The 71475-nt window shown below is 35.9% G+C and overlaps 8 protein-coding genes and 1 long non-coding RNA gene across 12 annotated transcripts in view; 4 read left to right on the plus strand and 5 right to left on the minus strand.

The window, feature by feature from the left end:
* Nucleotides 1–506: 506 nt before the first annotated feature.
* Nucleotides 507–1680, minus strand: LOC130732760 (protein CURLY FLAG LEAF 1-like). Its single transcript, XM_057584752.1, is given in 2 exon segments — nucleotides 507–845; nucleotides 1438–1680. Coding segments are annotated over 2 exon segments (576 nt in total). The 3' UTR covers nucleotides 507–512.
* Nucleotides 1681–5365: 3685 nt separating this feature from the next.
* On the minus strand, nucleotides 5366–22117 carry LOC130731379 (uncharacterized). Of its 4 annotated transcripts, none has more exons than XR_009016660.1 (8): nucleotides 21745–22117; nucleotides 21539–21660; nucleotides 21370–21442; nucleotides 20944–21109; nucleotides 20751–20833; nucleotides 8071–20591; nucleotides 7783–7979; nucleotides 5366–5954 (listed from the first exon to the last, which is right to left on the minus strand). It is a non-coding gene; the product is annotated as an uncharacterized LOC130731379 (long non-coding RNA). The 4 variants fall into 4 exon arrangements; XR_009016661.1 differs by having other exon boundaries at nucleotides 8071–8111; nucleotides 20499–20591; nucleotides 21539–22116; XR_009016658.1 differs by having other exon boundaries at nucleotides 21539–22117.
* An 11066-nt stretch (nucleotides 22118–33183) lies between these two features.
* LOC130731381 (uncharacterized) lies at nucleotides 33184–38470 on the plus strand. The gene is made up of 5 exons (XM_057583663.1): nucleotides 33184–33991; nucleotides 34326–36594; nucleotides 36875–36935; nucleotides 37031–37254; nucleotides 38082–38470. Exons 1-5 carry the CDS (start codon nucleotides 33877–33879, stop codon nucleotides 38134–38136), a joined length of 2724 nt encoding a protein of 907 aa, XP_057439646.1. The 5' UTR covers nucleotides 33184–33876; the 3' UTR covers nucleotides 38137–38470.
* A 568-nt stretch (nucleotides 38471–39038) lies between these two features.
* Nucleotides 39039–41585, plus strand: LOC130731382 (protein trichome birefringence-like 26). The gene is made up of 3 exons (XM_057583664.1): nucleotides 39039–39876; nucleotides 40044–40327; nucleotides 40597–41585. Exons 1-3 carry the CDS (start codon nucleotides 39624–39626, stop codon nucleotides 41344–41346), a joined length of 1287 nt encoding a protein of 428 aa, XP_057439647.1. The 5' UTR covers nucleotides 39039–39623; the 3' UTR covers nucleotides 41347–41585.
* Nucleotides 41586–44979: 3394 nt separating this feature from the next.
* On the plus strand, nucleotides 44980–46709 carry LOC130731383 (hydroquinone glucosyltransferase-like). The gene has a single exon (XM_057583665.1). The coding sequence runs from the start codon at nucleotides 45044–45046 to the stop codon at nucleotides 46487–46489; it is 1446 nt and encodes a 481-aa protein (XP_057439648.1). The 5' UTR covers nucleotides 44980–45043; the 3' UTR covers nucleotides 46490–46709.
* Nucleotides 46710–53677: 6968 nt separating this feature from the next.
* Nucleotides 53678–56991, plus strand: LOC130732761 (putative anthocyanidin reductase). Its single transcript, XM_057584753.1, has 5 exons — nucleotides 53678–53808; nucleotides 54053–54219; nucleotides 55337–55540; nucleotides 55976–56361; nucleotides 56502–56991. The coding sequence occupies exons 1-5, from the start codon at nucleotides 53685–53687 to the stop codon at nucleotides 56635–56637; spliced, it is 1017 nt and encodes a 338-aa protein (XP_057440736.1). The 5' UTR covers nucleotides 53678–53684; the 3' UTR covers nucleotides 56638–56991.
* Nucleotides 56992–58684: 1693 nt separating this feature from the next.
* On the minus strand, nucleotides 58685–60025 carry LOC130727336 (uncharacterized). Its single transcript, XM_057578443.1, has one exon. The coding sequence runs from the start codon at nucleotides 60023–60025 to the stop codon at nucleotides 58685–58687; it is 1341 nt and encodes a 446-aa protein (XP_057434426.1).
* Nucleotides 60026–67179: 7154 nt separating this feature from the next.
* On the minus strand, nucleotides 67180–67947 carry LOC130727337 (uncharacterized). Its single transcript, XM_057578444.1, has one exon. It carries the CDS (start codon nucleotides 67945–67947, stop codon nucleotides 67180–67182), a length of 768 nt encoding a protein of 255 aa, XP_057434427.1.
* Nucleotides 67948–70195: 2248 nt separating this feature from the next.
* Nucleotides 70196–71475, minus strand: part of LOC130727339 (uncharacterized) — a 2500-nt gene continuing 1220 nt past the window's right edge. Inside the window, exons 7-11 of the mRNA XM_057578446.1 lie at nucleotides 71397–71475; nucleotides 70938–71030; nucleotides 70657–70842; nucleotides 70485–70554; nucleotides 70196–70377 (exon numbers count right to left, since the gene is read on the minus strand). The exon at nucleotides 71397–71475 is cut by the window's right edge and continues 54 nt beyond it. Coding sequence (XP_057434429.1) covers nucleotides 70196–70377; nucleotides 70485–70554; nucleotides 70657–70842; nucleotides 70938–71030; nucleotides 71397–71475 — 610 coding nt within the window. The remainder of the gene's footprint in view (nucleotides 70378–70484; nucleotides 70555–70656; nucleotides 70843–70937; nucleotides 71031–71396) is intronic.

Consider the following 71475-nt stretch of genomic DNA (forward strand, 5'->3'; position numbering starts at 1 on the left):
CAAGAAGGAAAAAAAGACAAGGAAATAGAGTAAATGAAAATTATATGATGAAGCGTAAATGAATTATAATTCATCAAAATAATTATATTATATTAAAAGGCACGAACGCTACACGTCACAATCATTACAAATATTATTCTTTCGTTCTTCTAAAACTGATCTTACTGCCAGCACTGTAGTCTGTAGAGCTTGACCGAATATGTGTCACTAATTATTGAGGATGACTGAAAAGACCAAAGTTATTTAATTATATTAATAATTAATAAAAATTTATAAATGAAATGAAAACTTATTCTTAAAATCCAAACACAAGGATAGCAACTCCCTTAGTTAAGGAGATGAAAATTTTCATCCAAATCCAAATAATAAACAAAAGGAGAGAACTATAAGTTCACCACAGTGGTAGGCATGAAAAAGTAAAAGTAAAAGAAACGAAAAAGATAGAACGAAAAGTTGGAAAAAAATAATAAAGGAAAAAACAAGGTGGAACTTGAGAGAAAGGAAGAGGCAATTTAACATGGAGAGCCATTTTCAGATCGATTGAAGTGGAGGAGTTGACCATTACATTTTGGACAGTCTTCAACCTGTTTGGGCAACATGAAATACATGAGACAGCTCTTGCATCCAGCCCCCACCAGAACATTTTGTTTCTCTACACAAGGAAGAGAGGCATAGTGCTCTTTGGATAAATAAGGACATGATTCCGATGAAGACTCTTCGCTGTCATACCAGCTCTCCTCTTCAAACTTATAATACCTATTATTCACATTATATTCTGCTGTCCTTCTTGGATCCTCCTTTGCTTTCATCCCGTTCTTTCAGTTTATCTAACAAATTTCCCTCGTCTGTAAGACCACTAAGTAGTCAACTATTCATTCATTCACACTCACTTCAAAATTAATATGATCTTTTCAGTTCAGTAAATAACAAATTCAGACTAAATACACAAACCCGCCAAGAACGCACCGATTTCAACCCCGTCCAGCAGAATTTCAAAATACGATATATTAAAAGGAAAGAAAAAAAACATACTCGATCGGTCTAATATTTACCAAGTAATATAAATTTCACATTGATTCCTCCATCTTCCCTAACAATAGAACATAAGCTATATATTCTATGTATGATTCTACGGATGCATGGTCAAACCAACCTAGCTAGAAAAGTTTTTCCTTCCTGATATAGGAAAAGGAGAATGATAAATAAAAAGAAATGAGAAAAGGACAAATATTTATTAGCATTTTGATGGTCTATGCAGGCATGCAGTGAGTAGTGCTCCCTCAGTGCTCTCGTTAACCCTTGTGAGATTCAGTTTCATGCACAACGAGAGAGAGAGAGAGAGAGAGAGAGAGAGAGAGAGAGAGAGAGAGGAACAAGAGAAAATTGCAAAATCAAGGGGAATGGAGGGGGAAAATTGAGAAAAGAGAAGAATTGAACCTTTAAATCTAGGCATTGTTCCCAATGGTGCGGGAGTGAGATGTGGGAGTTGAGCTCTAAAGTGGCGTCAGAGATGGAGATATGATTATCTGGCGACACCGACACATCATCCGAGCTGGATGAGATTCCTATGCCTACATCTGCATCTACATCTGCATTAGTACTGGCTGGGTCGTCTTCCATGCAGCTTGTCTGGTGGTTTAAGGAACAATTTTTAAGAGACCTCTCTAAGGAAGCAGTCATCGCTCCATATCTGGACCTGCCAACAACAATTAATGAATGAAAACCACAAGCTAGCTAGTTTAAGTTCATTATCTGATATCATGATATCTGTGTATTGGGATGCAGTTCTATTACCTGCAACCAAAATCAAATCAACGGCAACCCTAAATTATGCCCACCAGAGGTAGAGGGAGGAAAGAAAGAGATGGCGGAAGCATTAATTATCAATAGAAATGCGAAGAAGAGATGGACGAGATTAGAGAAGGAAGATATTGACATTGTCGTTGATTTGCGGGTAGAAAAAGATAGATGTTACACACCCTCCAAATGCGCGTGTGGAATGCTCCATGTTAACATAATGGGCTAGCAGCTGTCAGCTCCAGGGAACCATTATGGGTTGCATTTTGTCTCGCTTCGTTGCTTTGGCTGCAAACTTCACACGCTTTTCCAGGACCCTTGTGTTCCGAACACTTAGCTCGCTAATAAATTTTAGGCTTAGTTACAATTTTTTGTCACTCACCTAGAGCATCTCTAATGCTAGTTCTTAGAGGTGAGAACTAAGGTTTGGAGATGACTGATGTAGAGTTCTTAGTTCTTAAAAATAAGAACCTGTTCTTAGAGCATCTCTAATGGTGAGATCTTATTTTGGGACTTAACTCACTTTTTGTGGGCCCAGACTACCACATAGGATTTAAGACATTCAAAGAGTCCCTATGCACATTTCGCTCCAGTGGTTGAGATCTAATTTTACTTTTGATTGACACACGGTAACCAATATATTTACACTCCCTCCGTTCCTTTTTAAGTGTCGTTTTAGCATAAAGTTCTCCAACCAAGATAGTGGATTATTAGAGTTTTTTTCCATTGTATCCTTTCACATTTCAATAATAAAGTCATAAAGCTCTCCAACCAAGATAGTGGATTGTTTGTTTTTTTCCACTCTCTCATACCTCTAATTCTAGAGGTAATTGGAATGAGAGTTATTGAGAAAGAAGAATTTTATGAAAAATGTGAAATTGAGTTGTTGAAAATGTAAGGGTATAATTGAGAAATTGTAACCTTAAAACATCAAAACGACAGCTAAATAAGAACAAAAAAATTCTTCTAAAACGACACTTAAAAGGAACGAAGGGAGTATTATTTATTTTCACAAGTACTGAAGGAGAGAGAAAAAAACACGATTTCATTTGGTTCTGATACTGAATGAGAGAGAAAAAAAAATTATTTTATATAAGATCCCAGATTAAAAGTACATGAGCTAAGGCACGGATCTTAGCAAAAGCTAAGATCTCATGCCATGTAAGATAACTTCAATAGTGGGATCTAACAAGATCCAGATCTCATTTTAAGATCCCAAAAAAGAGATTACATTGGAGATGCTCTTATAAGCAACTTTCCTTTATGAGTTCTTAGCATAAATTTTTTTTTTCTCATCCAAATTGCTTTATTACTTTATGAGTTATTATTTTATTGCTTTATGAAACTAAAAAGTATAAATAATGTGGTTGATGAAACCGGATGAATAGTGCTAAGAACAAAGAACTCATGGTTGGAGCAAAATCTACAAAAGTTATTTGAGAGTTGCTTAAGTACATGTTCCAGTACGAGCCCACATGAATAGTGCTAAGAACTTAGAATCTAGCAATGGAGATGCTCTTAATATAAATGTAGGGGTGAACATGGGCCGGGTAGATCCAATGAACCCATCCAACCCAATCCGATCCAATAGAAAAAATGCGGGTTGGATCGGGTAATCGGGTTAATCGGATGGATTTTACTACAACCCAACCAAGTTCGGATCGGATTTCGGATTCAGTTCAAATCCATCCAACCCAACCCAAAATCCATACATATAATAATAATTTTTTTTTTATAATTTTACTCATACTTGGAGTGCTAGTGTCGGAATGATGACTTTTTGAAACTTTGAGACTTAAGTATTTGTAGTTATTTGTCATATTTGAACTTAGAGTATTTGTTCGTAGTTATTTGTTACATGTCTATATATATTATTTGGCATATTGGAGACATCTAAGTTCTAGGTGAAATGGCATGACATTTAGTGTTGCTTTTCACTTTTTAGATATTATTTATGTTAGATTGTTTCATGTCATTTGGTAATGAAGTTTTATGTTTTCATGATATTTAGCTATATGTCATTTATGTGGTATTATTTCATGCTATTTGGTATAACTTTTTGTGTCATTTTCATGCTATTGAGTATTATAACATATTTAGTATTTTTTATAACTTTTTCTGAATTTATAATAATATTTGCAAGATTTTTTAATATTTCAGATATATTATTATTTTAATATAGTGACCCAATCAATCCATCCAACCCAATCCGAACTTCGTCGGGTTGGTTCGGATCGGGTCCGAAGAAGAACTTCGTAAAATCCAACCCAACCCAACTCATACAATTTTGATCGGTTCGGATTTTATTTTGAACAAAATCCATCCAACCCAACCCATGTGCACCCCTATATAAATGTGTGATTTGAGTCACTAAACTTTGAAAATAGTGTTTTTCGTCCTTAGTGTTACATTCAGTCAACGGTTTTGACCTTTTCAATTTTCTGTCCATAAGTGTAATTAAGTCAAAATATTAGTAAAAAAATAAAAAAACTTGAATTTTTATCTCCAAATTAAAAAACATGATCTTCATCCTCATCTTCAAACCCATTACCTACAAAATTTCAAAAAAGAACTCAAATTACTAGTGTACATTAGAACCCAATCTTTCCCTTAGTGGATAATAATAACCTTAGCTTAATTTCCAAGTGTAAACCGGCAACCATCCCACTCATAAAATGATAACTGAATATGCGTTTGTTAAATACTCCCTTTGTTCCTTTTTATAAGAGCCAAATTGAAATGCATCTTGGTCCTTTTTCATAAGAACCAACTTAAAGTTTGTAGTGCATTAACTATTTTTTGACAAACTTACCCTGATTGAATTGGATTTTCTTTCTCTTTCCACTATGCAACACGTTAATGATTAATAGAAATTTTAAAAAGTGAATTGGGGCAATTTTGGAAAGTTTATATAAATTGAATATAAATTTAATGCTAAAAACTCCTTTAACTACATTTCTTTAGGGGTGTTGGTGGTTTAATTCTTATAAAAAGGAACGGATGAAGTATAAAAAATATAACTTTCTTCTGTATAGATAAAAGAAAAATAACTTACTTTTATGAAAATGACGAGAGAAACAAAAGGTTATTGAATGAGCAGTCTACCAAATATTTTCATGTAATGTTACATCGACATTATAAATGGCCCATATATTGGCCTATATAGAGGTATATATATTTTTAACAAAACTATACAATTATTTTGACAAATAAAAACGGAACTATACAATTATGAGAGAGAAATAAAATAATTATTTCAAAGAAAAATAAAATATGTAGATATACCGCATTTTTTTTTCAAAACTAAAGATTCTTTCCATTGAATCATGTTGCTTCAAGATAGCAAAAGGAAAAATTAACATATAAGCATCCGCTGGCAAAAGTGTCTTAGAGTGAAAAATGAAAATCATCATGTCAATCCAAAGCATTGACTATCATGCATAAGATATACTAGTCGGAAAAAGAGGCATGTAGAAAAGGCTATCAAAGAAAGCAACCTAGAGGAGTACCAAAGAATTCTAACCTAGGATCCTTCTAATAATGTCCAAAGTCCTTACTCACACAGACAAACAAACAAAACAAATAAGTAAAGATCAACCAAAAGGATCCCCAAAGAGAGTGTCCAAGTCCTTTACATAGCTAAAAAGAAAATTACAAGGATTTGGTCCTTAAACAAGAGTTCTAAAAATTACAATGCATCGGTTCTATATTACAAACTACAAAAGAGAAAAATTACAATGAGAAAATCCTAGTACAAGTTATGCTATAACAATCAATACAAAAGTAAAATAGAAAAGAAGAAAGAAAATGGCTAACTAAAAAAGATGAAACAACACACAAATGAGTATACATCAAAGGACCTCAATTCATTTTTTTTTAAAATTGTTTTTCTCTCTCTCACATGTTGTTTACTCTAAATTTTGTTAAACAATTAGGAATCCACAAGTAATCTAAGGAATGTATTCAAATTCTCTTGGGCTCTTTTAATTGAAAACTTTAAGTGCAAACTTATGCAAAAAAATAATATCAATTTAGGCAAACTAATTCAAAAAAGTATTTTATGGAAACAAATGTGAAAAAAATAAATGAGGATAATAATAAGGCTACTCTTACCAACATTGGGCAGGCCAATCAAACCCAGGGATCAACTTCTTGATCTGCCAAGACAAGTACGAAAAATAAATGAAGCTTGACAATGAATGATAAATGAAGTAAACAATCATATAGAAACAACAAAACAATTAACACATTAGAGGTACACCGTAGAATAATAGTCAGTCACATGCATATTGCATAATCACCAATGGATAGCAATAGTAACACTAGAAGGAGGTTCACCGTAGCAACCCTTCCAACTTAAAAAGATTTTAATGTAGTTTCAAACCAAATAAAGTGGAAAATGAGAATATAACGAGATACCTGAACCTTGGTATGGCATGCAAAATCACCAATGGATAGCAATAATAACACATGAAGGAGGTACACTAAAGAAATTAGAAACCCTTCCAACTTAAAAGATTTTAGAGTAGCTTAGAACCCAATAGAGTAGAAAATAAGAACATAACAAGATACCTGAACATTAAAGGTATGTCATGCATGAATAATGAAGAAATAAACAAATAGAAGACATAGAGAAAAACAAAGATATAACTTTTGCATCAACACTAGAATTGAAGATAGTTTTAAAGAAAATTTGTCAGAGATTGATACTTGTCTTACATAGCAAAGCGAGAAATTACATAACACTGAATGCTAATGATAGGAGCAAATCAGGTTTCTAATAGCAGATCCCGGTCCCAACTAGTGTTGAAATAATCCTACCCAAGCTGCAACATATATCTAATTTTTCCAGCCAGAAGAGCACAATACACATCTATTGAGATTTCTTAAAACTGAACTGAGCACATAACTTTATTTTTTAAATCCAGTTCACATAGGTCCTCCACCCCTCTCTAAGTATATATACTTATATACTACATTTAAAGCACAAACTACTCAAAAGTTGTTGTAGTAGCTCTTGCACTGATAGATGAATAATAATTGGATAAACTCACAATATCCATTTTCAACAGCTTATAGATTTTACATTTGGTTTGATGCATTAGAATATCATGCTCATGAGTCATGACCCCATTTTTAAGTTAACTTTTAATTGGAGAATCAAATAAACGAGCATGACAGAAGAATGAAACGAGAAATCCTAAGAATAGCAAAGCCATATATTTAAAAACATCTAGTGCAGGAACACATGGGAATGCTTATTTGGCTCCCATATCCAATGGATATGGGTCCATTGCATAAATGTGCAAGAAACTTCTATGAAGTAAATCAAGTTGCACCAACAGCAAATATAGCACTCTCCGAACTTTCTATTACAACAATAGATCCAGATCTCCTCCCCTGACAAACAGAAACTAAATGCAGGAGCCTAAGATAACCTCTATATATTTAAGAAAATAACTAAACGGAAGCAGCCATAAGCAGTTCACCATTAAGATACCACAATCGTAACTCAATCCTACATCATGTAACATCTTTTCTTAACAAGAACCTCAAAAGTTTAGTGTAAAACTAACAGTTATTATTGCTGAACCACAAAACGAGAAAAGTGAACTATATTTCAATCACATCCTAGTAGAGTATAGTGTTGGTATACTCTGGGTTCAGCATAGTCATGCTTGTACTGGATTATTTCCCTTAAGTAGTTAGCATTCTGTTATATGTGAGCTGGCACTAGTTAGTTTGTTCAGGGTATAGAAAATCTATCAACGTCAGTTCTGTAACTGCTTACAATGATAATCATAATCAATTTACTCTTCTCACAATTCTCTGATTACTCTTTCATGAGTGAAATACAAATTTAGATGAAATACATGAAATCCACTTAATATGATTGGTGTCTTAGCAGCATGTTTGTCAAGAAATAAGAGAAAGAAAGAAAGAGAAATAGAGCAACAAAAAAAAATACAAAGAAGGCTGGCTTACCTCGATGGGAGCGTACGTTCTTCTTGGCAATATGTAGGTATTATTCTTGAAAGCTCTTGGGATGAAGAACTCAATTCAGCAGAATGAAATACATTAACCGCAAGCTGAAGAATGAAACACGTGTTGACTGGCAGGAAGAACTGGCTGACCAAAATACTCCTTCTAGCGGAGCTCGATGGCTTCCAGACCTTTACCCACTGATTTACCAGCAGATAGATGTAAGCAAATAACAATATTTTAAATATCCAAAATATTTTAAAACATCTGAAGAATGAGTTCAAGGAGTACCTATACTGTCAGCATCTGGTGCAGAATCTACATGGAATGTTCTGCAACAAGTTTGTGAGGTTCAGGTTGGTCAAGAACACCACTAGAAAGCTTGTTGGCTAAACATGTTACCGACACTAACTTCTTTTTTTCCTTCCTACCCGTTTATTACATCTCAAATTCCACTTTCTAAATCTCCGGAGATTTTAAATTTCATGAATCCAAATTGCATTCTTTCATCACTTGGCCTCCTTAAAAAGTCACTTCTTATCCAACAATTACTCGCTTTGTAGTGATTCCTATTGCTCATCCTTATACTGCTCCTTCAATTCCTAGTTGTGTACTTGTATCTTCCCCCTTTCGTCCTTCTTCCCATGTCTCACTTCCTTCACCTCATTCACCTACACCATCTTCTCATTTTTCTTCTTCCAGCCCCTCTTATCTAATTCATCTCCTATTTCATGTCCTAATTCTCTAGATATGTTAAATTTCATGAGTCCAAATTTCTTCTTTCACCGCTTACCCTCCTTAAAATATTGCTTCTTCTCCAAATATCACTCACCTTGGAGAGATTCCAGCTCTCCACTCACTGCTCATCCTTATACTGCTCCTACAATTCTTAATGTATCTCTTGAATCTTCGCCGTCTCCTCTTATTTGGCATGTTTAACATCTTTTTGCCCGTCACCTTCACAACTTCAATTTCTTCTTCTTCCTCCTCGTCTGATTTTGTCCTATTTCACCGGTTGAGATCATAAAATTCTTGAGTCCAAATTTCCTTCTTTGATCACTTCACCTCCTTCAAAAGTCACTTCTTCTACTATAATTCAAAGTGACTACTCTTCTCCTACTACTGTTCATCCTTACACTGCGCATTCAACTCTTAGTAGTTCACTTAAATATTCACTCCTTCCTCCTCATTCTCATGTTTCACTTCCTTCTCCTAATTCACCTACACCAAATTTTCCATCCTCGTATTCCACCTCATCTAATCTAATCCATCTCCTCTTCCACATTCAAATTCTCTAGAGATGTCAACTTTCATGAGTCCAGCTTTCATTCTTTCACCACTACACCTCCTTCAAAAATCATTTTTATCTTCTCCAAATATGTCTCATTTTGGAGTGATTCCTCCTCTCCTCCTACTGTTCATCCTTATACTGCTCCTACAAATCTTAATGGGTCACTTGAATCTTCACCGTCTCCTCTTTTCCATGTTTCACTTCATTCTCTTCATTCACCTTCATCAACTTCTCCGTCTACTTTCTCCATGTCTCTAATTCATATCTTCTTTCACTTTATGAAATTTTAGAAACGTTAAAATTCTTGAGTCCAAATTTCCTTCATTCACCACTTCACGTCCTTCAAAAATCACTTCTTCTACCACTAATGTCCATGAAGTGATTCCTCCTCTCCTCCTACTCTCACCCTTAAATTGCTCCTTCGATTCTTAATGGTTCACTTGAATCTTCACCATCCCCTCCTCCTTTTTCCCATGTTTCACTTCATTCTCCTCTTTCCCTTTTCACCAACTTCTTTTTCTTCTCATTCCTCCCAAATCTATTCCATCTATTCCACTTTCTAGTTCTCTAGGCATGTTAAATTTCATGAGTCCAAATTTCATTACTTAACCACTTCATATCTTTCAAACATCACTTCTTGTTCTCCAACTATTACACACCTTGGAGTGATTCATCAAATCTTAACGGTTCACATGAATCTTCACCCTTTCCTACTCCATCCCATGTTTCACTTCCTTCTACTCATTCACCTACATCAACTTCTCCATCGTCTTCCTCCATGTCTCTAATTCATCTTATTTCACTTTATGAATTTATTAGAAATGTTAACATTCTTGAGTCCAAATTTCCTTCTTTCACCACTTCACGTCCTTTGAAAATTATTTCTTCTACCACTAATGACCATGTTTCACTTCATTCTCTTCATTCACCTTCATCAACTTCTCTGCCTACTTCCTCCTTCTCTAATACCACTTTCTCAATCTATAGAGAAGTTAAATTTCAGGAGTCCAAATTTCTTTCTTTCACCACTTCACCTCATTCATACATCCCTTTTTCTTATCCAACTATTACTCACCTTGTAGTTATTTCTCTTTTCCAGCTACTACATATCCATGTTCTGCTCCTTCAATACATAATTATTCATTTGAATCATCACCATCTCCTACTCTTCACCATGTTTCAATTCCTTCTCCTCATTCACCTCACCAAATGCTCTTTCATGTTCTTCCTCTGTATGTAATCCATCTTATTACACTTTCCGAGGTTTCAAAGATGCTCAATTTCATAAGTCCAAAATTTCATTTATCTCCACTTCACCTACTTCAAAAATAATATCTTCTATCCAACTAATATTCACCTTGAAGTTATTCCTTTTCTTCTTCCTACAACACATCCTTATACTGCTCCTTCAATTCTTAATGTTTCACTTCAATCCTCACCATCTCCTACTATTTCCAATGTTTCACTTTCATCTCCTCATTCACCTTCACCAACTTCTACTTCTTCATATTCCTCCCTATATAATCCATCTTATTCCACTTTCAAATTCCCTAGATATAATCAATTTCAGTATCCAAATTAACTACTTTCTCCACTTGAAGTTCGTAAAAATTAAATTCTTAACCAATTATTATTAACCTTGAAGACATTCCTCTACACGTCCCACTGCTCATCCATTTACTGCTCCCTCAATTCATAATGGTTCACTTGAATCCACAACATCTCTAACTTTATCCCAAGTTTCACTTCCTTCTCTACATTCACCTTCACCAGCTTCTCTTTCTTCTTCTCCATCCCCATCTATTCCATCTCTTATACCACTTTCTAAATCTATAGAGAAGTTAAATTCCATGAGTTCAAATTTCCTTCTTTCACCACTTCACCTCATTTAAATAACCCTTTTTCTTATCCAACTATCACTCACCTTGGAGTTATTTCTCTTTTCCTGCTACTACATATCCAAGTACTACTACTGCTCCTTCTATAAGTGTATATAGTATAGTATGAAAATATCGGGTTAGTCATGTGTGAGCTGTCTTAGCTGGAATGTGTATAAAGTATAGTTTAGATAAGAAAATATCCAGTTAGTAATGTGTAAGCTATGCCAGCCGGAATGCAAGCTGGACACTAGCGGTTAGGGGCTGTTAGCATTAGTTAGGTTCTGTTAGTTTCTATCAGAATAGTTAACTTGCTCTGTATGCCACCATTCTTCTAAAAGTAGGATCTAACTCTCTTGAAACTACCAAAAATTATGATAACAATTTCAGTTAAAAACTTTCTCTCTCTTTTCCCTTTTTCTATTTCTTCTATCACCTTCAATACACAATGGTCCAGTTCAATCTTCACCATCTCCAACTCCTTCCTTTGTTTGAATTCCTTCTACTCATTCACCTCACTAACTTCTCTTTCTTCTTCTTCCTCTCCATGTAATCTGTCTTATTCCACTTTCTAAAATTGTAAAGATGCTCAATTTCATTAGTCCAAAATATCTCCTATCTCCACTTCACCTCCTTCAAAATTAATATCTTCTATCCAATTAATTTTCACCTTGAAGTTATTCCTTTTCTCCTCCCACAGCTCATCCTTATCCTTTCACTTGAATCCTCACCATCTCCTACTATTTCCTATGTTTCATTTCATCACTCCATTCACCTTCACCAACTTATCTTTCTTCTTATTCCTCCCTAAGTAATCCATCTTATTCCACTTTCAAATTCTCTACAGATATTCTTTTTCAGCAATACAAATTAACTACTTTCTCCACTTCATGTCCTTAAAAAATAACTTCTTAACCAATTATTGTTCACCTTCAAGATATTCCTCTAACACTCCCACTACTCATCTTTTTACTAAAATTCTCTACAGATATACTTTTTCAGCAATACAAATTAACTACTTTCTCCACTTTATGTCCTTAAAACATAACTTCTTAACCAATTATTGTTCACCTTCTAGATATTCCTCTAACAGTACCACTGCTCATCTTTTCACTACTCCCTCAATTCATAATGGTTCACTTGAATCCACACCATCTCTAACTATTTCCCATGTTCACTTCCTTCTCTTCATTCACCTTCACCAGCTTCTCTTTCTCATTCTCCAACCTCATCTAATCCATCTCTTATACCACTTTCTAAATCTATAGATAAGGTAAATTCCAAGAGTAAGAATTTCCTTCTTTCACCACTTTACCTCCTCCAAACATCCCTTTTTCTTATCCAACTATTACTCACCTTGGAGTTATATCTCTTCTCCTGCTAGTACTTATTTGTGTATTGCTCCTTAATACATTATGGTTCATTTGAATCATCACCATCTCCTACTCTTCCCATATTTCACCTCCTTCTCCTCATTCTCCTCACCAACATCTCTTTCATCTTCTTACTCTACATTTAATCCATCTAATTCAACTTTCCCAAAATTTTAAAGATGCTGAAATTCATTTGTCCAAAATTTCTTCTATCTCCACTTCACCTCCTTCAAAATTAATATCTTCTATCCAACTAACTCACCTTGAAGTTATTCCTTTTCTCCTCCTACAGCTCATCCTTATACTGCTCCTTTAATTCCTAACGTTTCACTTGAATCCTCACCATCTTCTAATATTTCCTATGTTTCACTTTCATCTCCTCATTCACCTTCACCGACTTCTCTTTCTTCTTCTTCCTCCCTAACTAATCCATCTTATTCCACTTTCAAATTCTCTACATATTTTCTTTCTCAGCAATCCATATTAACTACTTTCTCCACTTCACGTCCTTAAAAATTAACTTATTTACCAATTATGAATCACCTTCAAGATATTCCTCTAATCCTCCCACTGCTCATCTTTTAACTACTCCCTCAATTCATAATGGTTCACTTAAATCCACACCATCTCTAACTTTTTCCCAAGTTTCACTTCCTTCTCTTCATTCACCTTCACCAGCTTCTATTTCTTCTTCTCCATCTCCATCTAATCCATCTCGACTACCACTTTCTAATTCTGAAGAGAAGTTAAATTCCATGAGTCCAAATTTCCTTCTTTCACCACTTCACCTCATTCAAACATCCCTTTTTCTAATCCAACTATTACTCACCTTGGAGTTATATCTCTTCTCCTGCTACTAATTATCCATGTACTGCTCCTTCAATACATTATGGTTGATACTCTTTCCCATGTTTCACTTCCTTCCCCTCATTCACCTCACCATCTTTTCTTTCATCTTCATCCTGTCCATGTAATTCATCTTATTCCACTTTCCCAAATTTTAAAAATGCTAAATTTCATTAGACAAATTTTTTCTATCTCCACTTCACCTCCTTCAAAATTAATATCTTCTATCCAACTAATATTCACCTTGAAGTTATTCTTTTTCTCCTCCTACAGCTCATCCTTATACAGCTCCTCCTTATACAGCTCCTTCAATTCTTAATGTTTCACTTGAATCCTCATCATCTCCAACTTTTTCTAATGGTTCACTTCCTTCTCCTCATTTACCTTCACCAACTTCTCTTTCTTCGTCTCCATCACCATCTATTCCATCTCTTATACCACTTTCTAAATCTTTAGAGATGTTAAATTTCATGATTCCAAATTTCCTCCTTTCACCACTTTACCTCCTTCAAACATCCCTTTTTCTTATCTAACTATTACTCACCTTGGAGTTATTTCTCTTCTCCTGCTATCACCATCTATTCCATCTCTTATACCACTTTCTAAATCTTTAGAGATGTTAATTTTCATGATTCCAAATTTCCTCCTTTCACCACTTTACCTCCTTTAAACATCCCTTTTACTTATCTAACTATTACTCACCTTGAAGTTATTTCTCTTCTCCTGCTAGTAAGAATCCATGTACTGCCCGTTCAATACATAACATTCATTTAAATCCGCGCCTCCATCTTCTTCCTCTCTATGGATATTCACTTACATGAGTCCTAATTTACAACTTTCACTACTTCACCTCCTTCAAAAATTTATTCTTTTTATGCAACTATTACTCACCTATGAGTGATTCCTCTTCTCCACCTAATGCTCATCTCTATCCTAGAGCTAAGAGACAAACATGGAGCAGTTTCAAGTCTCAACTACACTCACTCAGTTTAAGGGGGAATGTTAGTAATATAGTCATACATGGGTTATTGTTAGTTTGTGTAATGTTTCGGTTTTGTAAGACCTGCAGTAGAAAGCCTCATCTTCAATTACTACTATGTGTGAGCTGGAATGTGTATCAAGTATAGTTTAGATATGAAAATATCCAGTAAGTCAAGTGTGAGCTATGCCAGCTGGAATGCAAGCTGGATACTAGCAATTAGGGGTTGTTATCATTAGTTAGGTTCTGTTAGTTTCTATCAGAATAGTTAACTTGCTCTGTATGCCACCATTCTTCTAAAAGTAGGATCTAACTCTCTTGAAATTACCAAAAATTATGATAACAATTTCAGTTAAAAAATTCCCCTCTCTTTTCCCTTTTTCTATTTCTTCTATCACCTTCAATACACAATGGTTCAGTTGAATCCTCACCATCTCCTACTCCTTCCTTTGTTAGAATTCCTTCTCCTCATTCACCTCACTAACTTCTCTTTCTTCTTCTTCCTCACCATGTAATCAGTCTTATTCCACTTTCTAAAATTATAAAGATGCTGAATTTCATTAGTCCAAAATTTCTCCTATCTCCACTTCACCTCCATCAAAATTAATATCTTCTATCCAATTAATTTTCACCTTGAAGTTATTCCTTTTCTCCTCCCACAGCTCATCCTTATCCTTCAATTCTAAATATTTCACTTGGATCCTCAACATCTCCTACTATTTCCTATGTTTCACTTTCATCTCCTCATTCACCTTCACCAACTTCTCTTTCTTCTTCTTCCTCCCTAACTAATCCAACTTATTCCACTTTCAAATTCTCTACAGATATTCTTTTTCAGCAATCCAAATTAACTACGATCTCCACTTCACGTCCTTAAAAAATAACTTCTTAACCAATTATTATTCACCTTCAAGATATTACTCTAACCCTACCACTGCTCATCTTTTTACTGCTCCCTCAATTCATAATGGTTCACTTGAATCCACAACATCTCTAACTTTATCCCCAAGTTTCACTTCCTTCTCTACATTCACCTTCACCAGCTTCTCTTTCTTCTTCTCCATCCCCATCTAATCCATCTCGTCTACCACTTTCTAAATCTGAAGAGAAGTTTAATTCCAAGAGTACAAATTTCCTTCTTTCACCACTTCACCTCATCCAAACATCCTTTTGGAGTTATTTCTCTTCTCCTGCTACTACTTATCCATGTACTGCTCCTTCAATACATTATGGTTGATTTGAATCCTCACCATCTCCTACTCCTACCCAGGTTTCACATCCTTCTCTTCATTCACCTTCACCAGCTTCTCTATCTTCTTCTCCATCTCCATCTGATCCTTCTCTAATACCACTTTCTCAATCTATAGAGAAGTTAAATTTCAGGAGTCCAAATTTCCTTCTTTCACCACTTCACCTCATTCATGCATCCCTTTTTCTTATCCAACTATTACTCACCTTGTAGTTATTTCTCTTTTCCAGCTACTACATAACCATGTACTGCTCCTTCAATACATAATTATTCATTTGAATCATCACCAACTCCTACTCTTCCCCATGTTTCAATTCCTTCTCCTCATTCACCTCACCAAATATGCTCTTTCATGTTCTTCCTCTCCATGTAATCCATCTTATTCCACTTTCCAAAAATTTAAAGATGCTCAATTTCATTAGTCCAAAATTTATTCTATCTCCACTTCACCTAGTTCAAAATTCATATCTTCTATCCAACAGATATTCACCTTGAAGTTATTCCTTTTCTCCTCCTACAGTTCATCCTAAAACTGCTCCTACAATTCTTAATGTTTCACTAGAATCCTCACCATATCTTACTATTTCCTATGTTTCACTTACATCTCCTCATTCATCTTCACCAACTTCTCTTTCTTCTTATTCCTCCCTAACTAATCCATCTTATTCCACTTTCAAATTCTCTACAGATAATCTTTTTCAGCAATCCAAATTAACTACTTTTTCCACTTCATGTCCTTAAAAAATAACTTCTTAACCAATTATTATTCACCTTCAAGATATTCCTCTATCACTCCCACTGCTAATCTTTTTACTACACCCTCAATTCATAATGGTTCACTTGAAACCACACCATCTCTAACTATTTGCCATGTTTCACTTCCTTCTCTTCATTCACCTTCTCCAGCTTCTCTTTCTCTTTCCCCATCCCCATCTAATCCATCTCTTATACCACTTTCTAAATCTGTAGAGAATGTAAATTCCAAGAGTCCAAATTTCCTTCTTTCACCACTTCACCTCCTTCAAACATCCCTTTTTCTTATCCAACTATTACTCACCTTGGAGTTATATCTCTTCTCCGGCTAGTACTTATCCGTGTACTGCTCCTTCAATACATTATGGTTCATTTGAACATCTCCAACTCTTTCCCATATTTCACTTCCTGCTCCTCATTCACCTCACCAACTTCTCTTTCATCATCTTACTCTACATGTAATCCATCTAATTCCACTTGCCCAAATTTTAAAGATGCTGAATTTCATTAGTCCAAAATTTCTTCTATCTTCACTTCACCTCCTTCAAAATTAATATCTTCTATCCAACTAATATTCACCTTGAAGTTATTCCTTTTCTCCTCCTACAGCTCATCCTAAAACTTCTCCTTCAATTCTTAATGTTTTACTTGAATCCTCACCATCTGCTACTATTTCCTATGTTTCACTTTCATCTCCTCATTCACCTTCACAAACTTCTCTTTCTTCTTCTTTCTCTCTAACTAATCCAACTTATTCCACTTTCAAATTCTCTACAGATATTCTTTTTCAACAATCCAGATTAACTAAGCTCTCCACTTCACGTCCTTAAAAAATAACTTCTTAACCAATTATTATTCACCTTCAAGAAATTACTCTTACCCTACCACTGCTCCCGCAATTCATAATGGCACTTGAATCCACACCATCTCTAACTTTTTCCCAAGTTTCACCTCCTTCTCTTCATTCACCTTCACCAGCTTCTCTTCCTTCTTCTCCTTCCCCATCCAATTCATCTCGTCTACCACTTTCAAAATCTGAAGAGACGTTAAATTCCAAGAGTCCAAATTTCCTTCTTTCACCACTTCACCTCGTTCAAACATGCCTTTTTCTTATCCAACTATTACTCACCTTAGAGTTCTTTCTCTTCTCCTGCAACTACTTATCCATGTATGTACAGCTCCTTCAATACATTATGGTTGATTTGAATCCTCACCATCTCCTACTCCTTCCCAGGTTTCACTTCCTTCTCTTCATTCACCATCATTAGCTTCTCTTTCTCTTTCTCCATCCCAATCAAATCCATCTCTTATACAACTTTCTAAATCTGTAGAGAAGTTAAATTCCAATAGTCCAATTTCCTTCTTTCACCACTTCACCTCCTTCAAGCATCCATTTTTCTTATCCAACTATTACTCACCTTGGAGTTATTTCTCTTCTCCTGCTAGTACTTATCCATGTACTGCTCCTTCAATACATTATGGTTCATTTGAATGCCCACCATCTCCTACTCTTTCCCATGTTTCACTTACTTCTCCTGATTCACCTCACCAAGTTCTCTTTCATCATCTTCCTCTCCATGTAATCCATCTTATTCCACTTTCCAAAAATTTAAAGATGCTCAATTTCATTAGTCCAAAATTTCTTCTGTCTTCACTTCACCTCCTTCAAAATTAATATTTTCTATCCAACAAATATTCACCTTGAAGTTATTCCTTTTCTCCTCCTACAGCTCATCCTAAAACTGCTCCTTCAATTCTTAATGTTTCACTTGAATCCTCACCATCTCCTACTATTTCCTATGTTTCACTTTCATCTCCTCATTCACCTTCACCAACTTATCTTTCTTCTTATTCCTCCCTAACTAATCTATCTTATTCCACTTTCAAATTCTCAATAGATATTCTTTTTCAGCAATCCAAATTAACTACTTTCTCCACCTCATGTCCTTAACAAATAACTTCTTCACCAATTATTATTCACCTTAACACTCCCACTGCTCATCTTTTTACTACTCCCTCAATTCATAATGGTTCACTTGAATCCACACCATCTCTATCTTTTTCCCATGCTTCGCTTCCTTCTCTTCATTCACCTTCACCAGCTTCTCTTTCTCATTCTCAATCACCATCTAATCCATCTCTTATACCACTCTCTAAATCTGTAGAGAAGGTAAATTCCAAGAGTAAAAATTTCCTTCTTTCACTTTACCTCTTTCAAACATCCCATTTTCTTATCCAACTATTACTCACCTTGGAGTTATATCTCTTCTCCTGCTAGTACTTATCTGTGATCTGCTCCTTAATACATTATGGTTCATTTGAATCCTCACCATCTCCTACTCTTTCCCATATTTCACTTCCTTCTCCTCATTCTCCTCACCAGCATCTTTTTCATCTTCTTACTCTCCATTTAATCCATCTAATTCCACTTTCCCAAATTTTAAAGAAGCTGAATTTCATTTGTCCAAAATTTCTCCTATCTCCACTTCAACTCCTTTAAAATTAATATCTTTAATCCAACTAATATTCACCATGAAGTTATTCCTTTTCTCCTCCTACAGCTCATCCTTATACTGCATGCACTGCTCCTTCAATTCATAACGTTTCACTTGAATCCTCACCATCTTCTACTATTTCCTATGTTTCACTTTCATATCCTCATTCACCTTCACCAACTTCTCTTTCTTCTTCTTCCTCCCTAACTAATCCATCTTATTCCACTTTCAAATTCTCTACATATTTCCTTTTTCAGCAATCCAAATTAACTACTTTCTCCACTTCACGTCCTTAAAAATTACTTTTTATACCAATTATGATTCACCTTCAAGATATTCCTCTTACCCTCCCAATGCTCATCTTTTTACTGCTCCCTCAATTTATAATGGTTCCCTTGAATCCACACCATCTCTAACTTTTTCCCAATTTTCACTTCCTTCTCTTCATTCACCTTCACCAGCTTCTCCTTCGTCTTCTCCATTCCCATCTAATCCATCTCGACTACCACTTTCTAATTCTGAAGAGAAGTTAAATTCCAAGAGTCCAAATTTCCTTCTTTCACTATTTCACCTCATTCTAACATCCCATTTTCTTATCCAACTATTACTCACCTTGGAGTTATATCTCTTCTCTTGCTTCTACTTATCCATGTACTGCTCCTTCAATACATTAGGGTTGATGGTAATCCTCACCATCTCCTACTATTTCCCATGTTTCACTTCCTTCTCCTCATTCACCACACCATTTTCTCTTTCATCTTCTTCCTCTCCATGTAATTTCATTAGTCATAAATTTTTTCTATCTCTACTTCACCTCCTTCAAAATCAATATCTCCAACCAACTAATATTCACCTTGAAGTTATTCCTTTTCTCCTCTTATAGCTCATCCATATACTGCTCCTTCAATTCTTAACGTTTCACTTGAATCCTCATCATCTCCAACTTTTTCTAATGGTTCACTTCCTTCTCCTCATTTACATTCACCAACTTCACTTTCTTCGTCCCCATCACCATCTATTCCATCACTTATACCACTTTCTAAATCTCTAGAGATGTTAAATTTCATGATTCCAAATTTCCTCTTTTCAACACTTTACCTCCTTCAAACATCCCTTTTTCTTATCCAACTATTACTCACCTTGGAGTTATTTCTCTTCTCCTGCTAGTACAAATTCATGTATTGCTCGTTCAATACATAAGGTTCATTTAAATCCTCACCTCCTTCTTCTTCCTCTCTATGGATATTCACTTACATGAGTCCTAATTTACACCTTTCACTACTTACCTTCTTCACAAATTTCTCCCCACTCCTTCAATTCCTAATGGTTCACTTGAATCTTCACCGTTTCCTCCTATTTTCCATATTTCACTTTCTTCTCAGTGACACACACCAACTTCTCTTTCTTCATCTTCCTCCCCATCTAATCTAATTTATATCCTATTTCACTTTCTAATCTTTTTCAACCTAGACTTTTTGCTCATCCTTCTTTGTTTGACATTCAGCCAACACAGCATATGGTACCTAGTTCTAAAGCTTGTATTTTAAAACCTAGACTTCATCCTACTGTTTTGTTAAGTGTTTCTGAACTAAAGAAACACCTAGGTGAGCCTTGACTGCTCTAGAATAGAAATCTGCTCAGCATGCAGAAATTGATGTACTTCAAAGAAATAGAGATGGCACCAATAAAATAATTACCAATGGCACCAATAAAATAATTATTAAACGCTTTGCTTCCTATCTAAGACACAATAAAAATCTCATGTTTTCTTGCTTTGTACTCTACAAAAACACATACACACTTGACAATATATCATTACTGGCAGCAAAATGAGGGGAGAATAAAAGACATGACACCTGATACCAGGTCAAAACGAAGTTGAGAGCCGAGTCTTGATCTGAAAAGCTAATATCCATATCAACCTTAAGGGGTTCTTGACAACGCACAAGCTATATGAAACCAAAGTAAATATAAATCAATTTTTCAATAATTAAAATAGACAGTGAACTCAAGAATTATATAGAACAAACAGCTAGCAGTGTTTGTGAGTTAACGAGCATAGAGGAAAGAAGAAGTAAGAAATGAAGTCATAATCATAGGTTACGAACCTTAGCATAGTACTTCACATGCACCATGTCGTATATGATATGCTGCTGCTCTATCTGAGTTAATGCTTCACATATAGGCATCCCTAGACAGCACAAGAAAAGGGTATAAGCTACGCACAAGAAAGGTGTAAGCTATAAATAGGAATGAGGGCTGAGAGGGAAAGGTGTCTAGTCATTTGAGAGAGCTAAGAACCTTTGGTAGCATCCTCGGCTAGGAGAGAAGCATTTACTGTGATATCAGCAATCAACCGCATTTTGGTTTCTCCCCTTGCATGGATAATGCACTGCTGCAGCACTCAACATCCACTCTTATCTTTGGCTAACCCAAAAGAGTTATCCGCCACCTCACTCAGAAAATACTGAGAAAAAAATATACAGTATCCAATGAGAACTTAATGAAACTTAAGTAAAGTAATTTGATAAACAGAGAGCTATCCAATAAGATTAGTGTAATGGCAAGATGACAAAGCCTCAAATTTAAAACCTGGTAAACTATAGAACACAGTGTGGGACATACTTCTATTAGCAAGTGAAAGAAATTGCTGCTAACTTTGAAATCTACTATGTCTCATAAAATCAAGCAGAAATAAAGGCAAAACAAAGATGAAAAACACAATACCTTTTTGACAAATTGAAGGAGCTCCAACCGTGGCATTTGGTCCTTTGCAACATTCTAATTCCCCGTCATGATACTATGAGGGACAAGAAACATGAGAATGAGATGAAGCTTAAAGTAATAGAATAAAGAATGTTGAGAAGTGAAGTGAAGAGGTGGCATATATACCTACCCTTGTGGGCTGAGACATGTTGAGTATCGAATCAAGAAACCCATCACTGAATAATGGGCGGGAATCGGACCAAGAACTGTTCAAGAACCCTAATCAGAGAATTAGCAGCAGTGGCTCTGACGCTGTTGAGAAAGTGTGAAGATGCAAAGTAAGAGAAACCCATAACTGAATATTGAGTGGGAATCGGACCAAGAAGTTCTATATACCCATGCAGGCTGCTCCAAGAAAACCCGCCGAATCAAGAAACCCATGAGTGAATGTTGCGGACCAAGAACGCTGACGATGTTGATAGGGCTTCACCAGCATTAGCCTCTGACGCGATTGCAACAGAGAGACGAGGGAGTAAAAGCAGCGTCGTGTTCACCGTGAAGAACGCGGAAGCATCATGAACAGACAATCAACCCACACGTGAGAAAGACGATGAGATATGATGCCACCGTCGTCTTCACCGTGCCGCAATCGACGACGAAGCAATGAGTGAGTGAGTTAAGAGGAACAAGAACAGGAAGAGATTTTCACGCGACGCGTTTCTTGTGTTGTGTTCTGTTTCTGTCCTTTTATGACCAAATGTTTGTCTCTTTTATTACTCTGCATTTGCAATATCTCAAACTATATCTCATCTATATCTTCATAAATTATATCCGTTGGATTGCACAAGATTCTGTCAAAAAATAAAGGCTTAAATATGTTGGAGGTCCCTCTAAAATAGGAGTCCTTTGGTTAAGGTCCCTACAAAATATTTTGGGTGGAATAAGCCCCAAATGTGAAAATAATATATAGTGATAAGCCCCTGCCGTGAGGTTCCGTTTAATTTTTGATGATTCTGCAAACGGCGCTGACGTGGATTATATTTTTTGAAAATAATTAGGGTGCCACGTAAGTAAATTAGGGTTGAAAAGAATAAAAAAATAAAAACTCAAGTAAAAAACCCAAGTAAAATCCCCAAACATACTTGGGTTTTTATTTTATTTTTATTTTTTTCAACCCTCAATTACTTATGTGGCACCCTCTTTAATTGAATAATTTTCACAAAATATAAACCACGTCAGCGCCGTTTGCAGAATCATCAGAAATTAAACGGAACCTCACGGCAGGGTCTTATCACTATATATTATTTTCACATTAGGGACTTATTCCACCCAAAATCTTTTGTAGGGGCCTTAACCAAAGGACCCCTATTTTAGAGGCACCTCCAACATATTTAAGCCAAAAATAAATATCACAACTAATTTAAATATTAGTTATTAATCAAAATAATAAATAATAAATGAAACTACATAATGTACTTTCTAAAAAAACAAACTTACCGATATATTAGTATACATTATTTAATAAAGTTTGTTACTCTATAATTATTATTATTTTTACCATAGAAGTAATCTCTAGTGATGGCCTTGTGGAAATAGTGAATCATTGCCATAAAAACTCATGTTTCTCCTTGCTAGAGTTCACTAAGAAATAATTCAATCTATTCACATCTATTTATTTTTTATGTTTATTTTCTTTTTATTTGTCTCCATTTTTTATATTGAACAGTAGAAAGTAAAATGTGTCAAGACTTGATAGTTTGAGTGCAACTGACATAAAACTTAGGACTTTCTTACAATAGGGATATTTCCATAAAATTTGCTAGAACTACTTTGGTTAAGAAAACCAATGTCCCTGAATGGTAGCTTAAGTGGTAAGAGCTAGGGGACATGTAGGTTGGGTGGGGAAGGTCCAGAGTTCAATCTATGATAGGTGCAATTTAACTTTCCGATGTACAAAAAAAATAAAATCAAAGTCGAATCACATCCACCATCCAACAAAGCTAAAAGCTAAATTAAGAAATAACTCTACTATGACCCTATGATTAAGGATGGACTAAAAAGTAATAACAAGTTACTTGCTTACCAAGATAAATTTCCTTTGTTTTATTATTCTTCCACACTCGACGCTATACGTTCAAAAGGAGTGATTTTTTTATAAGCACCCAAAACGGGTTATATCAACACTCAGAAGTTAACTAACAACACAACATTATAAATAGGAAACAACATTGTTCACCACATACGCATTTTAAATAAAGATTATCTTATCTTCGTCAAATCTCAAGTTAATGTGAGACTTCTCAACAAAATTTATTATATTTTTCATAAAATCTCTAGTTAATATGAGACTTGTCAACAACTTTTATTATATTTTTCACTAATATAAAATTTTATATTATTCACTTTTTAGAGACTACTTTAAATATTTACCGAAAAAGGGTGAGGATATATCACATATGTCCTAACCTTCTTTAACTTGCACTAGGAGACGTCTAAAAATGAAGAACAGAGAAACCAAAAAACAACCCGGAAACGGAGAAAAAGTAAATACATTCAAATGAATTTTATGATTTAGTTCAATAGCATTCATGAAGGTGTACAAATCAAATTGGGTGAAACGGATAATGAAAAAACTGAAAATCGAAAACCTTTTCTCTCATATCTGCCTCATCCCGAGAGTATATCTTCATTTGCCCATCTAGAAAGACCTTATGCATCCAAAAAGACAAAGAAGAGAAAGAACAATCGCACAGTAGGAAGAAGCAGGTTATCACTGGATCTCCATTGGCACAAAGAATGTTCATGAACATCATGCTCATGAATTAAGGTGTCTCAACCAAATCAGAGACTAGAGACCAAAACAAATCACAAATTACAACTTTTATAAAATTCTCTATTTAAAATGATGGGATAAGAGGATATATCATTCTTCCCATTCAATAATTGTCACAGTAACTGACGAGAGCGGATGTACAAGATCAATGAATGAAGCACCAAAAATCATTTTTTTCGAGAAGAACAAGATGTAATGCCTCTGGAAATTTACGAAACTGGTCAATCATGTAGCAAGGCTGTAATGCCTCTTTGAAAGAGAAGAACAACGAGAACTGGGAGTAGTCAATCTCATCCTCAAATGGTATGGGAGTTCAATCTGGCCACTGACAATGACAGGAACACAGTGACTAACAATGGCATCAAAAAGTAGACAAGATGATGGTGTATCTCCGGCTGGATGCAAACAAAACTTTGATGATCGCATCCCTTGTGATGATTGTTGTATCAGCAGTGGATGAAGCAATACAATAATCAATGATCTTAGCACGATAGGGGAAAAAGTTAAGAAAAACAAATCACTTTATAAGGAAAGATAGTAACTTATACGAAAAAAGGACGTTTCAGGGTCTGTGCACCCTCAAAATACAGCTGTAATTACAAAGGGCATATACCAATGTTTCTCATGAGGGAGGAAAATCTAAAACTATTACTCGTTCACCAAAGAGACTTTCTTAGCATTAGTGAATGTATTATCAATTATGCATCTTACCGGTTGAAAATGGAAAATGAATGCCATTTTGGGAAAAAACCATTTTGTACAAAAAAAAATGCTAATTATATCGTATCTCAACATTCAACTTCTAAGTCAAATTGCATAAGAAAATATAATATCAAAACTAGAGTATAGCCACAATAAGTGTAAGCCCCAGATAATTTATGCGATTAATTAACTAATTATTTATCGGTTTAATAGCGATAAGCACTATTAAACTGAAGTTGACATGTTAATTGTACCTTGTGTGTTTATATAAATGAGTGTATTATTATTAATAATATCATTTTCTAAACAGATAAAGAAAAGAAAAGAAAAATTGAAAGTTTAGAAGAAAAATATATATAGTCACGTAAGTGACAAAGCTAATAAAAAGAGAGAAGAGAAGAATCACGTAAGTAATTTTGCCAGGAAAGTTTAATATATATATTTTTATATACTTATTAACACTTCTACACTTGATCACTTAAATTTGCTAAAAGTGATCTTAATTTATATCATAGAGTCCCTAATAATTTTTAGGATAATGATTCATCTTCCTAATATTTTTTTTCTATAGCTCTATGAGTTAAATCCTACACTATCCGGTTAAAACTAACACTTTACTTTATCCTATAAGTCTAACCATTCTGATTCCAACTTTGTTTTAGTATTCATTTACCATTCTTTTGTCAGAATTCTCGTGGCCTTTGGGGGAGTACCACGTGCCCAACTCCCCACTCAAATCTTGACACAACACACACTACAACCCATGACTACTCGACACCTAGACCAAGGACAACCGTTCACCCTCTCATAAACCTCTAATTAAGAAAAAGAAACTGGACAGATCCTGCTTATTTGCATGTTTCTAACATGGCACCTCATGCTTTGTTGCATGATATATATTAATATCCTTCCAGCTCTTGCTTGCTGCATGTGGGACGTGGCACCCATTGGCTCAATTGCTTCACACTTAAGCTTTGGACTCGAGGCCTATATATATGGAAGCAATCAAATAACTTTGCATATGAAGAAAACACTGAGAGGTTACAGAGAAGCTTTAGCACTCACATAAATCACAATATATTGTATTGAGTTAGTTTTAGTGAAAATTCTTGAGTGTTTGTCTTGAGTGTGAGGACATTCTTGAAGTTTTGGGGAGCAGAAGCTAGGATCTTGAAGCTTAGCATTTTCGGAAGCAATTAATTTTCTAAGGTAAGGGTAACTCAGTATAGAGTGTCTTTGAGTCTTGTCTGCTTTAATCGCACTGCCTGCGTTTGAGATGAAGATGTTTATATTGATTGACATTTGATTATGATTATTGTGCTGAACTGGGAAAATGTTTTCTGGAGGCTTCGGCCGAGTGAACTTATTGAGACGTGCGTCTCCGTTTTCTGAGAGGCTTCGGCCGTTTACTGGTTTCTGTCATTACTGCTTTCTATGTTGTTATCGATCTGATGTAGTATGCTTGTTGAAATTATGAATAACATGTGGTTATTCTGACTTGACCCTTGGTTCGGGAATATTTACTGACTTGGCATATAGGGCTTAAGTTCAGTGGCAATCAGGAGGTGTGTCCTATGATTGTCCCGTCTTGTGTGACGTTTAAGTGGCGATCAGGAGGTGTGTCCTATAATTGTCCTGTCTTGTGTGACGTTAAGTGGCGATCAGGAGGTGTGTCCTATGATTGTCCCGTCATGTATGACGCTATAAGTGGCGATGAGGAGGTGTGTCCTATCATTGTCCCGTCTTGCGAGACGTTATTGATCGATCCATTTTTGTAGCGGCATATAGTTGCATTATAGGGAACTAACATCTGATCCTATGTTGTTGAATTAAACTGTGAGTTTAATTACCATGTTTTGTAATTAAATTGCAAAAGCATGCTTTTCTCTTTTTATGTGAAGTATTTGCATGGAGTTAACCCTTTCTGTTTGTTACTTGTTGTTTGGGCGCTTAACGCTATTAGGCGGTGAAGAGTCTTCTGGCGATGCTTAGCCATGTACGAGATGGAGGAGAGATAGTAAGCGGAAGAGTAGAGACGGAAGAAGTTGTTTAGTTTTCTCTTAGTAGGTTATGCTTTGAGTCTTCTTCATCTTCTGAAAACTCTGTTATTAAAACCTTATTTTCGCCACTGTCTAAGTATGCGTACTTATTTTGAACCCTGCTTATGATATTGTAAATGACTATTACTGTACGTCGGGAATGGGTTGTTTAATTAAGGTTAGGTTATGTTCCAAACCTATGGTTGAAGTGTTTATTAAACAAGTGACAGGTGTATTCGCTTTAGCGACAATGTGTTTAGTCCTTAAAAAAAAAGTACCCTTGTGTTTAGGATTGCAAGATAGTCCTTATACTTGTCAGGTTACTAATGTGATTCCTCAGTTGAGAAATTGGGGCGTTACAATAAGTTATCCAAAATACCTTATCCTTTTTTAAAGAAATCATTTTCCTTTGACCAACAATGAAGAAGAAAGATGAGAGAGAAAGATAAGAGAGAGGCTCCTCTAGGGTTTGGGAATTTTCAAACTTTTAGATTTGGCTGTCACAGTTGACCCGGTGGTTTTTTCACGTGCTTATTAAGAAATGCAATTAATTTTCTTAATTTTAAGATAATTATTATTTGTTTTCCTATTTTACCCTCTAAAATGTGTTTTATCTTTTCTAATTTTTTGCTCCAACAAGGGCACTATTAGGAAAAATATCCTTTAATGCTCATTTGAAATGCTAAGTGGACAGATATAAGAACAATTTTTTTTTCAAAATGGATAGTTAACAAGGAACAAAGGCAGTAGTGAATTCTTGACATAAAACCTCATGTTCCTCCGTAATTTGATTGCTAGAGTTCACCAAGAAATAATTCGATATATTCACATTTATTTTTTATGTCTATTTTCTTGTTATTTGTCTCCTTTTTTTTTTGAACAGTAGAAAGTTTAATGAAATGGTAACATTCCCTTTGATACTCAAGGCTACTCAATGGATTTAGTTATTATTCCGCTTGATTTTCTCTCTTGCTCATATAACATAGTCAACTTAGTAAGTCATTTAGATTCAATATGTACTTTTTTTTTAAGTGATTCAATTTGTACTTATAACTAGGTTTTTGGCTCACCAAATATATAAGGAGGAGCCTACAATGCATAATCTATGTTCACTTTTTTACTTGAATAATACTTTTAAATTTCTTTGCTCAATCAACAAGGTCTTAGGTTTATTCATTCAGGAACAATTTATAAATAATGATATTGATTAATTAGGGTGGAGTCAAGTTAAGCAAAGCTCCGAGGATAGGTGGATATGGTGGGTGTCTCCGGAGTAATCTTGGGAAATGGCTTTCGGGATGATTGTCACATTCTTCATATGGAGCTTTTGGCCATTTTTCATGGTTTGTCCTTGGCCTGGAATCGGGGTGCTCGCGTGGTGGAGTACCGATCTGATTCCTTGGATGCAGTTAACCTTGTGAGGTTTATACCTACTTTGAGACATGCTTATGCTTCTCTGGTGTGGGACATCAAGGATTTGATGAGTCGATCTTGGCACGTTGTTTTGAATCATACCCTGAGAGAGGGTAATGCATGTGCGGACTTCTTGACGAAGCATGGTGCGGGTCAAGACGAGGCTTTTGTTGTGATTGATAACCCTCTTGATGGATGTTGACGGATGCCATGGACGTCTCCTCTGTGAGACCTTAGTTTTTTCTTTTTCTTCGAAACTGTACAAAAAAAAAAAAATTAAGCAAAGCCAACTCTAAGATCACAAATGTTCACGCCGGGAAAAATTAGGCTCACCATACCTTTACACTTTTTTTTTTAAATGCATATCTTAACACATTAAACATAGCATATTTTCATTACATTTACTCGTATTTGTCTCATTTTGACCTTTTCCTATTACACCATGATACACTGCCTTACATGAAAACTCGCATATAGCAGTTTTATAATAATTAATCCGTTGGCCTAAGATTTATGCCAATGAAATCATTATAAGTAAAACTTTAAAAAACATATGAATGCAATTTAAGGAAATTAATTAGATTCTTAAAATCAATGCTAATTTGATATGATTATTAATGAATAGCCAAATTTGTTTCAACAAACATACTGGTTGATAATTTTGTTCATTCTTAATAGCTACACAGTGATATACATATATAATTTTGGCATGATTTTTTTTTTATCTTATGTAGTTTCTAGAAATGAATTTTTTTTTTGAAACTCTAGAAGTGAAATTAAATACACGCGTAATCTGTTTATTTGTTCATAAATCCTCACCATAATGTATTATCTATGATGAGTGTTTCATATTCATAATATTATTTAAAATTTTCCAAATAAGCAGGGTGGTTTATTTTGTTGCCAAGAGAAGCTTTAATTCCAAATTATGAAAGTTGCCAAGAAAATGTTGGCATTTAAAAGAGACCCGGTAGATGCAGGTTACTCTGTGAGGTGAAGCCTCCCAGAGACCAATGAAAGCATCTTGTAAGGAGTTTGGGAATGATGGGGGAGAAGCAGGAGGAGAAATTCCTATGTGGGACTGTGGAACCCCCTTATATGATGCACATGAATTGGTCTCACTTGCTTATACAATTGAGAGGCATATGATGGTGTGGCCTCATCTTCATGATGGTTCAAAGCCCAATCCCAAGATCATCACCACCACCCAATTTTATGATCCAGAGGAAGCAAGCTCACCCAAAACAAGTGTCACCAAAGGTTCTTCCGTGGTAAGTAGCTTGAATGAATTTTTCATGAGGATTCGGAAGATGAAGATTCGTCAAAGGATGAAAAAGAAGCACAAGAAAATGAAAGCTTGTTTTATGATGGATCGAATTGCGTATTAATGTAGACACTCATCAATGGAACAAGCTGATGAGAATCTTTGTTGCCTTCATTCTTCAAATATTGCTTACCCTAAAATCTCTATATGTTGTGGTTGAGACTTTTGTTCACATTTGAAATTATATAATAAAGAGATAATAATATATATTTGAGCAATTAAGATTATTATTGTGCTTTTCACTTTTTTTATATTATTTTTCAGGAGATTGTTCTCATGTTTCATGTTTTTTTACGTCTTTTATCTTACCAAAAAGAGTGATTATACGTGTACATACTCATTTAGTGACCGTTTTAACCAAGACAAATATAGTGGCGATTTAAACCGCTGCTAAATCATACATCAATTAGATATCACTAAAATATTCATGTACTAGAAACACTTTTCTTATCTTCTAGGAGTTGTATCTCTCCTAGTAAGCAAACTATTAGGTATATCTATCCATACGTTTTTTTTTCTTTTTCAAGTTTTATTCATTTCATCTCATTAATCTTCAATGTATTTCATTTTAACCAACTTTTTTTATTTACATCTGTTTTCTTTTTCTTTCACAATATTCATATATCTCTATTGGATGCGGTGACATGAGGGCGAAGATATATTTTTCCTTTTTTTATTCAAATTATCCCTAGGGTTTAGGTTTTATACATTACTCAAATTTTTCTTGCTCTACGGGCTCTGTTGCTGTTTCTTTTCCTACGGTTTTTGTATTCTTTTTCTTGTATTTCTTTTTCTTTGTATTGGATTGGAGTACTCATTGTACTTCTATTCAATATATATTTATCATGGCTTATAAAAAAAAGGGGATCACACAAAAAATACTTTTGGCTACACTTTGTGTTATGTCTTCTTTGTATTGCTATCGATGACCTTGGTATTTATATTAATCTTGGGTAGTATATTTGGGCCCAACATCATGAGCTGAATTTGCATTTTAATCCACTTTTATAGCGTAGGCCAAAAAAAATTCCACCTCCATGGCTCCATAGTATGTTACATTTGGCTAGAGCATTTGAACTTTCTCCACTGAAAAATAATATATATTCTTAAACAAGCATGCTTGTTATTGAAGTAGGTTAGTTTATTTCAGCAGCTAAACATTATAAAAAATTGATTTCTTTCATGGAAGAAGCAACCTTTGAAATTGAGATGAACATATAAGTGATGATGCATCATATCATGTATACATATTGACACTAACTACGATTTAGAAAAAAATGAAATATCCGCTTATATTTTATTAAAAGAACCAATTAGTTTGCTCGAGGTGTAATACTTGGATTAATTCAGCAAATCTTCAATGAGACTTTGTCTTCCTCTAAAACATTGATCAGAAAATAAGGGCGGCGCCTAGTTCAGTTACTATTTCCTACCTAAATTACAAAAATGCCCATTTTTTCTTTTCTACTTCCTTTCTTCTCCTTTTCTCTCTCAACCTTTCCACTCCACCCACCCCAGCAATTCACTCATGTCATTGAGGAAAACAACCCAATAATTCAAAGTTTCTCCATGACCATCTTCATCTTCCCTCTGTCTTTTCTTTGCTGCCATTTCTGCTTGCTTTTTCTGGGTGAAGAAGAAAAAAACGATGATGATGGGTATTTTGGGGTAGTAATTTCTGGGTTTGAAAAAGTTTGAAGGTTGAAGACAAAGAACGAGAGAGTAAGAAACTGAAATAGGGTTGCGTTTTGCTCCGAGATCTGACTTCACCTCTTTAACTCAGTTGGAGCTCTTTCCTCCTCCTCCAACCCCAAGAGTGAGAAATTGAAATGGGGTTGTGTTCCTAGATCTGAATTTGGAATGTTGAAAGAGGTGAAATCGAAAGGAGAAACCCCATTGAAGCTTGATTTTTGGTTTGCTTGCTTTGTAGCTAATTTCAGTTTTGGCCACACTTCTCTTCCTGTTTCAGTTTTGAAGTATTGAGATGCCTTGAAACATTCGAAATTTAACGCAAGATCTGTGATTGAATTTCTCATGCATCCATTAAAATCATCACAGCAAGATCTGGCATTTTGCCTCTTCTTCTACTTCAATTTCTTCTTTCCCTTCCTCAAGATTGCATCGTTTTGGCAGCAAGGGACAGGGAGGTGGATGTGGGAAGGACCGAAGGAGAAGGGGTGGGATGCGGAGGAGGGTGGTGGGGAGGGAGGGAAAAGGGGGTGGGGAGGGAGAAGGGCAGGGTGGTGAGGGTGGGTCTGCACTCTGCAGATTGCAGAACGTGAAACTCATGGGAGGAGGTGGGGGTGGGTTGAGAAAGGAGGGTGTTTTAATAAATTGAAATATATTTTAGAAATGAATTATTTTAAAGCTTATCATCTGGACCGTTAAAATTTGTAAATATCAAATCCAAGGGTGTAAATTCAACTGACTCACGGTGGGTCACTTAGCGCTAGGCAAAACCGAAAATAAGAAGCAATATATATTCATGACATTATTAACTGGAGGGGTAAAATGGAGAGAACATGCTGTGAACTAACATTTGTGGAAACATGATGAAATGGACAAGAGAGCACAAAATCACTTCTAAACTATAAGCTACAAGTTCTAGCTTTTCTCTACGATATCCTTAGATTTTGACACAACTTGAACCAAACACCCCTACAATTGTGTTGTCAATTGTCATTAATCATTTACGTGAGATTTTAATTTTGAGTAAAGTGGGTGTGGTGTGAAGGTGGAATCCCAAAATTCAATAAAAGTCAAAGATGTGCCAGTGATGATAAATAAAAGCAAGCAATGAGATGATGAAAGAGTGGGGACCCCATCTATACCATTGATGTGGGGCATAACCAATGGCCCCCTATATCACGTTTCAGTGTGACTGCAATGCAATGCAAGTACATGAGATGGGAGATGCTTCTTTCTTTCTTTCCACGTCACATGAAAAAGAAGAACAATTCGTTGTGTTTTCTAACGCTCACTCTTCACAATTCACATGACAATGAATCCAATCCATGACGTCCGTACCAAAGTTCAAAAGCAAAGAAAACAACAACGCGTACCAACATAAAGTATAAAACAAGTAACCAACCCTAAATATGCATTTGCATTATTTTGACTTCAATAAGGGAATTTTTTGTCCAATGTCACATTAATAAGATGTTCACATGCATGGTATGGGCCTTGATTTCTCATTTTTATTTCACTTGTTGCATCATCAATGAATGAAAAGGAGTAAAGTTAATTACCATTTATGCACAACTAGTAAACTTGAGCTCCTTAAGTATATAGTTCATGATTTAATTTCCCAACAATGTATGTGAAAATTGATTTATTAAGAAATGTCTACCCACTAAATATGCGAGAATCTCAACTTTATTTATCTCATAACTGCCGACTCTGAGATAATTTGACGTGACCTTAAAAAATGAGTAAGTTAATTGGGTTGGTAATGAATTGAGAAAGTTACATACTGAGAGAACTGACAACTGAGAAGAGAAGAAAAGAGGACTCAGAACAGAACAACAAGGTACTCCCTCACATCACTTTAATTAATCTTTACCTTCCAATCCAACCTTCTAATGTCCATTCCCAACGCAGAAATTAGAATCCCTCCAACGACGTCGTTTGAAATTGGTATTTTGGACACAATTATTTGGTCCTTCTCCTTGTTCCTGGTACTACAACCTCGGAAAACGCAAAACGGTACTCTTTTCTTTTCTCTCTCCTCTGGATAAAGTTGAGATTTCTCTACACTACAATTTCAGGGGTTTAATCTAATCTTTTCTACCCAATTTCTAAGAGGAAAATTTGTCCCCACCGTGATTCTCAACCACCCATTGTTTATTTCCATTTTTGGCGTTTGGATTCTCAGAAAATTTACTAACAAAACCCAAAGCATCAGCATCAGCATCAGCATCAGCATCAGCATCAGCAGCTGAAAAAGATAAAGCAATAAAGAGGTCTCTTTCTCTTCATTTTGCTTAACGACTTCTTCTTCCCCAGCTCAGCTCAGCTCCACCTTCGACCTTTCCCTTTCGACCGTTGTCGTTTCCGAGAAACCAAGCGTTTCACTTTAGGGAGGGAGGGAGGGACGGACACGCTTCTTCTTTTTTGCTTTTTCTTCCTATCATGTGCTTCCATCGAGGTTTCTTCTTTGCTTCTGAGTGGTGATGGTGTTTCATTAACCCTGTTCCCTCTCTGTTTCTCACTTGCTAATGGAGGATTCGGCTAAGGTGCGGTTGGTGCGGTGCCCCAAGTGTGAAAATCTCCTTCCTGAGCTCGCTGATTACTCTGTTTATCAATGTGGTGGTTGCGGTGCTGTTCTTCGAGGTACCCCTTTCTTCTTCTTCTTCTTCCTGTTGCTTTTGATAAGCTTCAGAATTTTTTGGTGTGTGTTGAATTAAATTAAGATATTTTTATTAGGTACAAGAATTATTAGTAAAAAAATTGCATTTCCATTTGTAGCATTCATTATTAATTAATAGATATTTTTTCCCCAATCATGTAATTCATCCATTTCAATCAATTTTTTAATTGCTTCTTACTCAATCAATCCAAAGTGATCTGCTTGTAACAAAGTATAGTGACTGAAGAACAAAACATGGACTTGGGTTGGGTAATTTGTAGTTTATGATCATTGTTGCCATTTCCTTTTGATTTGCAGCGAAACATAAAGGTTATGTGAGTGGTAGCTTGTCAGATGAGGGTAAGGTCGGAGGAGATTCTTGCAGATCAGAAGGTTCATTGGTGAAAGGCTTAGTTGATCCTGGTGATACTTCAGGTGTTGTTGATGCAAACTCGAGCAGCAGTGGTCCCTCGAAGGATGATAATCCAAGTGATATGTATAAAGCAGATAACAGACAGGAGAGGATTCTGAATCAATTGGAAGATGCTGATGAGAATGGGGATTTTGAGAATGATGTTGATATCAACAGAGACAGTGATAGAAGGGGTAAAGCAGTAGGAAGAGAACATGAGGAGGCCAAGACTCAAATTGGTCATGAAAATGGGTCCAAATTCTCTGGCAGAAATTCTAATTGGCAAAATGGAGAGACAAGTGAGATGGAGAGGTTTTGGAGAAAGCAACGAGCTGATATGGAAAGTGTGAGATTTTCCACCATGAATTTGCATGACGAGGGACCTTCAAATGGCTATTCCGGTTGTTCTAGCAACTATATGGATCCGTGGTGGAACAATAAAGAAACAAATGGTGCGAACAAGGTTCAGCATCTTGAGCAAGATCGAGCTGAGCTTCTAAGGAAACTGGATGAGTTAAAGGACCAGCTCGGTAAGTCTTCTGAAGTGGTGAAAAACCCAAAAGAAAAGGTTCTTCCTGATGAAAGGGTGGTTCCTCCAGATCCTCATCCTTACGGTGGTCCTGATCCTTGGTTTTCTGATGGGTTGAACAGGACTTCAAGGCAATTTTTCAGAACTGATAAACATATGGCAGGTCCCCCTCATTTCAATTATCATCATGATCCATACCTTTATACAAGTGGTCATGAAATGCCTATGCCCAACTTCCATCCTTCAGTGCATAATCCGAATCAATATGGGGATCCTTTTGCATCCCAAACGCTGAGGAGAGGTCCACATCAGCTGCCCCATCAGTTCCCGCAATCCATGCATCCGTACTTTCCGGGAAGGTATGTTGATGCTAATCTGGATTCATACGAACCATATGCACATAATGCGATGCCTCACCCGCCTTCTTGCTCTTGTTTCCATTGCTATGACAACAAACGAAGGGGTACAGTACCGATGCCGCCTGCTTCTTTCATTAACAGCAGATTTCCCGATACCTCCAATGATCCTATGTTGTATCATCGTGAAATGCCAGGGGCATTTGGTCCACATGTTCATAATTCTAGAACTTCCATTCCTCCTGTGCATTTTCATGAAAAACAATTACATACAAGATGGCCTAGTGACTTCAACTCTGACATTGGCGGTGTTGTTCGAAGCCGTCCTCGGAATGTAATGGTAGCTACTAGCAGCCGACGTTGTCGTCCTGTGGTTGGTGGTTCGCCTTTCATCACATGTCCTACTTGCTTTGAGTCGCTGCAACTGCCTAAAAAAGCAATTGTTATGGGGAAAAATCATCAGCAGAAAGTGCAATGTGGGGCTTGTTCTTCTGAAATAAGCTTTGCTCTCATCAGTAAGAAGCTGGTTATTTCTCCTCATTCAGAAACGGAAAGAGTTCCCCCGAGAGGTGATGATAGCTCTAATGAGGTTTTGAGTGGCCATGTGTCACATTCCCGGGGTCATGTGAACAGGAGTGGTGCTAACTTCTCATCTGATGATTATTCTGGCTATGATTTTCTCTCAATAGATAAAGAACCTCTTTCACTGGTTGCTATGAACTCTGACAAGTCCCATGAGATGCAGAACTTCCATTCATCTCCCAGTACCTCTGAAGATGAAAATAGTCCAGAAGTGATGATTGCTTCAAGGGAGGTTACTAAGTCCATTCTTCATCCAACTAAAGACTCTGTATCTCCTCCTGCTGGTTCACCTCTGCAAGAGTATTTTGATTACAATAGTAATAGTCATGCAGTAAATCGGTTTGGAAAAGGCAACCGAAGTAGTCGCTCAGAGCAAGAGAAGGCAAAACTGGACAAGATTACATCACGCCAAAATTCTTTGAAAGAGGCAGCGCTTGCAACTGAGATGGATGTCCATGATTATTCTAACACTGGAGTCTCCCAGGATTCTAGAGATGCTAGCCAAGATAACGGCCATGCCAAATCCAACAAAGGGGGTGAATCATTTTTTGCTAGCATTATCAAGAAAAGCTTCCGAGATTTCTCCCGATCTAACCAGACAGATGGCCGTGGAAAAATTGATGTTACTGTAAATGGGCAGCCCTTATCAGACCGTGCGATTAAGAAAGCTGAAAAGCTAGCTGGACCAATCCAGCCTGGAAATTATTGGTTAGTATGCTTTAAAGTCAACTGTAACCTTTCATACCATTTTTTTCATGTGCTATTGTTAGATTGAGATATACCAAAGGACACCAATAAACTCTTTGTTGTATTTAATGGGCTCAATTTAATTCCAATCATCTGCCATATGTTCACTGAGAAAAAAAAATTGCCTTTTCATGTTTTAGATGCAGAAACATTTTTCAGGTGTTATGCCTCAATTTTGAAAAAAATTATAAATTTATGTCAATTACTTGTATATTGTTCTCATGGATTTTCCTTTACACAGGTATGATATTCGAGCTGGATTTTGGGGTGTCATGGGTGGGCCTTGTCTTGGAATAATTCCAGTAAGTTCCATTATTCTAGCTCAGTCTGTTGGTAGTTGGTTGTATGCTTATAGACACAGTTGAATCATAACTAAACAAGATGATTTCTATTGCAGCCATTTATAGAAGAGTTCAATCACCCCATGCCGGACAAATGTTCTGGTGGGAGTACTGGTGTTTTTGTAAATGGTAGAGAGCTTCACCAAAAAGATTTGGATTTGCTATCTGGAAGAGGACTGCCCTCTGATGGAGATAGATCTTATATCATTGAGATTTCTGGGAGAGTCCTGGACGAAGACACAGGAGAAGAGCTGGACTGCCTAGGCAAACTTGCACCTACGTGAGTGCTGTGTTCTTTTTAATTCTGTTCCTATTCTCTAATAATTCTATATCTCTTTTATTTTAATGAACTTGTGTTTCTATGATCTATGAATTGGAGATAAGAGGGTTTTACTAATTAGTTATTACTAATTTATGAAATACCCATGTCCATCCCCTTTTACCAGCAATTTACATGTCGCTTGTTGCCAATCGTCTTTGGCCCTAGCTCAGGTGGAGATTTTCCATATGCATGTGGTATCTTTTTAATATTTTGACTTGGCATAGATGATTCTAAGGTTAGATAGAAATGTATGTCTTGCAAATCAGTATAGCTTTATCAATGGGACATAGGGTGCATGGTTCTGTAACACGTTTTTGTGTGAAAGAATTTAATTATGTTTTGTCTTAATTCATCACTCTACTATTGGAGTGAAAATGAAGAAAATAAGAGAGAAATGGAGTATTTGGGTGAAAGTGTTCTAGGGAGATAGTCCTGTTGCATTACTGGTGTTTTATCATACAATGTATGTTTATTCTGTTGTCAAGTACTATTTCTATTTAATCAAACATTAGCACGACATAGTTTACTCTTACAACTTTATGGTGCAAAAAGTGTGTTTGAGACCTAGGGCCGAAGATTTCATCTATCTTTACCACAGAATATTTATACTTTATTTTATCTTAAATTGCCTGAACCTAAGACTATGTAGTTACAGCTGTTCTGTTTACTCCATTTTCCACACAGTATTTAACTTTTATGCTATTCAATTGTTGATGTTGCCATTAATTTTTAATAATCTTTTGAGAGTATTCTGTAATCGGCTTGCTTTCCTTACAATTTTACAGAGTGGAGAAAGTGAAGCATGGATTCGGCATGAAAGCGCCTAGAGCAGCTACTTGAGAAGGTGAATTTTCTTCCATCCTCCTGAAGATTGGGAAACATTATTTGGGATCTAATCATGGAGCGAGTCTGAAAATGGCTGCAAGATTACTCAAAAAGTTCTTCCATCGCACAACAAAGTTAAAGTAATTTTGTGCATGGCTTGAATTCAGATTACACATGAAATGCGTTAATTTCTTATTTTAATGTTACAAAAAAACTGCATTAGAAAGTTGTGGTTGGCATCAGGTAGTTTTAGGAAAATTGAAGTGATGTGTAAAAAATTGTAATTTATTCCTTGATCAGTTTGTATTAGTTTATGCATTTCTAAGGATTACTAACGTTGGTTGAAAAATCAATGGTAGAGATTTAATGGTAGAGATCTATAGAACATTATAGGTTATTAGGTAAAAGAACAAATCAACTTGTTAGTGTGGCACAACCATATATATAAGCAGATAGACATAGAAGAACACAGAGTGAGTAGGGTAAAGCTCATATCAAGGTTCCTCTTGCCCACATCTTTTTCCTTTTCCTTTTTAGATATAACGAATTAATGATGAAAAAGATGTGTGAGCTGGCCTTGAGCTCTCAGGGTTCACTTCGAATCCTTGATTTGTGCAAAGCACATACCAGAGGATGGTGAGAGTCAAATTTATGGTGGATAACTTGTTTTACAACAAAGAAATATTGTTATTCAGCTCAAAATTAAATTGAGTGGTCGCAAAAGATATTACAGCTGAAAATGTAATAAATGTGAACCTAGAGGGATCCTGAGGCATGTCTAACATCTTAACTCATCATACTCTGTTGTTTTCTCAATTAAAAGGTAAGGCAAGGTAAGCAACATTTCGCCCCCCCCCCGCCCCCACAATGTAAGCCTTTAACGTTAATTGCAGTTCATCTTATGCGGTTTCCCACAAAAGCTAGATGTAGGTCTTCTTCTAACCGCATGTTTGGAAATTCGTTTGAAAAACACGATGTAGTTAAAATTACGAAGGACGGAAACCAAAACTACCATTTTACACTTAAATATTCTAAGATGGATGCATGTTACGTGACATGGATCCATGAAGAAAGAGGAGCAAGGACTTATTAAAATGAGTTAATGACACATTCTCATCTCATCTCTCTGGCACTGCCAGGTGACTAAAGTAACCACAGCAAGTTTCACTCTTTGCCAAGTTCTCTCTGTCTCTTTTTTTTTTCTTCCATTTTGCCAGCTTTGTTTATCACTATTAGTTTCAGAGAGTCATGTCATAGTTAATGCTATAAAAATTTCCGAATACAAACAGAGCCATAACTACACTAGCTATTACTCACGCAGTACAGAACAAGAGAGATTGTGCAGGAAACACGTACCCCTTTAATTCTATTAATATTAAAATGTTCCAATTCATTTGACTCACTTTGGTTTGTTTTGATAAAGTACTACTATACTCATTCACGTCTTTGTTCCATTTTTAGCACATAAGAGATTTTCTTGGTCTGAGTGACACCACAGAGAGATGGTGAGTGGAATGCGGTGTGATTTGAACCACAGCCATTTCTTCCTCAAGTTTGCAGTGTCATGTCTCTTTCTGGGTCTCGCTTTCCGCCTCCTCTTCACGGGCTCGTTAACCTTGTTATCTGTGCTGCTGCACAATACTCCTCCTCTTGATCAAAATGCAGTAGCAGAGTCTCCCTTGTTTTCTCTTCCCTCTCTGAAACCTCATGATTCTGTTGATTTTCCTGGAAACCACAGCCAAACCTCTCCAAAAGGTAACAGAAATTTTCTATTGTTTGTGGTCTAATAGATAGTTATGTGCAAACATGCATTAACTGCAAAATGTGTTTTGGATATTAAACCTTCAATCCCTTCATGCACTTTTATCATGAAAAGAAATTAGAAGTGTCAAGTGCATGATAATTTCTTTTTAAATGTTTAGATGCAGAAAAATGTGATCGTTTTGTGGGAGATTGGGTGAGGGACCAATCTGGTCCATTGTACACAAATGAGAGCTGCCATATGATTGAAGGTCATCAAAATTGCATGAGAAATGGACGCACTGATTTGGAGTACCTTCACTGGAGGTGGAAGCCAAGGGGCTGTGAATTACCCAAGTTTAGTCCTCAGAAATTTCTTGCTATTATGAGGCATAAATCATTTGCCTTCATTGGTGATTCCATCTCCAGGAACCATGTCCAATCGCTAATTTGTATTCTCTCACAGGTACACTCAGTTTCTTTAGCTATCCAATTGCAAATTTCAGCATGCTTGGCCTTTTGGTTTAGGGTTTATGAGAAAATGGTCAATTTGCAAACCTGATGCTATATAGGTTCAGTTGTGCGCGAGGTCTAGTCTAGGGAGACGCTAATTCCATGGCTCGAATCTGTGGCCGTAAAGTCACATGGCAGCAATCTTTCCGTTGCGCCGAGACTCAAAGATATGATAGGGTACTAGACGAAATAATACTAATCAATAGTGATAGTGTGCTGCAGGTAGAAGCAGCTGATGAGGTGTACCATGATGAGGAATACAGATCAAAGATATGGAAGTTCCCTTCCCACAACTTCACACTCTCAGTGATATGGTCCCCTTTCCTCCTCAAATCAGATATATTTGAGGACATGAATGGAGTTTCCTCCTCAGAAATAAACCTTTATCTTGACATTCTGGACAACAATTGGAACAATCAATACAAGAATTTTGATTATGTTGTGATTGCTGGTGGAAAATGGTTCCTCAAGACAGCAATATACCATGAAAACAACACAGTAACTGGCTGCCATTACTGCCCTGGAAAGAATCTAACAGAGCTAGGATTTGACTATGCGTACCGTAAAGCAATGGAGCTTGTTTTTTATTTCATGGCAACAAACTCTAACCACAAGGCAATAGTTTTTTTCAGAACCAGTACTCCAGATCACTTTGAGAATGGGGCTTGGTTCAGTGGAGGATATTGCAATAGGACAGTGCCCTTCAAAGAGGGTGAAGTAGAAATGAGTTATGTAGATTCTGTCATGAGAGGTATTGAAATTGAAGAGTTTGACAAGGCTGAAAGGTCCCTAGGTTCAAACTTGAGACTCTTGGACACAACTACACTCTCATTGTTGAGACCTGATGGGCATCCGGGGCCATATAGAGAGTTAGATCCATTTGCGAAGGCTAAATTGCAGAATGATTGTCTTCATTGGTGTTTGCCAGGACCAATTGACTCCTGGAATGACATATTAATGCAAATGCTGTGATCATTTATGCATATACACTAATAGCATGTTTACATCAGCTTATTTTTCTCAATCAATTCTGAAGGCCAAAAGCTATTTACAGAAGCTTCTTTCAGATTTGCTTTAGAATGTTTCCTGATGTTTCCCTCTTGATGTGGACTCGCCCCCATATCATGACCGGATATGTTTCAGAAGCCTTAAATGATTGATTTAAACCAAGCTTTATATGGTCTAACATTTTTTTCTTCAAAATGGTTGGTGGACGATTTTTTTCTAGGCCTCAATTACTGGTTCTTTTTTATCCACCAAGATCAATTACATCTCGCACTGGTTTTCTACTTCTTTAGATGTCTATGCATAATTATCCAATACATCTTGCTTTTAACTTATTTAAAAAAAAATCATTTTTCTCCCAAAGCAATCAAAGCTTAATGATTTATCATAGTAAGTTGATAAGTACCTTTTCTAATGGATAATTATCACTTCATTCACTTGTTTTACAAATTCAAATCCAATTATGATCTCTGCCACTAACTGGGAACTTCACAACCCCAATATAAGTTGACATTGCAACTGAATTTAGCATTATCATAGTGGAATTTTTTTCAGATACAGTTCCTCTGCATCATTCATTCATCATTATAACGTGGCAGTTTAGCAAACGTTAGGAAATAAGCCGCCTATTTTTTTTGGTCAATAAGCCGGCTTTAAATGGATCAAAATACTCTTACTAATCTGGGCCAATTCTAGCAATCTCTAACCTGAGGCCCAAAAATGATACACATAGGCCTAAGTGGCTAAATGACTTTGTTGGGTTTTTTTTTATAAAAAAATATTAATTTCTTTTATTAATTTCTGTTCTAATTCCTTCTTCTATAATATTCATGTCATTTGTTCGGCAACTTTTGAATCTAGGAATTAATCTCTTAAAATATAAATAATTAAATAATTAATACTCCCTCCCCTTTATGTTTTAGTTTTTCACATATTTACTAAAAAAAATGAATGTTGCTTTAAAAATTTAACACTATTTATCATTTTTTTTCTTTCATCTATACCCGCGTTTAATATTATATCTAACCCTTATCACTTTTTTTTATATTTTATCTATTGCAATCCTCAACAATTACTTAATCAATAAAATTATTTTTTCTCTTTAATAAAACTTGATCTTAAATAAGAGTATTTTGATTAAATTAGATATTAATTAATGAATCTTATATAAAAAAAAGAGGTATAGTAAATTATCTACCAATTATGTACCCAAAAAAATTATCTACCAATTATGTACCCAAAAAAATTATCTACCAATTGATATAATTGATTATAAAAAGTTCTTTATCCTTTCCGAAAAGTTAATGTGGGGGCAGCATCACAAAAAGAGATAGTGATTGCCACTGGCCACTACTCATAAGTAAAAAGGGCAAATGATGGGTTAGGTTCAAACCTTATAATATTTTAAGGTAAAAAAAAAGAGAGATTAATCTTTTTGAGTTCAATAATTAGAGCTGACGTCTCATTACATCAGAACTTTTAAACTTCAAGCCCAAATAAGATGCATGCTTAATTAAAACTAAATTTGTTAAAAAATGATAATGTTAATCACCTTGTAATATAACATTTTATCTTAAAAAATATATATTAATTAGGTAAATAATTTAATTTAACACATATTCTAATAAACACTAACGAGAATAATTTGGTTGGCTTATTTAAAAAATATATGGAAAATTAAAATAGTTTATGAATAAGTAAAAGTACTTATTTATAGATTTTTAGAAAAGTGGTTGAGATTTTTATTCATAATTTACTCGTCAGTCTCTTACATTTAGTATACTGATATTAAGGTGAAAGATTAGTCTCACTTGTAGAAATAATTTAGTTAACAGAAAAAAGAGAGCTAGGTAGGAGTAGTATTTTAAAGTTAGGCTTAATAGCATTTTTGGTCCCTTACTTATCACGATTTGACAGTACTGGTCTCTCAAAGAATTTATTAGCCTACAAAGTCTCTCACGTTTACTAACTGTTGCAGTTTTAGTTTTTTGTCAACTTTTATCTAATAATTAACCGTTTTAAGTTGAAAAATCAATTTAAAATAAGGCTTGAATAACTGTTTTATGTTTTTTGATTAACAATTTTATGGTTTCTGATTTTTTAATTGATTTTTTGATTAAAAGTCTGTTAAATATTGGATGGAAGTTGAAGGAAAACCAAAACTGCAACAATTAGTAAACGTGAGAGACGTTGCATGCTAAAAAATTCTAAGAGGGACCAGAACTGTCAAATCGTGATAAGTGAGGAACCAAAATTGCTATTAAGCCTAAAAGTTAATATGAGAAATTTATAGTAATTTTGTAGCTATTAATTAGATGCATGTTAAAGACGGATACAACCGCTGCTTAAATTTAAGCAACTAACAAGTAGCAACCCTTCAATAATCACTAAAATTAAGCAAGCGACCGCATTTGAAATGTTACTAAGCAAAACCTAAGAGAGATAATAACTGAAATTAAGAAAATAAAGATAAAATAAGACACTTACCAATTTACTTGTTATCTCATTACTCTCAAAACAATACAATTTATAGCTTCTTAAGATAAGAATCGGAGAACCCTACATATCGTATAATCTCACTTGTAGAAATATTATAAAATATTAAAAATTAATAAACATAGAATAAAATGACTGGAACTAACCTATCTACTTAAGCTTAATTGATCCAGCTCAAGAGAGCTGAGTAACCATAATAAAAACCCATTAGAAATGAGTGTTCTATCAAACTCGTTAGCATCATCCAAACGGGAGATATAAAAAACGTGTAGTATATGTATGATGTGTACGTCCTGAGAGAAAAGAAAACAAATGAATTGGTGAATGTTCTTTTCTCGATCGCTGGCATAAGCCTTACGTCTGAATTGACATCACCCTCTCGACACCACATAAATTGCAATTGCAAAATCAGCGTCGCTTTCCTTCTAGATACAATGAACAAGAAAGAACGTAATCTTCCATAAATACACCAATTTATATCCATCCATCCAATGCAATATAATATGGACTCACATGAACATCCAATCTTCAACCCCATAATAATAACCCCCCATTCCACAAACTAGCTACCACCACCCAACCCCATAAACTAAACTAAACTAAACCAAACTATTCCCACCTCAAAGCACGATACATACAATTATTTAACATATATTAAATACTATACTAATCCTGTATAGTCTTCATAAAAAAATATTATTCACACCCCAATTCTATTTTCAGCCAAACAGTAGTAGTAGTAAAAAAAGATAGAATTTCCTTGACTAGTATTCTCACTACAATCATTAGCCTTCAAGTTATTTAAGTAATATATAATTTTTGTAAGTATACACGTGCATGCATATACTAGGTGGAGGCTACAGATGATCACAATTTAATGGTTTAGTGATAAGTAAATTATACCCCATAAAATGACTGTTACCGTTTCATGAACAGATGAAGATATTATGATCAACAAACAAATCATTAATACTATCAATAATAAATAAAATAACATAGAAAACCCTTGGTTCACTAAAATTCAAGCGTTGCCACTCTTTACCAATGAATGATCAACCCCCACCCCACCTCCACCCCCCACCTTTCTCTATATATATATATAACTCTCTTTCTTATCTGTATTCCTCAACCCAAACCAAAACAAGCTTAATCAACAACAATCACTGCCATGGAAGAACAATTGAAACTAGTAGGAGGAGGAGCAAGAGGTGCTATGGTGGCCATGATGCCTTCACCAGGAATGGGCCACCTGATTCCAATGATTGAGTTCGCCAAGCGACTCATCCTCCACCACAACCTCCAAGTCACCTTCATCATCCCCACCGAAGCTCCACCGTCAAAAGCTCAAATCACCGTCCTCCAATCGCTTCCGAATTCCATTTCACACATTTTCCTTCCTCCCGTCGACCTCACCGACCTCCCGCAAAACGCCATGATTGAAATACGAATCTCCCTCACCGTACTCCGCTCCCTTCCGTCCCTCCGCCACGCCTTCCGCCCCCTCTCCGCCACCGCACTCCTCGTCGACCTCTTCGGCACTGACGCCTTCGACGTCGCCAGAGAATTCGGCGCCTCCCCTTACATCTTCTTCCCTTCCACCGCCACCGCGCTCTCTCTCTTCCTCTACCTCCCTCGCTTGGACCGGGAGGTTCATTGCGAGTTCAGAGAACTCGCCGAACCGGTCAAAATCCCCGGCTCCGTCCCGATCCACGGTTCAGACCTTCTCGACCCGGTTCAGGACCGGAAAAATGAAGCCTACAAGTGGGTCCTCCACCACGCAACTCGATACAGCCAAGCCGATGGGATCTTGGAAAACAGCTTCATGGAGCTCGAACCGGGCGCAATCAAGGAGCTACAAAAGGAAGAACCGGGAAAACCTCGGGTTTACCCGGTTGGGCCACTCGTGAAAGTGGACGGGGTTCAGGCCGGTTCAGGTCCCGGTTCAGAGTGTTTGAGTTGGTTAGACGAACAACCTCACGGGAGTGTGTTGTTTGTGTGTTTCGGAAGCGGTGGGACCCTCACGAGCGCGCAAATCAACGAACTCGCTCTTGGTTTGGAAATGAGTGAGCAACGGTTTTTATGGGTTGTGAAGAGCCCAAATGATGGTGTTGCCAATGCTTCTTATTTCAGTGCTGATAGCCAAGGTGACCCTTTTGCGTTTTTACCAAAAGGGTTCGTTGAGAGAACCAAAGGTAGAGGTTTTTTGGTTTCATCTTGGGCCCCACAAACACAGGTTTTAGCTCATGGTTCAACCGGTGGGTTCTTGACTCATTGTGGTTGGAACTCTATTCTTGAAAGTGTGGTCTATGGGGTGCCTTTGGTGGCTTGGCCACTTTTTGCTGAGCAGAAGATGAATGCTGTTTTGCTAACACAGGAAATTAAAGTGGCGTTGAGACCAAGAGTTGGTGAGGATGGGTTGGTGGAGAAGCATGAAATTGCTAGTGTTGTCAAGTGTTTGATGGAAGGTGAAGAAGGGAAGAAGCTTCGTTACCAGATGAAGAATATGAAGGAGGCTGGTGCTAGATCTCTAGGTGAAAATGGGTCTTCAAGTAACCATATTTCCCAATTAGCTCTCAAGTGGAGTAAGAATAGCAAAGTTACGGTAACCATGTAAAGTAGTGACTGGTTCGAGGGTCGTAAATCATATTTCATAATCAGTCATTTACTACTTACTTACTGTAAGCACTCGTCGAAAGAGAAAAAGGATTAGTCTTTGTAATTGATCAAAATCATGTAAAGTAGTTTGTAATAGATTTGTATTTATGAGCTGCACTCAACTAAATTATCATTTTGTTTTTTTTGTAAAATAAGAGAAATAAGTCTTGAATTGTGAACTCTACACGTACATATATAAGCTGTGTCGTATATTTATTTATGAAAATTGGATTGGATTCATACGGCAATGATAATGATGCCAAAAGGATGTGGACCACCTATATGAACATAAAATTCATAGCACAATGATAAAGTATATTAAAAGTGATTGACACTTACAAGGTGATTGTGGGTTTATAACATTAGACAATGCAACGAATGCAACGAGATCATTTCAATTATTTGTCAGAGCATGACTCGATTTATATATAGTATATAACTTCATTTCAAATGTGACCTCACAGAAGTAACTTCATTTCAACTTTAATTTCAACCACTGATCTTTCATATTAGCTGGAACCTAACCACTCCATTAACGCTATTGCAACAATAAGTTCTTAGTGCAAATTGAACGTCCCACCCTTGATTTATTCACAAGTTTTATATTTTAATTTTTACCTCTTGTCGTTCAATGTAAAACTCGTGAAGATTCATGAGTTTTATATTTTAATTAAATCTCATGGAAATGCAAACTTATTTTTGAGTGATTTCTCTGCTATATATACCTAAACAATAAAGGGTTCATTACCGAAATAAATTTTATTATTTCTAATTTAGTTTAAAGGTACCGATTATTTATTTTTATAAGAAATCCGGAGCAACACCCTGAATTTAAAAGAGAAAATTGCTTAAAATTACGAATTACATGTAACTTGACGAAACACAAGGAACAATTGTGATCGGCTAAAAAAATGTTATTACATTGTGCTATCGGTCCGTGATTTCTATCAAACACGATATTTAATTGGATGAAAAACTTATTCTTACATTTCATAATGGGATGAGTCCCTACCATATAGCATTGCTCTTTAGAAGGAGTTTGCAAAAGATGATATATATTCGTTGAAGCGTCTTTTTTGAAAAAATCGTTGAATTAGTTAATCAAGCTTGTATTAGCACGAATGTATTTTTCGTTTCATGTGTTTTTGTAATCACAATGAAAAAAAATCAAATCAGCAACCACAAAATCAGTCACAAACTATCCGTCAAAGAAATTATTAATGATGGAATTTTTTACAAAATAGAAGTCATAATAAAAGTCTCATCGTTAATGATTTGTTACATAATTTATAATGTGCCACAAATAGTGACAAATTCACTCGTCACTCCTTTAGATATTCATCACAAAATAAGGATGGAAAGGCGATAAACTGGGTCACTAATAAGTGACAGATGATTCCGGTCACTAGTGTGTTACGGTTCTTTTTCATAACTCATGCATTACCAATATAGCTATAGTCTGTTAATAATCGGTAAAAAGTAATTTTTGTCATAGAAAGGAGTCTGTAACAAAACAGTACTCCCTCCACTACTTTTAATTTAGAGCAAAAAGAGATTATTCATTAATAAACAAAAGATGATACAACCCAATAAGATAGGAAAAAGAAAACACCACCAAGCCAAACAAGAAACACCAAAACACCAACCTAACAAAAAAATAATAATAATAAAAAAACACCCTCCCTAACACCTAGAAGGACAATTCTCCTTAATAATAGCGGCCAACCCCCGAACAACATCTTCATCACTACCAGGGAAAGACATGCCTACATATTTAGCAAGACACCAAGCCTTCACTGCTCGCGTGAAATAAGGCCCCGAAGGAGAAGGAGGACTAGGCGACGCCGACGCAATACCGAGATTGTAAGACCCAAAATTTTAGAATTAAATAAATAATTAATTTCCAACTCACGCATAGGATTATGTGTAAGCGTGAGAGGAACTTGACTTGTACTTGATGGGTGGATTAGTATTATGAAGAAGAAAACGTTAGTAAACGACTAATTTGCACTTAAAGACACGATGGAAACTAATTCCAAAAATCTTCAGAGAAATGTTAGAACTTCTCTTAATCCTTCCATGACAGGCGTTTCGATACGAAACCCTGGAATGAACGAACGTCCGATTCTAATTCTCGGAAGTTTGCCGAAACTGAATCACTGATAGTTCAAGAAACCTAAAATCAACGGTTGATGAAGACTTTTTTCTATTCGGGGCTTCAAACGAAGATTCCACACACGTACACCTATTTCTCTCGATGTTTCTAATCTTTCTTCAGAAGGAAGTTTTCTCATCCGACATCAACTGCAAAAAGTAGTTTTTCGGGTAAAATCGATTTACACCGACTTTGGATCGTTTGATTTAATTCCAAGAAACCTCTTTTGAGTTTTGGAATTCTGTCGCCAGAACCTATCTTAGAATTCACAGAGGAATGCGCAGGAAAAATCGGAATCGCGAAATTTTCATTTTTCCGCATTTTCCAAAACCTATAAATAGCTTGAAAATGAAAAAAAAATCAAAAAAAATCACAAAACACACACACGACCGTGGGCTTCCAAGGAGGAAGGAGGAAAAGTGATTTTGGCCGATTCTTGCCTGATCGTCGTTCTGTTCGTTGCTACGCGTAGGCCTCGAGGTACTGATGCTTTTCCTTACCTCTGATCGTAAATTCTGTCGCTTTTCTCTATATCTTTCTGTGCTCAAAGTTTTGAGCTTTTTGTAAAACTGTCCAAATAACTTGATTTTAGTGTCTAAACTTATTTTCTACGTGACCCTGAGCATGTTTAGCGGATTACATTTTGCCGAATGTCGCCGAAAGGCCGCCGAGTTTCGATTCTGCTCAAAATACCCATTTCTGACAAAGGTTCCGCTTTTTGAATAAAAAACTCTCGACTGAGCTTAGCGTTAGTAGGATTAGTCGTCATAATCGTCGTTGGTATCGACCCCATCTAATTTGTTTTTCGAAATTCTGATTTTGAGTTTCCGAGCTAAAAATATTGACCAAAATACCCCTGCGACAGTTTTCGACCCGATAATTTTTCTGAGAGTTTCCCTGGCCTAGATATCTCCTAAGAATACCTAGGAATTGATTTAGATCGAAGAAAAAGTTCGAAAACCCTATTTTCCATAGTGGCCGAAACCTATTTGCTTGGGTACCGTGTCCAAAAATAATTTTTTGGTCTCTATGACCTGAGCCATTGCGTAGCTCTTTCAATTGTCGAAATTTTGGCGCCGGTTTCGTGTCATTTTGAGTTCTGTAGCTCGAGTTATGCTCGTTTTAGCGAACGAAGTCTCCGTTGTCAATTTGTGCCTAAATAGGAACTCTGAAGCTTTAGAGGCTCTCTTTACGATTTCGATTAGTATTAGTAGATCGTGTTGCTCTTAGTGAAGCTTGTGTTGATGAATGTGTTTTCTTTGTTCTAGGTTCGCAATTTCCATGCCCAACTTCCACTCACGAAGGTAAGGGTAACTCAGTTTTAGCGCGTCTTTGAGTCTTGCCTGCTTTTATCGCACTGCCTGTGTTTGAGATGAAGATGTTTATATTGATTGGCAGATGATTATGATTATTATGCTTGCTTATGTTGATTGTTTCTGAGGCTTGTGCCAAATGTTTTCTGAAGGCTTCGGCCGAGTAAACTTATTGAGACGTGTGTCTCCGTTTTCTGAGAGGCTTTGGCCGTTTACTGGTTTCTGTCATTGAACTGAGTTGGTATGCAATTGAATTGAGTTGTGTTCGTTGATAATAGGAATAACATGTGGTTACTCCGAATTAATCATTGGTTTGGGCATTGTTGTTGACTGACTTGGCATATAGGCTTTGGTCCTTAAGTGGCGATGAGGTGGGTGTGGTCCCACGTGATTGTCCCGTCTTTCGAGGCGTTATAAAGTGGCAATGAGGTGAGTGTGGTCCCGCGAGATTGTCCCATCTTTCGAGATGTTCTAAAGTGGCGATGAGGTAGGTGTGGTCCCACGCGATTGTCCCGTCCGTAGTGGCGCTAAGTGGCGATGAGGTGGGTGTGGTCCCGCGTGATTGTCCCGTCTTGAGAGACGATATTGATCGATCCATTTTGGTAGCAGCATATAGTTGCATTATAGGGAACTAACACCTGACCCTATGTTGTTGGATTTTAGTTATTGGTTTATTGATATCTGACTTGATGTTATATTGTTGAGGTTATTATTATCTGAGTTAATCTATGTTAAGTTGTTGATATATGAGTTTAGTTATATTGCTGATTTTGTTGATATCTGGATTAAATTAAGTTGCTAATTTATTTACCATGCTAGGTAATTAAATTTGAATAGCATGATTTTCTCTTTTATATGTGGTAGTTGCATGAAGTTAACCCTTTCTATTTGCTACTTGTTATTTGGGCGCTTAACGCTATTAGGCGATGAAGAGCCTTCTGGCGATGCTTAGCCATGCTGAGATGGAGGAGGGATAGTAACCGGCGGAGCAAGGATGGAAGAAGCTGTATAGTTTCCTCTTAGTAGTTTATGCTTTGAGTCTTCTTCGTTATCTGAAAACTCTGTTACTAAAACCCTGTTTTCGCCACTGTTTAAGTATAATATAAATAATGTTAGTATTTTTATTTTCAAAACTTCAATTTTTTAGAATTAGCAATTAATAATTATGAATAATATAAAGGTTATAAATAATTGTTATTTGAGATAACTATAATCTGAACCGTGCATTTGAGTAAGAACGCTATTAGGGATGGAAGTATGTCAGACCGCCGACATGGGCCTATGGCCTAGCCTACGTCAGGCTCAGGCCTGGCCAGCCCAAATTACTAAATAGATAAGGCCAAGGCTTTTTTAAAGCCTATTTAGTTAAAAAAGAAAAGTCAGCCTTAGGTCACACAAAAAGTCTTACGAGCCTAACAGGCTAGCCTATTTAAATAAATATATGTTTATTTTTTTATCATAATATCTTAAAAATATATACAAAAAAAATACTTGTGAACTATTTATATGTTTAAATATGTGAAACTATATAATGATTTAACTATATAAACCTCTTTAGAAAATGATACTTGACCATATAAACATATTATTGTATTTTAACTCCTTACTTTATAAGTTTGTTGACATGCTTATAAGTAAAATTTTCAGCCTACTTGAATGTATCATAGTGAATCAAACTTTAAAATAGGCTAACAGGTTAGAACAGACTTCCAAATAGATCAGGTTCAAGCCTAAAAAAAAGTCTTTGACAAGCTACAGTCCAGACTTAGACCTTGAAAATTTTAAGCAGTCTCAACCTATTTAAGTAAAGCATAGTGAAATCCAGCCTACTTCCACCTCTAAACGCTATGAAGTCTTAGCAAATTATTGTGCATGAAATAAGGAAAAGGAGATCAAGTGTATAGTAATCCCACGAGCTGATTGGCTGATTGCCCTCTCTAAATCAATTACCATTAACAGCCATTAATATTTCAGTTACATTGTGATAGAATTGTAACGTAAATTATTACTTCCTTCGTACTATTTATAAGTCTATTTTACCTAATTCTCTTAGATTAAGAAAAGTAGTTATAAGTAATAAATTTATAAAAGAATTTATTCACTTTCCTATATTAACCTTATTTAATTTCTTATAAATTTCTTTCTCAAGTTATTATTTCAAAATCGCATTGCTTCTTTCATATAAATATGAGGATAGTTTTAGAAAAAAATAATTAATTCTCCATTTATATTGTAAATAGACTTATATTTAGAAACAAGAAAATCACAAAAAAAATGGCCTTATAATAAGGAACTGGAGTATTATTATTATTATTTTTTTGAACATAATTATTACTAGTATTGTGAATATGTATTGTAACGTATTTCAATTAATTCAATTAACATTAAAGTAGTAACGTCAATTCAACTTAATTAACAGCCATTATATTAGTATGGGGAATGATTGGAATCAGCTTTTAATATACATTAACTATCATTAATACATAGAGATATATTTTTATGTGAATATGTAAAATATCATTTGGAATTTCCACAGATTCAAACAAAATCACGGAAGCAACAAAATGGACCGCTTTGTATAATACATTAATACAGATTGGTGTGTGTAAGACTGGTTACAATGGTGTTGAATATGATGTGTTTAATGTTGAAAATGTAGTATAATGGTGTTGAAAGGGGTAGTTTAATGTTGAAAGGGAGAGAGAAGTGTTGAAGAGTTTCAACACTTGTTTAAAGGGGTATCCGGAGACACGTGGCACGCCCTGGTTGGTGACCGCCAGGCGCGTGCCACACACGCGCAGACAAGGCGCGTTATGTGTCAGGGTGGGGTAAGGGGGCTGCGTAGTGGGACGCGTGGCACGCTTCGGTTGGCCACCGACAGACGCGTGCCACGCACGCGCGACAGGAGAGAGAGAGTGCACCGCCAATGCCACGTGTCTCGTTCTGATTGGTCCGGGCGATTTTCATTTATCCTAATCTTTCCAACTCAATTATTTCGAAAAAAAAATTAAAAAAAAATAAAAAAAATACCAAAATTCATGATTTTTTTTTCTCTATAAATAGAGACTTGGTTTGTTTGATTTGGACACAGAAAAAAAAACCAAGTTTTCCATCATCTTATTCAGCTTATTATCTTTATATTATCACCTTTGCTTTGAAATGGATCCCAACAATAGCCATTTCAACTCCCAGAATTCTTCCAACCAAAATCCAGACTATCAACATCCAAATCAGTATTCCAACCACCAAAATCCCAACAATTATCCACATCCAAATCGATAATCGTTTATTTAATTTAATTTTTATTGCAAATTTTAAATTTATGAAATCATAAAAAGAAAAATATAAAATTAAATCAAAATATAAGATAAAAAAAGTGGTGGGGTAGGGGGTAGGGTGTTGAATGAAAAACCATTGGAGTGGGTAAAAGTTGAATGAAGTGTTGAACTGGAGAGAGAAGATGAAAAGTGGGGTGTTGAGGGTGTTGAATGTTGAAACCATTGTAGATAGTCTAAGGCCGTAAGGGTGAGGTATACATATATATATATATGTTGCCGTGTATTTCAGCTCAGCTTCAGCCACTACTTTAAATTCGAAGGTACAGTTACTACAGTATCATCATCGTATTAGTTCATGATAAGATATATATGATAGACAATACTGTTTCATTTTCAGATCAATCGAGAATGGAGGAGGAGAAGTGCAAGGCCAAGGTATGCGTCACAGGTGGTGGTGGTTATCTTGGCTCCTACCTTGTCAAAAGGCTTTTGGAAAAGGGCTACATTGTCCATTCCACCCTAAGAAACTTAAGTATTATATTTCTTCTATCTCTCTACCTTCCATTGCATTTGCATCTTTAATTTCTTTTTACTTTCAAATTCATTCGAGTTCCACTATTTAAAATGAATTTTTTTTCATATATATACAAATCCAATGCATGCATCTAGCTATAGCTTGTAACAAAAAAAAATTCAATGTATCTATCTAGCTATACCAACCCTTAATTAAGCCAAAGCAATGTCTACTTTTTTAAAGGTGTATATTTTGATTCCAGAGGACGAGTCAAAGGTAGGCCTTCTTAGAAGCTTTCCTCATGCAGAGTCCAGATTGGTGTTATTTGAAGGAGACATATACAAACCAGATGAGTTTGAGCCTGCAATTCAAGACTGTGAATTTGTCTTTCACGTCGCTACTCCCTTACAACATCAAACCAATTCACAGGTTGATTAATTTTACCGATTAATGTATGATGCTCATTTTTTCTTTCATTTTGGCTTGAGCTAGAAATTTTAATAACTATTTCTTTTAGTGAGCTAAGCACCCAAAACATTTTTAGTGAGCAACCACAAGATATAACATGGTGGTAGCTCATTTCGTCCCTTAATTATAAGGTTGAAAATTCAATTCTCATCCATAAAAATGGAATTTTTTGGTCAGAGACAAAAATATATCTTCAGCAATATATTCTAAAATTAAAATCAATTATGAGATAAGATTAATTATTTTTGAAGTTAAACCGATTTTATTAAAACATGAGAGCAAACAAAATTGTCAATATGAGTGATACTTTCTAGTCTGCACCAACTGCCTCTTTGGCTTCAAACAAAATAAATTCTAAGAAAAAAAATCTTTTGCATTAAGTGTATATCTAAATGCAAGAATCAATTGGTTTGAGTGGTAGTATATGTTAATTCTCTATTTAAGGAATATCTTAGGTTCGAGTTTTGTGGTTTGAGAAAATTCAATGAAAAGAGCTAATTTCACAAGAATGGGTTTACAACAAAAAAAAAGTTGTAAGGAACTATAAAAGTGATTCACTTGCATTGTTTTTTCTACTTTATTATTAATTAAACCAAATTAATTCTTGAAGAACTCGCTTATAAAATATTATTATCAACAACAAAATCTTTTTTTTTTTTATTTTGATCGTTTAAAAATCAAATAAAAAAACATCTTTATAGTGGATTCTACATGAATTCATTTTTTTTATACCGATTCTACATGAAATTTAATCAATCATGATGAGTGTTGAAAAAAAAGTATTAAAATGAGTATAGCTATTAGAACTAGCTAGGAAGACCTATTCAATCCAGAAACTAGCTGATGGTCTATCATTTATAAGACATTAAAAAAAGGACACCATATTTTATACTCAAAGCATTAGGAATTTTTTTTTACTTATAAACTATTCATTTTTTAATATGAGAGATTTGTTTATTTTTATTTCTTATTATTCTTAAGAAGAATTTCCAAGTGGATATTTGATTATGATTCAAGCTAAGTAGGGTGAAGTGATTATGTAAATATTTACGAATTACTATTATTTAATTTGTAGCAGCTTAAGAGCATGAGTGAAGCAGCAATAGCCGGAGTTAAAAGTATTGCGATGAGCTGTATAAAATCAGGCACAGTGAGACGATTGATTTACACTGCTTCGGTGGTTGCGTCTTCTCCATTGAAAGATGATGGAACTGGGTTTAAAGATTTCATTGATGAAACTTGTTGGACTCCTCTCCATCTTGATACTGGCGCCCTTCATAAGGTAAGAAGAGTTTTACAATTGATTATTTTATCCTATGAAGGAAAAAATTAAAGAGAATTTAAATCAAATTGAGAAACAACGGCACGTTCCATCTCATAGAGTTCGACTCCCATTCTCAACCCATAACCAATATGAGTTTGAAGTTTTCTTCATAGTAACTTATGGAACTTCTTCGCATGGCTCCATTCCATGCATTATGAAAGGAGCCTCAAAGTGGCTCTATTTTATTATTATATATATTTCATTCATACACTTATTCAACTTTGTCTACCATGAATCAGTAAAAGTCTGGTTTACAAATTAATTAATATAGTTTCTCTGCAAATTAATTTTAGGGGTCAGAAAAATAAAAACATTACAGTAAAAACAAAGGTTCATGTGTGGGGGGCCGTTTTTAATGTGGACCGGTTCTGATCATAATTAATAAATTTTCAGGACTACACTGATTCGAAGACATTGGCTGAGAGAGAGATATTAAGTTATGGAAAGAATGAAAATGGCAGTGGAGCACTTGAGGTAGTGAGCCTGGCTTGTGGCTTGTTTGGAGGGGAGGTTTTTCTGAATTACACACCCGCGAGTGTTGCTGTGCTTATCTCTCAGGTGAAAGACAATGAAGCCATGTACCAGTCTCTGAAGTTCCTAGAGGATTTGATTGGAAAAATTCCTGTGGCCCACATTGATGATGTCTGTGAAGCCCATATCTTCTGCGGGGAGAATCCATCCATCAATGGAAGATTCTTGGTTGCAAGCTCATATGTATCATCTGCAGATATTGCCAATTGCTATTCTCAACACTATCCAGAATTTCATTTGAAAGACAAGTAAGTTACTAGTTACCTTCTGTGCAGGCACATATAATATGTTTTTTTTTTTGCATTTGTTTTGTCAAAAATTGATAATTTTACTATTCAATTGCTAATGTCTAAGATCTTATATGCATGCATTTGGAATTTTGTTTCAGGTATTTGGAAGGGCCAAAACGAGCAATCAAATGGGCCTCAACAAAGCTCACAGACAAAGGGTTTGTCTATAACTATGACCTCAAGATGATATTAGATGATTGTATCAGAAGCGCAAGAAGGATTGGCGATCTCTAATCTTTACTGTTGATATTTATAAAGTTTGTGATGTCAATTCTGAAACAGTATCACAAACATTATCTAGTATGATCTCTTAGCTATGCGATCATAACTTCACCTTATTCTTGTTTGTTTGAAAATTGAACCTTGATTTTTGTTAATGGATGCTGGTCTAATTATGTCTGCTGAAGGGTTCTTGTGCTTCAGCAAGATGAGATTATGAAGTGTGGGATTTTGTTTGGGAATGTTATAATTTCTAGCATAGTCGATCAAAAGGAAAGAGTAAAAGGGAAAGAGTAAGATGAAGACTCCTAGGTACAATGTTCAAACCTCATCTGTTCATTTTTTTTTTTCTGTTTGGTGTTTGATCATAATTCAAGACAACTATGAGGTCAAAATCTATGCTGTTTCACAAACTCTATCCCTGCTTGAGCCAAAACAAGACATTTGAATCAATTACAAATGAAGCGAGAAAATGAAGAAGCAAACTATGTGAATGTTTGGAAATTCTTTCTATAATTGATTCTAAAGACAAAATCAATTAGGACCGAAGCTTATGTGAATTGCTAATTCAAATATGCTATATAGCTAATATATTTTTTACATCCTAGGTAGGAAAACTCTCCAAACTAGCATTACATATGATTACCCTTCATTTCCTATACTGCTCTTACTCTCTAACTAACTAATATATATCCTCGGTTTGCAATTCCTCTGTTTTGTCTTCAACCTCTGCTTCTGCTTTAAACATGAAAATTGCTGGGGTTTATGGATTTTCTTCTGTATTGGTAGTTGATTCTTTTCATCATTGTAAACTTGATTTTCCCCCAACCCCTTTTTTACTTTTGCTGGGAGTTTCTTGTTCACCTCAGTTATTGTTGGTTCTTCATCTGATCTTTGAACCTGCCTTGTTGCACATTTCTATGTGTGCATTTGCGTGAGTTATGATTCATTCACACACGGTGTGGCGAAAACTTTCTCTGGGGCCGACGACGGAGAGGAGGGTCTGGAGGGAGTGCTCAATGGAGGACATGCATCTCAAGCTTCAAGGCGTTGAGCGATCGACATCGGCATCGGTCTCGACATCGGATTGCTTCTCGGCTATAGGGACCTGGGACCTGGGAACTATAATGCTTAATTGTCAGCCTTATTCACTAATATGCACAAAAACTTATTTAATTGAATTGAAATATAATCAACTACAATTAATTGACTGTTGTAATTTAGCTTGATTGGTTTATTGAAACGATTACAATTGTAACTCATGCTTCATTTAAAGTGTTATAATCAATGACTCCTAATAAAATGTAATAACATTAGACTAGGTAAATGCTTTACTTAGTAACAATTTAAGGAAGATACTTTAAGCAAGAACATAACAAACAATAAGCAATTACATCTAACAATTATTGGAAAGTATAAAAAACTGTTATTAAATTAAATGATGAGTTATGAACAAAGATACTTAAAAAGGTTCGAATGCCACCAATATTAGGAGAATCAACCAAAAATCTTATGAAAATCAGAGTTTCGGTTGCTTCTTTCTCCTAATATGTGGTGGCCGTTGAACCTTGAGCATCTATAATTCAATGAAATTCTTGGTGTGAGTTGATGTTGGAGGTGAGTTTTAATAGTGTTGCTTGACAAGGTATTTATAGTATTTTAGCAAGCATCTAAATTTAAAAGATAGTACATAAAAATAGGATCACTTACGTACTACTAGGCACTTCTTTCTGCTTCTATTGGCGTTATCTCTTGACTAATTCAAAATTGGAAAAGGTTGTTTTTTACTTCTTTTATGGAAAGGTTGTTAATAATGGAATTAATGAACCAAGAATAGCTATTTTTATGGGGGAGTTATGGTGCTAGGGGAGAAGAATGGAGAAGAATCTGGTCTGGAAATATTCTGCTGCCTCAAGTGGGGATCAATGGTTCTAGAACTTTTCCCTAGTTTTTGGGCCTGATCTTTTTTTTCTTTTAGGCATTTTTCGGTGGAGGCCCATGTTCTTTATAACCTATCTGGAGCTATGTCAGGAGTCTTTTTTTTTATGGAAAGTATGTCTATTTAATAAGCAACAACAGAAAATACATCCGCTAATAGAGCCGAGTTAACAGCTGAGGGAAAGTTATCCCACCAACACTTGTTGGGAAAATCTACTGCTAAACTAGCTAGCAAGTGTGCTACCTTATTGCCCTCTCTCTTTACATGAACTAAATTAAATGAACTAAATTGAGAGGCCATATTTGTGCAATCCAGCAAGAGAGTATCCAATAACAGGTTCTGTTTTTTATTCCAGAAACAAGAATAAAATTCCATGGAATCCGTCTCTAGCACTATTGAGTTGATGTCCAGCTTTAGAGCTTCACCCATTGCCCACCTAATCGCTGTGGCTTCCGCTACCAAAGGGTCTAGCCGTGTACGAAGGAAATTGGTGGCAGCAAACATGCACTCCCCATGATGATCCCTGATTACCATGCCCAGCCCTTGCCCAGCCACTCCAGACCACCCCTCATCAACATTCATCTTTAGCATTCCATCCTCTGGCCTTTTCCAACCTTCCTCCCTATCGCACGGTCTTGAGTCTTGGTGGTTTCCATGCCCTTGCTGTCCGGTATTTGCCACGGTTAACCAATCTGCCAAAAACGTGTTTGCCATGCTAATCAAATCTGTAATCTCCACACCCTTGTCCTTGAAGGTTAAATCATTCCGGCGTTTCCATATTGCCCATATCAGCATCACTATCTGTTGTACTAGGTCTGTATTTTCCCCTAACAGCATTTCAGATATCCACAGGCGAAAAGAAGGGATGGCGCTGGACCGCAGGTTGAAAGCTGCAAACCATACTCTCTGAACCCACTCATAGTGCAGAAAAATATGGTCTAATGATTCTGGCAACATAGCATCGCAGGAAACACAACCATCATGTAACATAACACCACGCCGGACCAAGTTACGCTTGCATGGGAGAGTATTATTCACTGCTCTGTACATGAAGTATATAACCTTGTTCGAAACCTGCAATTTCCATATCTTCTTCCAAGGATAGGACACCGATGTACCAGGCTCACTCGTCAAGCTTTCCAGCTGCAATTGCTTGTAGAAGGACTTTACAGTGAAAAAACCATTTGGACACCATCTCCACATCAATTTGTCCCGCAACCCTGACCAGCTTAGTGGAGTATTCATGATAGCCTGGGCTTCTGAGTCTACAAAAGTAGCCTTAATCAGCTGCTCATTCCAGCGTCGTTGGGGATCCTCAATCATTAAATCTGCCACAACCATCAGACCCTGTTGCTCTTGGTTCGCTGTCAAAACCCGTCCTGAAGATGATCCTGCAATCCAAGTTGTACCCCATATCCGAATGTCTCTACCATTTCCAACCCGCCATTTAATTCCTTCCACCATCTTCTCCCGTGCTCCCCATACACTGCGCCATGCATAGCTTGGACAATGTTCTAAATTGGCCTCGAGTAAGGTAGTACGTGGGTGGTACTTAGCTTTCCATAGTCTTGCTAAAAGAGAGGATGGATTAGACAGCAGCCTCCACACTTGTTTGCCCAGCAAAGCCGTATTAAATTCCTCCAAATCACGGAATCCTAGACCTCCATGCGACTTAGGCTTGCATAGGGTTTTCTAGCTATTCCAATGAATCTTCCTTTCCTCCCCTCGTTGACCCCACCAAAACTTGGCACACATGGACTCCACCTTCCTACACACTCCAGTGGGGAGCTTAAAGCAACTCATCACATAGGTTGGGGTGGCTTGAGCTACTGATTTCAATAAGACTTCCTTTCCTGCTCTAGATAACATTTGTTCCTTCCAACCTTTTAGCTTCTTCCACACTCTGTCCTGGACCCGCTCAAAAACTTGCTTCTTGGAGCGACCAATAATAGTTGGTAGCCCTACATACTTCTCATGAGATTCTACAGCCTTAACACCCATCCAATCACGGATCATAGTTTTCCTGTCTCCATGCACATTTTGGCTGAACATAACCTCTGACTTATCTAGGTTCACCAGTTGTCCTAAAGCCCTCTCATACGCTCTTATTGCTCCTAGAACACAAGTGGCCTCCTCCATAGTAGACCGAGAGAAAATCAAGCTATCGTCAGCAAAGAACAGATGACTAATAGATGGAGCTCCCCTAGCCACCGTGACACCATGAACTCTCCCAGCTTCCACTTGCTTTAACAGTAACCCTGAAAAGACCTCCACACACAAGATAAATAAGTATGGTGACAAGGGGTCTCCTTGCCTCAACCCCCTCTGTGGCTGAAACCAAGGGGAAGGTTCCCCATTAACCAAGATACCATAAGATACTGAGGTCACACATCTCATAATCAAATCAGTCATAGAATTAGGAAACCTCATGGTAGAAAGTACCATCCTGAGGAACTCCCACTCCACCCGGTCATATGCCTTCGACATGTCAAGCTTCAACGCCATATACCCATGCTTTCCTCCCTTCCCCTTCATATAGTGTAAAACCTCAAAACCTGCCAAGGCATTATCTGTAATTTGTCTACTCGGGATAAAGGCACTCTGCTGTTCCCCAACCACTGTGTCCAGAAACAATTTAACTCTATTTGCTATACATTTAGTCACCACCTTCATCACCACGTTACATAAGCTTATTGGTCTAAATTCCCTACAATATTCCAATACCTCTGATAAAAGCCAGCATGAAAACCATCTGGACCTGGGGATTTAGTGGGATGCATCATAAATAAAGCTTGCTTTACCTCCTCACCCACAAAAGACTCCCCAAGTAAAGCCACCTCCGCATCCTTGAGCTGACGCGTAATGGCAGTACAAGCTGCAGCAATACCAGAAAGTGAAGAGGTCTGAAATAACTACTGAAAATATTGCTGCATAATCTTCCCAATTCCTTCCTCCCCATACACCTAATTTCCAGCATCGTCCTTGATCTTTTTTAGCTTGTTTACCTTTTGGCGCTGATTGGCTTTTTCATGGAAGAATTTGGTGTTTTTATCGTTGTCCCTTAACCACACAACCCGCGATCTTTGTCTCCAATAAACCTCTTCTTGTTCCAAGAGACTAGCATAATCCTTCTCTAACTTCTTTCTTCGCTCCACATTTAGGGCTGTTTGTTCCCATCGTTGAGCCTTCTTTAACTTCTCAACTGTGTCTTTGATTTGCAGACCCAGTCGTCCATTCACTGTTTCATGTCCCTTTATACACTCCTAGACAACTTTAATTTTTGAGATACACCCCTGGCCCCTTCCTCTCCAAGCCCACGAAATATTCTCTTCTAACTCCAAATCTTCATATAAGTGCTCATTCATCCATAAGGGTCTCTTCCGTTTCTTCTTACGGTTTTCTGCCCGAGAGCGATGGATAGAAATGCAAAGAGGGGCATGGTCAGATAAAAACTGAAAACCATGCTGAACGGAAGTCCCCTCCCAGTATCGCAAAAAACCATCATTCGCGAGACATTTATCCAAACATGCTTGAATATTATGCTCATCATTTCTCCCATTAGTCCATGTAAAGGGGTGTCCTGTGAAACCCACATCAACCAAAGCACAATCTGTAATGCATTGGCGAAAAGGTTCTAGATGGGTAAATGTTCGCTCTACGCCCCCTCTCTTCTCCTCGAAACAAACCCAGTTCCTACTGTGCACATCCTGACTAATAACTCTCAACAGCTCCCATGATTCTTCCCTCCTCCGTGCTTCTGGCTGACCATAAAACCCCGTGACCACCACTTCCTCCTCCCCTAGCGGCCTCCAAACCATACTAATATGATTCAAAGACCAATTTATGAGTTCCAAATCCATACCGTCTTTCCATAGCAACGGCAAACCACCAGCTCTGCCCCCCTTCCATCATAATCCCTTTCAACCATGTTGCCCAGTTTGAGTCGTTTCTTTACCGTCTCCATCTCAAAAGTCGTTCTCTTCGTTTCCATGAGGAAAACAACATCAAGATCTTCATCTTTAACGAGCTTTGTAAGGGCTCGCACCGCCAATGGGTTCCCAAGCCCACGACAGTTCCAGCTGAGTATTTTCATTGGTCCCGGCGGTGCTGGTCCTCCAGCACGGCCGATGTATTAAAATAAAAAGGATGGCTCAGCTTTGGTAGCTTCACCAGTAACCCATACTACCAGCTTCCATCTCCCCTCCGGCCAACCATTTCTGTTCCACCGCCCCCTCCTTTCACTTTTGGGGTGGAAATAATCTCCGGGTGTACAGTGGGAACTATGGTTTTATCGCCCCCAGACCCCGTATTAGCAGGATCACTTACTATATTTTCCTTACGAGTTTCCAAATCAGCTTTGGGTTCCCCTTCACCGCCACTAGGTCCAAGAGCTTTTTTGGAAAAGACATTTTTTTCATGTGTCGCCAATAAAGGTAGGTCAATCAGTGCTGACTTTCACCAATCCCGAGGTGCTGCTGTTATGTTTGTTTAAAAATAGTGCACTTGACGCATCATTACTTTTATTAATATAGTAAGTGATCCTGCTGTTACAGGTCCAAAGAGTTGACTGCGTCAAGTGCACTATTCATAATAGTGCACTTGACGCAGTCAACTCCTTGTCTTTTGTGCCTCCCCCTTCTGACCCTACATCTGACCCAATCTTTCCCAGCCTGTTGTCTCCACCTGTCTTACTGAAAGCTTTTCAAACCTCTTCAGAATTTTCGGATCAAAAACCCGTTTGACCCCACCACACTGTGGAGTGCTACCAGAGGATTTCTGATGCTTAGATGGACCTGACATTCTCCTTCCCACAATCTGAGACCGCAAGCTAGGGATAAGATTCCTGGACTTGATACTATCATCACGTTCCGCCAATAAAGCCTGCGCACATAAATTATCCCCATGGCCAAGCATTCCACAAAAGTAGCAAAATTGTGGGAGCTTCTCATACTTGAACTCTACCCAAAACAACCAATCTTTTTGACTACCACTAGTCACTCCCTCCATGAGCGGTTTTGTCACATCCATCTCAACCAGTGCTTTCACCACAACCTTGCGATCTGGTAATTCAAAAAGATCAGCATCCAACACTTCCCCAATAGTCGCCCCCATTTTGGAGCCCATCCTACTAGTTTTACAGTGCATAGGCAGTCCCCAGAATTGCACCCAAACATTCACATGTTTAAACACCATCTCTGTCGGTTCCAGATGCCTATTGCATGGCTGAATCAGCAACCAAGAGTTCCGAAAAACCCAAGGGCTCCCTTGAAGAATACGCCTTACATCCTTCTCCTCTGCAAGTCGGATAATGAAGACCTTCTCACTAACCTCTTCAAGGCGGAAACCCATCGGATTGCACCAGATATTGCTAAGAGCACTCTGAAGCAAGGCTCTATGTATTGGTTTCTCTATTAGAATTTTCCCCACCAGGCTATTATCAAAGTCAGCAATAGCCTCCTATACGTCCTCCTCGTCGAAAACCACGATGGGAGGATCCCCAGTGCGGGTACTCCCATCTTCATCATCTCCGTCAGGACACCGCAATGACTCAATATTTAGGAACCCCGAAAAACAAATTCTCAAAGCTACAGCCCAAAGGCGAAACAAGGACAGCACGACACAACGGAGTAGCAACACGTTGATCAACATGGCCAAGCTCCGTTGAACCACCGGACCAAAAGCACTACACGCCGCCTACACCCTGAAACCCTAGGAGAGGGAGGAAACGTGAGGAAAAAAAAAATTTAGCTATGCCAGGAGTCTTATTCCTTTGTTTTCTTTTGTTTCTTTTAGTCAGTGTATAGGGATGCTAATTAATAGGGTGGGTCACACTATAGCTAACCCCCAACCCCTTTTTTACTTTTGCTGGGAGTTTCTTGTTCACCTCAATTATTGTTGGTTCTTCATTTGATCTTTGAACCTGCCTTGTTGCACATTTCTATGTGTGCATTTGCGTGAGTTATGATTCATTCACACATTACTCTAGCTTACCAAAAAAAAATCTCTTTTTCCATTTCATTTATACTCTCTTTCTCTTTTGATCTTTGACTTCTATTTATATCACATCCTCGTTTCTCTTTTTTCCTTCATAAGTATCATGGTGGACTTGTGTTTTTAAGTCGGAAAAAACTTTATTGTCTATAATATCCTCTGCAACACAAACCATTTACTTTCAATTATTATTATAAAGTAGTTATAAATTATAATACCTATTGCACGGGCCTTTTTTACATAGTTTTTAAATATTAAGTAAACATTGAACTATTTTTTAATCATAAAAATATAATAAAATAAAAATTATTGTGTTGCCACATTTTAATAAATAAAAGTCAAATCATTTTTACTTAAGTATATCAATATATATTACTTAAAATTAATACTCATTCATGGAAAATGAAAAAGTATCACCTACAATCTACAGAGAGACCTAAGCTAACAGACAAACCCGATCAACCTAAATAACATAATTCAATAATATTAGAAATAATGAATGAGTCTCTTTCTACACTTATCATTTAGGCTTAAATATGTTGGAGGTCCCTCTAAAATAGGGGTCTTTTGGTTAAGGCCCCTACAATTTTTTTTGGGTGGAATAAGCCCCTAATGTGAAAATAATATATAGTGATAAACCCCTGCCGTGAGGTTCCGTTTAATTTCTCATGATTCTGCAAACGACGCTGACGTGGATTATATTTTGTGAAAATTATTCAATTAAAGAGGGTGCCACGTAAGTAAATTAGGGTTGAAAAAATAAAAACCCAAGTAAAAAACTCAAGTAAAATTCCCAAACATACTTGTGTTTTTTACTTTGGATTTTCATTTTATTTTTATTTTTTGATCCCTCATTTACTTACGTGGCACCCTCTTTAATTGAATAATTTTCACAAAATATAATCCACGCCAACGCCGTTTACAGAATCATCAGAAATTAAACGGAACCTCACGGCAGGGGCTTATCACCATATATTATTTTCACATTAGGGGCTTATTCCACCCAAAAAAATTTGTAGGGACCTTAACCAAAGCACCCCTATTTTAGAGGGACTTCCAACATATTTAAGCCTATCATTTATGTTTTGGTTGCTTTTTATTCCCACCGTCACTCTCTCATAACAAAACTCTAGCTAAAAACAATTCTCTCTCACTTTGCTGTCATTGCCATTGTATATATGTGACCTCCACCAAGCTAATTTTGTGTTGTTTCTGATTTCGTCTGATTTATCATGTTCTTCTTTGATTTTTCTTTTCAAATTTAGTACTCAACATCGGGTTAGTTCGGTTTGGGTTCAAATATATTATTTTATTCAAAATTAATTAATCACCCAATCCGACCAACCTACTCAACATCGGGTTGGTTCGGTTCGAGTCCAAATTAGGCAAAAAAATTGGGAAAATCAAACAAACCTAATTTGAGGATATTTTTATTGGCTCAGACTAATAAACACCAAATCCGACCCACGACCTCATTAACTCCTAATAAATATAACAAATTATTAATAACTAATCCATAGTATTATTAATGCAAAAGTTAAGTCAATTTTACTTCTTAATATAAATACTACATCAATTATTAGTTTCAAAAACAATATTGAAATATTTCCTGAATTTGTGATTAATAACTTAAATTTATAATATTAAATATGATAAATTTAATTTTTTAACAATTATTAATCAATATAGTAAATAATATAAAAATTGCTAATAAATAGTAATTAGTAATATTATTAATTTGAAGGTCAAGTCAATTTTACTTTTAATTATTTTTATTATTATTCTGATTTTCAAAAAAATGTTATTATTATTCTTACTACTGTACTACTATTATAAACACCAAATCCGACCCAACACAACTTGATTACACTCCTAATAAATATAATAAATGTTTAGTAACTAATCATAGTATTTTTTTTTTGAAATCAGTTCATAGTATTATTAATGTAAAAGTCAAATCAATTTTACTTATTACTATTAAATATTACTACATCAAAATTATTAGTTTTTTTTTTGAAAGATGAAGATAACTAGTGTGTTTCACCCGTGCGTTGCACGGCGGATTTTTATTTTCCGATTTTACCTATCATTATTGATATAAAAGAAAAAATAGTTTCATGAAAAACAAAGATATGACTTTTGTGATTGAAATACAACGATGATAAAAATGTTGTAAATTGAAGATTGAAGTACAGATAGAGAAACAAACGACATCAATTAACGAATGATATAGTATTGGAGTCAGCTACTATTTAACATATATAGATTAGTCTAATATGAATGTCTTGATAGAAATCTTCAAAGTTGACTATCTAGGGAATCCAAGTCTCCTCAAACCATGAAGCTGCAAATACATAGATTTGTGTAGATTAGATTAGATTTACATAGTAATAAACAAAAGTTAGTTTCAATGGGCATTAAAATAAAATAATTTCTTTCAATTATAACATTGACTACTTTGAATACAAATTTTTTAGTTAATTTATATTAAATGTTGGTTCCACTATGTAAAAGGATGAACGTGTAAAGATTGATTTTTGACTTTTCTGTTACAAAATAATAACTAATTTTAAGATCAAATTCATAATGTTATTGAAAAAAACTTAGATCATTAGAAAACGAGCCTTTTAGATGTTGTCAAACACTTCTTGGTATACAACATTCTTTGTTGCGTTTGAGAGGTTTCCTTCATCATCTAAAATCAATAATTTCAGCCCTTTTCTTGACTTCACTCTTGAGAGAGCAACATAGAGCTTACCATGAGTGAAAACTGGTCTAGGCAGATATAAGCCAACATGAGATAATGATTGACCTTGACTCTTGTTTATAGTCATTGAAATGCATAATGTGACAGGAAATTGTCGTCTTGAGAATTTGAACGACAAACCAGGGTCAGATGGTATTAAGTTCATTCGAGGGATTAAAAAATTTTCTCCCATTTTTTTACCTATTAGAATTGATGCTGCAATGACATTTTTGGTCAAATCTGTTACTATCAAGCGGGTTCTGTTACATAAACCAATAGACTGGTCTATATTCCGAAGAAGCATAATTGGAATTCCAACCTTCAAATTAAGTTTGTGGTTTGGAATTCTTGAACATTTGACTTCATTCAAGAACTCATAAGTGAACCAATCTCCTTCTATCTCTGTGTCCTCATCAGACTTGCATGTAATGTCAAAGCTCAAATATTCCTTCTCATCACCAGGAACCATAGAAGACATGAAATTATTGACATGCTCAACACTCTCAATGGTTGGTGCCAAAATTGCTCTTTCTTCAAAGAATGAATGATTTTTCATGTTGTTAATCATTTTAGGATAAGCAAAATTCACCAAGCTAAGTATAGGATCATCTGATTTTTCTATCAACAAATCTGGAGGTATTTCTATCATTGTTTGAGCATCATCAATTGTGTTCACCGTACCATCTCCAACTTGTAGAATCCATTCTGCAAACTCCCTGGTTTCTTCATTGGTTGATGATGATGCAGAATTTTATAATCTCATGTTTTTGGTCAATTTCAATACTTTGCATGAGTTCCATAAGTATGAAGAATTGATTGAAGATTCAATAATATCTGCTCGACTACCTTTTGGGACAACGGGAGGAATTTGCCTAAAATTACCTCCCAAGACCACAACTTTACCACTGAATGGTTTATCATAACCAAAATTCAACGGGTTTTCATGAGGTCATTCAAAGTTTTATCTAATGCTTCAAAACAATGTTTGTTCAACATTGGTGCTTCATCCCATATGATCGAACTTGCCTTTTGAAGTAATTCAGCCTTTTGAGATCCTTGCTTGATATTACAGGTTGATATATCATTAATTGATATATGAATAGAAAACCTTGAATGAGCAGTCCTTCCTCCAGGCAACAACAAAGAAGCAATACCACTTGATGCCACGTTCAAAACAATGAGTCCTTGTGATCTTAAACCTGAAGACAATGTATTCCACACAAATGTTTTCCCCGAACCTCCAAATCCATATAGAAAATAAAACCCTCCATCGTCGGACAAAACTGAACTCATTATTTGTTTATACACTTTAGATTGCTCAGCAGTCAAAGACTTTAACAGTGCTTCATGTGTATCGCGCATTTCTTGTTTACTGTAATTCAACTCGTCAGCAACAAACTTGTTTTCAAATTGTAGAGTTTTAGAAAATCTGGGATATGGCATACATGGAAATTCTTTAAGTGACCTCCCATTGCAGTGGAGAAGTTTCTCAATTTTAATTAAGCAGAGGTTCATGAGAGCATCATCCTCTATTCAAAACCTAGAATTATATGCATGTTATTAGTAATGAAACATAAATTCTCTTATGAGATCGGTAACTGAAGGAATGTACAAAGAAAAATATCAAGTGACATAGCAAATATGTTAAAAAATATAGATAACAAAATAAAATTGTGCAATACAAAGTTGTAATTGTTGAAAAAATGTGTTGTCAGAGTCTGGTGTATTTTTTTTAAGAAAAAAAATGAGGAATCATATTTATTATTGATTAAAAATATTCTAATAGAATATTAAGTTGTGAGATTAGTGGGAAGGTGGTTATTTGGTTAAAAATGTGTGTTGTGGGTTAGTGGGGTGATTATTCTATTTTTATTAAAAATTTAATAGTGTTTTAACTTAATATTCTAAACGAATTTTTTTTATCAATGATTTTGGTAGTGTTTCATGGGATCTATAGTGAAACATTATATTCAACGTGGTGGGATGAATATCACCAGGGGAAGAGAGGTGTGTGGTTATTGGGTGACAGTTATTTAGTCCAAAATGTGTGTTGCTAGTTAGTGGGGTGTTTATTTTAACAAAATTAAAATACACCATTTATTTTGTTTAAAAATAAATTTTATTAAAAAAAATAGAATTCACATAGAATTTAAGTTGTAGGGTTAGTGGAGTGGTGGTTATTTGGTCGAATATGTGTTAGTGGGTTTGTGTGGCGGTTATTTTAACAAAATTAATATCTAATATTTATTTTAATAAAAAAATACATTTTTATTTAAAAAAAATTCCGCATATATATTAATTTGTGGGGGTTTTATAAAAAAAGATATTTGTGAGGTTAGTGGGGTGGTGGTTTTTTGTTTCGGCAGTTTTTTTTTAAGGAATAGGCAAATCAATCAACACACTTTTGAACTCATTGCACCTCCACTTTATGCTTCTAGTTTTTGGCCAAGTTATTTTAATCATTTCACATTCCCTATGATTGGATGACTAAGTTTAAATTTCTTTACTTAGATAAAACATTGATTTTTCGATTTTTAACTACAATTTCTAAATCGAATTTGATTTATTTAGATAGAAATGTGAAAGCTTCATTTTTAAACCAAAAGTTAAAATGAAATGGTCAAATGATCCTTTAAATTTGCACGAAAATTTAAACATCTTAAACTAAAATAACATATCAAGTTTTTCATAAAAAACATAAGCCAAGTGCATGAAAACATGAAATACGTAAACAACAAACATAACACCTAAGCCAAATACATGAAAACATGAAATACTTAAACAACAAACATAACGCCTAAGCCAAATACATGAAAACATGAAATACTTAAAAAACAACCCTAAAAAAGGAACATGATAAGTTCAATACATAAAATTAACATCCAAAATATGATTTGTCAATTCTTCTCCTTCTTAATCTTCTTGATCAGCTTCTTCTTGTTATTAGCTGAACCAACTCCTTCATTCTCCGAGTGAGTGCTCCGCTTGCATGGGGGTACTTCTTCTTTTTCTATGTTAGGATCAACAACATTGTTTGTCACCAGATCAACAACATCACCACTGGCAACAACAACAAACTCTTCATTAAGATCATGTTATGTAGTAAAAAATTAGATAACCACATTATTACTAAAAATAAAAATTTATACAAAGTAAAATAGATAGTAGATGTAACCTTGGTCAAACTGGAACTCGCGTTTTCAACACTCTCATCAGATGTAGGTGTTTCTAGCAACAACAATGGAGCAGTGTCGTCCTATAAGCAAACAAAATATGACAATAATATGTGAACAACACATTTTCAATAAAAAAAACTCAATAAATACAGGAAAAAATGATTCGCAATGAGCCTAGTTACATTAGGAGGAGGGAGAGTTTCCTTGAATTGAGCAATTAAGTCGGGGTCTGCACAAATTTTCTTGACACGATATGATGGCTCAAACCTGGAGCTTGAAGTGTTGCTAACTTCAATCGTAAAGAGAAAGGTCTTTTCCAACAACTTAAGTAATTCAGCAGGAGTTGTAGAGCAAGAGCCAGCAGGATTCTGTCACCAATTAAAAATTTAAGAATTAAGACATGCTAAAAAAGCGAGTACTACATTTTATGATAAAATTGCACTCTGATCTCATAAACACATACCTTTGTTGACGAATCAACCAAGTCAGCACAGGTAGTTTCAAGAAGAGCACTCGCTTCTTTGTCAAATATGACCAATGTAGCAATGTCATTACCCTGCTTTACTTTGACTTGCAAACGGAACATGTAGTATCACCAAAAAAAAGGAAAATTAAATGGTCAAGAAATTTAATTTTCAATACAAAATGGAATAGGTAGTTCAATACCTAGGGATCATGGAAAAATAATGACGGTTACAGTTATCACAGAAATACATTTTCTCATCCCAAATAACTTTTTTGTTGCACTTGCAAGCTTTGTACCACCAATTATTCCCCTCAGGTATTTGTATGATGGTCCCTAACACAACACATCATGACTTCTGCATAAAATGACCAGGTTAGTTAAATACATTTAAAAACAACAAAAGAAAAAAACATAAATAAAAATAATAATTTTTTTAGAAAATAAATATTGATAGACCTCATCCATGGCTCTGATCTGCTCGAAAGTTTTCATCTCTGAGAGTTTTAAGAACTCTTCATCAAGGGAAGGTTTTGAA

Source organism: Lotus japonicus, chromosome 1 (assembly GCF_012489685.1).
Source record: "Lotus japonicus ecotype B-129 chromosome 1, LjGifu_v1.2".
Classification (NCBI taxonomy): domain Eukaryota; kingdom Viridiplantae; phylum Streptophyta; class Magnoliopsida; order Fabales; family Fabaceae; genus Lotus; species Lotus japonicus.

Coding starts and splice junctions, on each gene's coding strand:
- LOC130731381 (XM_057583663.1), top strand. CDS start 33,877: ATGGAGGATTCGGCTAAGGTGCGGTTGGTGCGGTGCCCCAAGTGTGAA. Junction 36,595..36,874: donor ATCCAGCCTGGAAATTATTG/GTTAGTATGCTT, acceptor TCCTTTACACAG/GTATGATATTCGAGCTGGAT. Junction 36,936..37,030: donor CTTGTCTTGGAATAATTCCA/GTAAGTTCCATT, acceptor TTTCTATTGCAG/CCATTTATAGAAGAGTTCAA.
- LOC130731382 (XM_057583664.1), top strand. CDS start 39,624: ATGGTGAGTGGAATGCGGTGTGATTTGAACCACAGCCATTTCTTCCTC. Junction 39,877..40,043: donor CAGCCAAACCTCTCCAAAAG/GTAACAGAAATT, acceptor TTAAATGTTTAG/ATGCAGAAAAATGTGATCGT. Junction 40,328..40,596: donor TAATTTGTATTCTCTCACAG/GTACACTCAGTT, acceptor AGTGTGCTGCAG/GTAGAAGCAGCTGATGAGGT.
- LOC130731383 (XM_057583665.1), top strand. CDS start 45,044: ATGGAAGAACAATTGAAACTAGTAGGAGGAGGAGCAAGAGGTGCTATG.
- LOC130732761 (XM_057584753.1), top strand. CDS start 53,685: ATGGAGGAGGAGAAGTGCAAGGCCAAGGTATGCGTCACAGGTGGTGGT. Junction 54,220..55,336: donor AACATCAAACCAATTCACAG/GTTGATTAATTT, acceptor AATTTGTAGCAG/CTTAAGAGCATGAGTGAAGC. Junction 56,362..56,501: donor GAATTTCATTTGAAAGACAA/GTAAGTTACTAG, acceptor ATTTTGTTTCAG/GTATTTGGAAGGGCCAAAAC.
- LOC130727336 (XM_057578443.1), bottom strand. CDS start 60,025: ATGGTGGAAGGAATTAAATGGCGGGTTGGAAATGGTAGAGACATTCGG.
- LOC130727337 (XM_057578444.1), bottom strand. CDS start 67,947: ATGATAGAAATACCTCCAGATTTGTTGATAGAAAAATCAGATGATCCT.